This window comes from Camellia sinensis, chromosome 6 (assembly GCF_055761805.1).
Source record: "Camellia sinensis isolate YWXY chromosome 6, ASM5576180v1, whole genome shotgun sequence".
NCBI classification, from domain to species: domain Eukaryota; kingdom Viridiplantae; phylum Streptophyta; class Magnoliopsida; order Ericales; family Theaceae; genus Camellia; species Camellia sinensis.
In genome coordinates this window covers 69,136,666-69,208,754 of record NC_138966.1, presented here as the reverse complement: position 1 = coordinate 69,208,754, position 72,089 = coordinate 69,136,666, and the positions used below count along the sequence as shown (strand labels likewise).

The 72,089-nt window shown below is 36.8% G+C and overlaps 1 protein-coding gene and 1 long non-coding RNA gene across 4 annotated transcripts in view; both read right to left on the bottom strand.

Annotated features, from left to right (window-relative positions):
* LOC145792680 (uncharacterized) overlaps positions 1-4,204 on the bottom strand; it is an 11,145-nt gene extending 6,941 nt beyond the window's left edge. Inside the window, exon 1 of the long non-coding RNA XR_014332425.1 lies at positions 3,655-4,204. This is a non-coding gene — a long non-coding RNA (uncharacterized LOC145792680). The remainder of the gene's footprint in view (positions 1-3,654) is intronic.
* A 16,994-nt stretch (positions 4,205-21,198) lies between these two features.
* On the bottom strand, positions 21,199-69,692 carry LOC145792679 (protein kinase and PP2C-like domain-containing protein). Of its 3 annotated transcripts, XM_082873924.1 has the most exons (11): positions 69,102-69,647; positions 63,615-63,719; positions 57,384-57,416; positions 56,477-56,564; positions 32,902-33,123; positions 28,041-28,178; positions 27,597-27,666; positions 27,269-27,488; positions 27,004-27,108; positions 23,994-24,089; positions 21,199-21,565 (listed from the first exon to the last, which is right to left on the bottom strand). In XM_082873924.1, coding segments are annotated over exons 5-11 (663 nt in total). In that variant the 5' UTR covers positions 32,903-33,123; positions 56,477-56,564; positions 57,384-57,416; positions 63,615-63,719; positions 69,102-69,647; the 3' UTR covers positions 21,199-21,532. The 3 variants fall into 3 exon arrangements, with proteins under 3 accessions (XP_082730050.1, XP_082730048.1, XP_082730049.1); XM_082873922.1 differs by lacking the exons at positions 28,041-28,178; positions 32,902-33,123; positions 63,615-63,719 and having other exon boundaries at positions 69,102-69,692; XM_082873923.1 differs by lacking the exons at positions 23,994-24,089; positions 28,041-28,178; positions 32,902-33,123; positions 63,615-63,719 and having other exon boundaries at positions 69,102-69,692.
* Positions 69,693-72,089: the final 2,397 nt, after the last annotated feature.

Below are 72,089 nucleotides of genomic sequence, written 5' to 3'. Positions count from 1 at the left end.
TTCATGCCACCGTCATCCATCTAAGAATAATCACGGGGAGAATTTGGCTAACCATGGGCCATGCAACTTTTCAACCCCCAGTTAGCAGATAAGTGGGATCTCAAGGATGAAAAGTTCAAAGGATAAATTATTTATCAAAAAAAAAATTCAAAGGACAAATCAAAAGATGCGCAGCTTATTCATTATTTCATCCTCTTGGAAAGAAGATTAAAAAAAGAAGAAGACTATCAAGACATAGCACAAGGATGGTAACCGAGACTGGTACAACATCCAAAAAAATGAACATTCTGTCGACAAAAGAATTTGAAGAGGGTTGCACATGCTACTTTTATAAGTATGGTGGGAACCGTATGTTAAAAATGAAATTGCAATTGTCATTTCCTTTTTCCATTGTTATAAAATCCTGTTTTCTCATAAAGTTTGTACAAGAGACTATCAGGTTTGAAAGAATTTTGGTCATCATTGAAAAGAATATACAAAATAAAAATAAAGAAGATAATCCAAATTCTTAATTAAAAATCGACACAAAAATAAGAAGAAAAACATCTCCACAAAGGTAAATAGCCTAAAATTGCAATGCTTTCTAATGCAATATCATGCACAAGGATCAAAATTTTGTTGCAGCATGACATTTAAAAAGACTCCGAAAAAGGAATATCTAGTAAACATGCCGCAAATGCAATGGAAATAGCAAAAAAAACTTTGAAAGACAGGTGAACACTTGAAGCACAGAAGAAGATTTATTAATGCATATTAAAATAATTTCCAACAGCGCTATTACGGCAAAAGCACACTTAGAACAGTTTCAAAGCTGATATTCTTTTGTACTATAAAATAATCATAGACAAAATATGACATTGTCATATGAACTCAACATTTTAACACAAGTAAAACAATTCAAAATAAAGGTCATAGCAATTAGAAACTAATATTCCAAAAGATCTTCCAGTTATTCTGATGTTGGTTCACCTCTTCTCCTTATCTACTTATTCTCAAAGAAATTCGAGAATTTTTTATGCATATGCTTTTGGGTTCTAAAAACTCAACAATAAGGCTAAAAGAATAATAACCTTTTGTTCTTTTTAGACTATATTGCTGTCGGCAATAAATTCAAAATAATAATAATAATAACCATCCCAAACATTTTACGAGCAGTTTTCAGTTTTTTATGAAAAGTTTACTTTTATGAATATCAGCATTTTGGTTTTGCAACCAAGCTTTATTGTACTAGAAAGCAAAGACATTCAGCTAATTCCATGCAAAGAGAATTTTCATTTATGTGCAGATAAAATAGATTCAAAGAAACTTTGATGTCAAATGCGTTGTCTAATTCCCCTGCTAAAATGAATATAGAGACCATCACTCTGGTCCACTATTGCCATATATGACCAAGCTTTGAAACCATACTGTTTAAAGTCTCATTTTCAAAAGAGATACCTACAAAATTAGGGCCACCATTATACAGAAGCTCCAACAACTCAAGGAACTAGACTATCTAAACCAGTAAAGATCATGTTATTGCCCATAAACTACGCATGATACGAACATGCCGACACAGGAAATTTTCAAAATATCAAGACATAACACATTAGTAATCCAAAAAAGGGATCAATATCAAATGTTTCGACTCCAAAATAAAAACTACACCTCCATTAAAGATTCTCCTGTTGTGCTCCTAGATGCATCACCAAAAACAAATCACTGAAGACTCCGGCCCATTTCTTTCTTCTTCCCTTTTTTTTTGACAAGTAAATATATTAGAAAGGTGCCAAAAAAAGGAGCACAGTCACCACTTTACACCGGCTATGTTTGATTTCGGTTTGGATTAGGCAGATAAGATACCCCCGAATGTGTAAGCCAGGCAAAGGCATTTTAGTCATTCACATGCAAAAGAGTTATCCCCGGTTTAACTATCCCACCCCTAGGACAAAATAATCCCTCATATGTAGGTAAAGGGGTCACGTGGGATTAGCTATTCTGAGCAACTTTTGCAGTACCAAATGTGGGATTATTTACGAAACAACACAAGGATGAGGGAGGAGTCACAAGTCACTACATCTTAGTTGCCAACTTCATATGCAAATGGAAATACAGCATGAGTTACATCAGACAGATCAGTAACAAAGGCACATATGCTTCCACAGTCCACCATTAACAGTTGGCCTCTGAAAACTCCCACTAATGAAAGCCAACATAACTTGATCATTCATTTAAGAATGGAAGTCAATGGCTTTCATGGATGAAATAAATAGACTTGGTTATCAAAAAGAGGACAAAGCATGTTGTTCTTCTCATGCAATATATATATATATATATCAAGCTTTTTTTCTCTTGCTAAAAAAATAAAAGAACAGAATTCGATGTACATCATGTACTAAACAAGCTCTCAAATACTTAACACTGATAATTAAACAGACAAGACATAGATAAAAGATACTTGCAAACTGCCTTCAGACACAAAGAAAGAAAGAAAGAAAAAAAAAAAAATCAAAATGGTGCGAATCAAAGAGGGGCTCACTAACAATGGCATTTTAAAGAGCAGTTCTATTTTCACAAAAATCAATCACAAAAGCCGGCACAACTCTAACATGGTACAAGACCCTATTTGTGGAATTTAATAGGTTCATTTTAGCGAGTCAAAAACTACCCTTCGAATGTTCACAATAATACTAGAAGACAACATTTTTCATTCATGTCATTTTAACTAATACTATGAAACAACAACACTTTAAACATCAAGATGGTCAACAGAGAGAATTATCAAAGTGAACACAAATTAGACAAAAATAAAAACAAAGATCAAAAGCTTTCCTGATCTGCTGGATGAAATTACCCACATCATAACCCATACAAGTAACAGGGCATAGTATCCATTCTCGTATGCAGAAAATCAAAGCACAATCTAAAAAATAAGAAAATCATAACTAGAAAGGCCTCGAAATAAATAATTTCCTGCGCATAAAAAAGCAGTAATAACACAATGATATGGCTATGCTGCCTAGTATTGTAAGCACAGCACAATTAAAGATCTCCCCAACTTCAACAGCCAAGTATGAGCCAAAACGTTCAAAGAATCATAGCATATCATTCTTTTGAGATGAAAAACATAAATGTTTCAAGATTCCCAAAAAAAAAAAAAAAAAAAAAAATTAAAGTACCATAGAAACACGAAACAAATGCCACTAAAACAGATCAGAATATGAAAGTAATGTGGGTTAAACAGTGTATAAACCAAACTAAAAAGAGAACTGCAATGCAATACCACTTTCAAATTAAACAAAGATCATTTCAAAAGATAGAGACATCTAATATGGTGAATCATTCAAAACTAGAGTCATCATGTACATCATGTACTAAACAAGCTCTTAAATACTTAACACTGATAATTAAACAGCCAAGACATAGATAAAAGATATTTGCAAACTGCCTTCAGACACAAAGAAAAAAAGAAAAATAAATAAATAAATCAATGAAAAGGAAACCACAGTGCAATCAATTTCAGAGTTGGGAATTTACGAGATTACCAGAATGTTCTACGAGAATTTCACACAAATTCTACAGATACAAGTCGAGAATTCAAACAACTAAATTTGGCACAATTAATATGTATATATGTAAATATATAGCACATATTATGTATGTAAAATTACTAACCTTGTCAACTGTGGCGAAAATGGACATGTTCCGTGACCTCCCAATCCCCATCCGGGTGGATGCTGCCACAGCAGGAAGAAGCGATTTCCTTCCAATCGTGTTTTTAAATTTTTTTTTCCCCTAAACGTCTCTCTCTCCCCTCCCCCATTCCCCCCTCTCTCTCCCCCCTCTCTGTTTCTCTCTCTAGGGTTTCCCTGCCCTCCCATGGCTTCTCACCTCTCTTCTCTGTGCAGGTTTCTCTTCAAATCTCTCTTTCTTCGAATGGAGTGAGAGACATGGTGAATTCACATAATTTGACGGGGGACGATGATGGATCTATCGTTGGGGAGAAGAGAACGGAGAGGACGTTGAATTGGGGGTTCCGTTGCCGAAGAAGGCGAGGAATGGAGGCGGATTGGTTGGGAATGTGAAGAACGTGGAGGAGGAAGAGGGTTTCTCACTGTCCATTCTAGAGAGAGAGAGTGAAACCCTAACCAAAACTTTTCACAGAGCGATAGTGGGTTCGGGATGTGAGCTTAATCGCAAATGAGGAGAGGAGGATAAAAAGATATAGCCGTTGTTGGGTACCAAAAACACACCTCAAAATTCTAATAAAAATTCCGATAACCAAAATCTTTTGAAATTGTAATTTGAATAAAAAAATTCAAAATTCTTTTCTAATTGTGTAATCAAACACACAATTCAAAATTTAATTTAAAATTCTTTTCAAAATTCGTAACTAAATTCTTTTTAAAATTTTATTTAAAGAAAAAATTAAAAAAATATTTTTTATTTTATGTTTTAAAATAATGATTTTATTTTTTAAAATATTTAATTTTTTTTTAATTTCAAAAAAATTTGGATGGCCATATATATATATATATATCTAAACCATAACAAATTATTTGGCCAATACTTAAAAAAATAAGGGCAAATTACAAACACCCATCGAGGTTTGGTGAAAATACAAATTCTCCCTAAGGTTTGAGAAATTGCATCCCGCCCCTTGAGATTTATATTTCCATAACAAATTACCCCCTGAGGTTTTTATTTTCATACAGATTTTCTCTTAATTTGTTATGCAAATTTGACCTTCAAGGGGCAATTTGTAATTTCTCAAACCTTAGGGGGAATCTATATTTTCACCAAATCTCGAGGGGTGTTTGTAATTTGCCCAAAAAATAACAAAAAATATTTTTCAGTAAAATATAAAAATAAAAAAAATATATTTTGATTAAAAAGTTTTTGAATTGAGTTTTGAGTTTTGAGTTATATGTCTGGTTATAAGTTTTAAAAATAGTTTTTGAATTGAGTTTAGAGAGTTATGTGTCTGCTTATGATTTGAGTGTGGAGTTGTGTTTTAAATTTAAAAATTTTACAAAAATGAAATAAAATATTTTAAATGAAAAATAATTTTTTCTTAAAACGTTTTTAAATATTTAAAAGAAATAAATTCGAAAATTTTCAAAATACAACTCAAAATTCAAAAATTTAAAACTCAAAATACAACTTAAAACTCTTTTCAAAACTCAAAATTCTTTTCAAAATTCAAAATTCAAAAAATCAAAAATATTTTCAAAACTCATAACTAAATAAATTTTTATTTTTTTTAAACTGAACTCACAACTCCACACTTAAAATCACAATTTAAATCATAATTATAAAATTAAACTAAATGGATTTTACCTTTAACTCTTACACTCACTAATATGCCTTGCACGTACTCTCTCTCTCTCTCTCTCTCATACAGAGATGAAATTATGATTTTATTACTACAGGGGTTAAAAGATAAATAATATTTTTTTACCGTATAGACAAATACACATATATGTACAATATGATATATAAATTATACATATACACAAAAAAATTTAAATATCATATAAACAATCTCTAATAGAATGAATAAATTTTTTTCTAGAAAAATAATAGAGAATAAAAGATGAGAAAAGAATGAAGTATATATCTTTTATACTAAGATGCTATTTTATTTATAAAATAATACATACATATATATATATATATATATATTTAGAAGTACTATGGAAAATAAAATTTTCACAGAGACAGAAAGTCATGACCCCTCATAATCTTCTCCTAGTTCTATCCCAGCACACGTACACTCACCTCATTCTTTGAATAAAAATAAAAATAAAAATTATCTTTATATTTTTAAATTTATTTTATTTTATTAAAATATATTTAATATTTAATATACAAATTCTATTTTTATAAAATTGATATTGTTCTAAAAATATATTTAAAATTTTAAAATGCAACTAATATTTCACATATTTAATAAAAATTTAAATTAATAATCTAAAATATATAAAAATTTATAGAATTAAAATAATTTGTATGACTTAAGTTAATATAAATAATAAATTACTTTTCTAATTAATATATATATATATATATATTGGTAGGAGAAAACGTTTAGAATAATACAATTGTAAATAAAAATATATTAATTCAAACCACGCAAATAATAACTCAAACCGAAAAATAATATAAAAAAAAAAAATAGTGGCCATGTTTGATCTCACACACAAAGTAAGATTTGTCCCCACACAAACTAAACTTACACTTCACATAGACTACACTTGTATCCCTACACATATTAGACTTGCACCCCACACCCTACATACATTAAACTCGTGTCTTACATAGATTAGACTTGCATCCCTACACAGATTCAACTTGCACCCCTCACAAATTAAACTTGCACTTCACACTAACTAAACTTTCACCTTCACAACTAACTAAACATAGTAAGAAAAATACACAAGCGGGATGCTAAAGCACAAAAACTTGCATATTTACCGACATCCTGCAAATAATTATAAAATAAAATTAATAAAACATGCATGATCCTATATACAAGATCTTATATACAAGATCCTAATGCAATTCATTCATAAAATTCAACTAAAGATCCGACTTCTAAAATATATGACATATGAATCATCTCAAGACATGAGATAGCGCACAAAATCACATAATAAGATTAAACTCATATATGCAAATTTAGCCAGATCTTAAGGTATAAAACATGGATGCAAAGCATGGATATGATAACAAGCTTGATATACTACATATGTACAGATAGGGAAAGCAAATAAAAGAACGTGATAGAAAGAAGTGGGAGTAGGGAATTATTACAACGCTTTGAATATTACAAATAAGATTTGGGGGGAAGAGCAACAAAAATGTTACAGCAAAATATTCTCACAACTCTCTCTAACTAAAATAAAAGAAAAATAGGAGCTTCAGGGGGCCTTTGAGACCATCGAAGACTGTTTTTCTTGACATCGGGAGGCTGTTGGGTTTTGTCTAGAAGAGGTGGCTAGCCAACCAAAAGTTAGCCGGCCGGCCAATCAGATCAGGACAAAAAAACTCTATTTTGTTCAAACACCAGAAAAACAAATGAAAAATATGCAAGTGGCTCAACTAACCACTTCCAGTTAACTTACAACAGGTTTATAACATGAAATTGAAGCAAGAAAAGCAATATAAGAAAGAAAATGCAAGAAAGTAAATAAAATGAAAATTATGTAAAATTTACCTTCCAAAGAAGAATTTGATTTCCAAACTTCCTTTTCAAGTTTATGAAGTGTGTTCTCAATTCTCAGTTCGAAAATTTGAAATTCTAGTTAGAATGGTATTTTTGGGTTGTTTAACATTGTGTGTGTGTAGGGAGTTATATAACTTTCTGTTTTTCTCAATTTCAACAACACTCACTCTCTTTTCGATTAAGGCTCAAGAATATGTCTCTTACAGAATTTCTGGGCTAGTTTTGATATATGGAAAATGGTATATCAGTGTATGGAAGCTTATAGCTCAAATGTTGAAGACTTCTCTCTTTCTCTCTATACATCTCTCTTTTTCTCTTAATTCATTCCTCTTCCCTTTCATTCATTCCTTTGTTCCTCCATATAGCCAATGATGGAAAGCCAAGTCAAGGAAGTGGGAGACAAGGTGAGAGACAAGTATAATGGGGTGACAAGGGTGGTTGTATTGGATGCTCTCTTTTGGGAAGAAGACAATCACCCTTTGACAATAGAGGCCAAATGAGGATAATAAAGGGGGTGGGTGCGTACATCGTGCATGAATGTATCAACAAAAGATCTAAAATGGCATGACCTATACGCTTTCAACAAGAATTTTGTCGAAATTGCCCTACTCCTGGGCAAATTAGCCGATCGGCCAAAAAACCTTGGCTGGCTGGCAAACTAATCGGCTGGTTGGCCGATTAATTGGCTGGCCGGCCAAAAAAGTTAGCTGTGGTTGACTATTTTGCACGAAACAAGATTTTTCGACAGAGTTATCATCATTTCCTCATATTTCTACACTGTTCTTTGCTCGTTTTCCTCAGAAAAAAGTTTCATTTTGAAGTTTAAAAGTAAGCCTCGAAATACTACGAAAATATTCAGAACAAAGAGCGGAAAGAAGGTTTCGAATGAGAGTTTTGAGCAAGACTTAAACACTTAGGCCAAAATAGACTTAGGGTTGGAACTAAAACATAAATTCTATATTTCTTACTGAGAATTATGCGAGAAATACATTCCTATTTTTATCATCAGGTCGGTCAAAAAGAGGTGTCTGTAGTCACCTCTTAAGTGTCACTTTCTCATTGATGGGGGTCTAATTAGGTAATCTCAACCATCTTTCAATTTGTTCAGTAGCAGTGGCAGACAACTATTACTCCTGAAATTTACTATATATGGTAAGATTAATTTCTTTTCCTATTATGGAAATAAACTTTGCATATAGCATATTAGTATCTATATGCAATTATTGGTCTATACATTTGTCTAAATCTTAGAAGCTTTATTTCTCTATAAATAAGGGGTTCTTCTTCTTCTTTATTGGGGAAGCTCTTTCTCTTGAAAATCTCCATAGTAGAAGCTCCAGTTCTTCACAAATTTAGCTTTAAGAGTTCTTTTTGAGCAAAACAAAGCCTTTTACCATTTTTTGCATATGTTTTATATCTGAATTAATCTTTGAACTTAGTCTCCTTGTTCCTACGAGAGTTTTACAGCTAAATCTCTGCTACTACATTATAGTTTTCAACAGTAACATATTCTATACATATGTCCTTAACAATACACTATACCAGCTATTTTTCTACTAATTCTGTTAATATTATGTTATATTTAGCCTAAATAACTGCATTATTCACATTCTTTGAGGCGTAAGACCACCTGTACACTTTCGTAGATGAAAATAGAGGATGGTAGGGGTTAAACATGCCTCTCTAACATCATAAGAATCGTGCTCAACTCCATCTGAACCCAAAGGTGTTTCTTCAGCAGTAATTTAGGAACCTTCCAAAGGCATTTTGGCTAGCCTTTCAAGCTTCCTGAACACTGTCTAACAACTCTAACGATATTTGTACACTCTGCTTAAGAAGGATTAACTAACCACATATAATTTGATATGCCAGATTAGCCTTTTAGTACCATCTCAATGACCTCCAGTAGTAAGCCCCATAAGCCCAACCACATCGGTAGTTGTCAGTAGTTGTCAGCGGCGGAGGCAAAGAGGGTCTAAGGGTCACGTGCCCCCTTAAGTTTTGGATTTTTTTTTTTTTACAAACATAAAAAAATACTTTAAATAAAAAAAATTATAAAAATATTATTTAGAGTGAAATGTCAATGATATTTTTTAAATTATGATAACAATAATGGTTATTTTGATTGAAAATAAAGAGACTACAATAAGTCTTATTATTGTTTATGAAAATTTCAATATAGTGGTGATGTCTATTATAATTGACATGAAAAATAATTAATCTCAATAAAGATATGGAATTTATTGGATTGTTAGTTGCATTTTGACATGTGTTGTTCATCCTCCATGTATTTCTTTACTATTGATTGGTGATATCACATGTCAATGATGACGCAATATTACTATTATATTGAATTTTTACACACATTTGGTATAAAAATTACTTTATCATTATATAATTTATCTTAAAACTTATATCCACGACTTTTTTTTTTTTTTGGTCCATGATAAACTAGTTACAAATAACGTTATTTTATTTATTTTTTATTTTTCTTGAAGTCAATCGTAAAAATTTATGTGAAATATTTTTGTAAAAGTTTTTAATGTAATAATTAATAAGTGTCTTTCTGATTTAATTTCTTGAGTCCGCCCTCATATGCCAGATCACTTAAAGCCTATTTGGACCATATTCATACATCTAAGTGCATCATACCATGCCACGTGTCTGAGCATAACCTCAAAACACCTTTTCCCTTGAAATAAATACTTCAAACCAAATATTAATTTGTATCTTTAAAAAATACTCTTCATATATGTAATTTATTTAATTATTTGATTCATTTGGAATAGTCTAGGAATGTCAAGCCTGTTCGATTAACTGGTTTGTAGGGTCATGTTGACTTACAAATATATTACACAAAATAGTTCAATAGCAACTTAACTAATTAATTAATTAATAAATAAATTGTGTTGGGTTAATTTGACATGTGTAGCATGTTTAATGTTGGGTTGTAATGGGTAAGCTAGTACTATCTACCAATTTATTTATAACTTATTTATCACTTATATTACAATAAATAAAATAAATTTACATCTTAACCAAATTAATCTTAGTTGTGTCTCAATTAAGTAAGGTCAATTACATGTATTATTTTTGTTATCATTCTACTTTGTCAACGAGTACACAAGAAAGGATTCAAATGGATATCTTTTCTTTCCTTCCGACTAGCTCTTAGTTTTCTCGCAGATTTAGGATTCTTATAATGTATTCTCTGCACCTTCTTTTCTATGTGGGTGTAGTAACTTTCCTTCTTCGTGGACTTAGTTAAAAAATTAAATAAGTTGTCTTTCTCTTTTTGTTTCGGAGAGTGGCAAGTCCAAAGGGAAGTAAAAGTCCCCAGTTAGATTTAACAAATTAAACTATTTTTTTTTGTTACATATTAATTAAAGTTAGGATTGTAAAACAAAGAAAGTTGTTTGTGCTCGACTAGTATTTGACTCGTTAAAAGTTCGTTCGAGAACTCCTTATGTAATCAAGCCAATTATAAACACATTTTAAATCTTATTAAGTTTTCAAATCAATCTTAAACAACCTATTGTCGACTATGCACTATTAAAAAAAACTGCTCGAGCTTGACTCTTGTTCTACTACTTGTTAAAAATTTGTTCAAGATTAACTTGTTATGTAAATAAGCCAAGTTTGATCGTTGTTAAATATTTGTGCACTATAAAAACAAATAAGTTACTCGAGCTCAACTCGTATTTGACTTGTTAAAAATTTGTTTGAGATAAACTTGTTGCTTAAATATACCAAGTTTGAATATGCTTTGAAAATGAACAGGTTTTCAAACCAATGTTGAACAAACTATTACTCGTTTGCAACCTAGTTAAAGTCTTTCCCTCATAATATTTTCACTTATGATAGATTATATAACTTTTTATTACCTTTAAATTTACACATATTCCTTATAGATAATCAAACCATAAACAAGCTAAGGGTTACATAGGTTAATACTTAATAGCATACATCTAATTGAACAATTCCATATCAATATTTTGTAGGTCGCATAAAAAATTATCGTCTAGAAAGGTTTGTGGTCTCCATATGTATTTAATTGAACAAATTCTATGTCAATTTTTCTGTCAGTCAAATTACCGTCTATAAAGATCTATGGTCTCCATATGTATTTAGTTGAACAAATTTTATGTCAAATTTTTTTTTGGTCAAATTACCGTCTAAAATTAAACAAATTTTATGCCAATTTTTTTTGTTAGTCTAATTACTGTCTACAAAGGTTCGTGTTCTTCATATGTACTTAATTGAACGAATTCTATGCCAATTCTTTTGTTAGTCAAATTACTATCTATAAAGATCTATGGTCTCCATATGTATTTAATTGAACAAATTCTATTTCAATTTTTTTGTTAGTCAAATTAGTGTCCACAAAGGTCACTGGTCTCCTCATGTATTTAATTGAATAAATTGTATGTGAGTTTTTTATTAGTCAAATTGCCATCTACAAAGGTTCATGGTCTCCATAGATATTTAATTGAACAAATTCTTTTGTTAATCGAATTACTGTATACAAAGGTCTGTGGTCTCTATATGTATCCAATTGAACAAATTCTATGTCAAATTTTTTTTGTTAGGCTAATCACTCTCTACAAAAAGTCCATGGTCTCCGTATGTATTTAATTGAACAAATTCTATGTGAATTTTCCATTTCTTTTTCTTAGCATTCCATTATTGACTAGCATTCGATTTATGAAGTTTGTTAACATGAGCTATTAAGGTAGATGTTAGTAGGGGCAGAACAAAAAATTATGTCTAGAGGGCCAGGGTGTGGATAAAAAAAATTGAATTAGTTTTAGTATATGATTAATCGAATATAATTTCTTACTTAAACTTTGTGAAAATTATGTTATATTCATAAGGAGAAAATTAAATAAATTTAACAAGTCATTTTTTTATAATAGTTATTTATTTATTTATTTTTATACATTATCATAGTTGTATATTATGAAGAAAAGCTTTTATATATAAATGAAAATAGATATTTATATGGTGTAACCAAAGACTCCCTAGAAAATAGATATACAGGTAACAACCCGTTCCTAGGAGTATAAAATCATCACAGCCTGGCCTTGCTTGGGCTCATGCAAAAAATCGGGTTGAACCGAGTAGGTCCAGTTCTTAAAAATCTAGTCCCATGCCAAAGCCCAGGCTCAGGGATAATCAGGCTTTGGGTCTCAGCTTGGGCCTGGGCACCGGCTTTGGTCATTTCTCGTTTGAGCTTGATTTTTTTAATTTTTTAATTTCCTTCACCAAAATAGCTTGTAGGTGTCATTGGGCCTAGGCTTCGGGGAGGGTTGAGTCAGAAAAACATGGTCCAAGCTTTAGTCCGAAAGGGTTGGGCTAGACTGGGCCTCGGGCCTAGTCAGGCCAGTTTTGCAATATAAATATATACTAGACCTAGATCATAAACAAGACTGACTATTGGGATACTGTTGGAAGTGTCTTTTGAAGTCAAAGGGTTTTGCAAGTGAAAAATGACCAACGCCCACGCTTCTTCTCCATGGAGCTCTCACTACTTCTACTTTTCATGGGTTGTGAGCCTCATAGACTAGAATCACCCAACCTTTATAGGGAGGACGGGTACCTGTGAGTATAGCAAGATTTGCTATGGGGCCAAACAGTGATGCTTTGGTGTACTTTTCAAGATATTTATTTATTTATTTTTTTGGATTTTTGGCCGCTTTGGGCTAAAAATACGTAACATTTACTATAAAAATAAATATTATATTTCGCAAAAATACATGACAAAAACGTATATGGTACACACCTTTTAGCATTTACCCTAACAACTTTTGCATGTGATGTCTCAGTCAATTCATAACCTTTTTAGACTATTATGTAGAAAAGGTAAAGAGGAGAAATAGAATTTAGTAGTAGGTAACTGACATGAAATATTGTGGGTTAATATATATGTATATATATTTTACTATTATGTCATTTCAATAATAAAGAGAGGCTATGATAGTTAAATTTTTATTTTCTTTATACATTATCATAGTTGTACATTATAAAGAAAGGATTTTTATATATAAATGTAAATAAAAAATGACTTAGACCTCCAGTGGGGGTGACCCCCACCACCCCCACTGATTTTTTATTGGCTCAAAAAAAAATTATTTTTTATTTTTTGTTCTCCACTCTTTGACCCCCACGTGTATGTGGAGGTGATAGGGTCACCCCTATGTGGGGGTCTTTAGCACTGTTGAAATGTAAATAGATATTTATATGATGTAATCAAAGGCTCCTTAGAAATAGATATACAAATAAGGACCCTTTAGTAGGGGTTTAAAATCATCCCAGCCAGGCCCATTTGACCTGGCCCTGCTTGGGCTTTTGCAAAAAATTAGGCCAGATTGAGTCGGTCTAGTTCGTAAAAATCTAGGCCTAGGTCAAATCCCATGCCCAGGTGTAATCGGGCTTCAGGCCTGGGCATAGGCTTGTGTTCAGCCTAATTTATTTATTTAGTTATTTTCGCCAAAATAGATTCCAGCTATCATTGGGTGTCAAGCAGCTCGTGCTTCGGGCTAAGTAGGGCTAGAGAAAACATGGCCCAAGCCCTAGCCTGGGGGGGTTAGGCCTTCAGCCTGGTCGGGTTGGGTCTCAGGCAGGCATGCATTTTTTTGCAATATATATAGTATGTATGTGTATATATTATATATGATACATGGATGATAAACAAGACTAGCTGTTGGGATGGTGTTGGCAGTGTCATTGGAAGCCAGAGGGTTTGGAAATGAAAAATGATCAACACCCGCACTTCTTCTCCATGGAGCTCCCATTAGTTCTGTTTTTCATGGGTGTATACCTCATAGAATAGAATCTCCCAAACTTTTAGGAAGAAGGGGCACCTACTGAGCACAATCGAATTTGTTATGGGGCCAAACAGTATGGCTTTGGTGCTCTTTAAGCCCATTTGGTGCTTTTTAAACCCCATTTTATTTTTGGCCACTTCGAGGCAAAAAATATATAATATTTGCCATAAAAATATGTAATATATATATCACAAAAATATATAACAAAAGCGCATATGGTCTACATATTTTAGCATTACCCTAACAACATTTGCATGTGATGTCTCTTGTTATTCATAGCCCTTTCAGACCGTCATGTAGAAAAGATAAAGAGAAAGAAGAGAATTTAGAAGTAGACAACTAACGTGAGATATCGTGGATTAATATATATATATTTCACTATTGCGTTATTTCAATAAAAAAAAGACGATGATAGTTAATTTTTTTTATACATTACATAGTTGTACCTTATAAAGAATGACTTTTATGTATAAATTGAAAGAGATATTTATATGATGTAATCAAAAGCTTCTTAGAAATAGATATTGTAACAACCCTCGTACTGTTTACCGATTAATGACTGATTGGTTACCGATAACCATTGATTACTGTTAAACTGAACTGATTATGACTAATAATTGAACTGAATCAAGTACTGAACTGACTGACTGGAATCTGGAAGTAATTGACTGACTGTATCTGTTTAAATGTATAGTACATTTGTTTGAATTGCATTCTATCTGTTGATTGATTATTTGATTAAACTGCTAATTGAAGGCCTTATCGGCGGCCGAACCGGGAATTGGTTAGTGTTCTATGGTCCTTAGAATTAATGTGATTTTATGGTATAATTATCTGAAAAACTGATTTGGTATGATTAAATTAGATTAAAATGAGTTAAAATTGCATAGTTGGTCTTATTTACCATTTTGCCACTAGAGTGGCCCACTACTTGAACCCTTTTTGATCTCCTATTACACTCAACAAAACATTCCCTCTTCCACTTCCTGTACACAACCGACCTTAGAGAGAGAGAGGAGCTAGAAGAGTTGAGTTCAACTTGTTTCATTGTGAATTGGCTAGAAGTGTTTGAAGAATTGAAGGTTGATTGCATATTTGAGCTCCCTTCTTGAACTACAAGACTAAAGGTAGCTCCATTGTCTTCTTATTCATGTTTTGAGTTGATTCTTGCATGGGTTAGAGCTAAGTTGAGGTTTAGAGCCACCCTATGGCTCAAATTGCTATGTTGAAGCTTAATTGTTGCATGCATGTACATATATTGAAGTTTTGAGGTTGTAGTGCATAATTCCTCACATGCATGTCCATGTTTTGAGAATAGTTCGTGAAATCATCTTGTTATAAAAAGAATTGGCTCATTAGAGCAACAAATTGGAGCTTCAAAGTGTTTCAAATTCATGCATGTTTGCATGTTCATATTGTTCTTGGAAAATGGCTTGAAATTGGGTTTGAATTAAACACCCTTGGGCTTTGATTTTCTAAATTGAGTGTTGAAACATGTTATGCTATGTGTTTATAAATGTTTTCCAGAAAATTGGCCCAAGAGGATCGAATTTTATGCATCTAAGCTTGGTTTTAAACCTGGAGCTCAAATCTGGGATTTCCAGATTTCAGTCGTCCGCTCGAGCGGGGGAAGTGCCGCTCGAGCGGGAAAATCGAGCTTCCAGCATCTTGCACTGTAGAACAGTCCGCTCGAGCGGAGTATTGAGCGCTCGAGCGGAGGACTGGATGACACGCTCGAGCGGGCGTCGAGCGGAGATTTCACCCTTCCAGTACTTTCCCAGTACGCTCGAGCGGGAAAGTTTACGCTCGAGCGTGTACCTTTGTTTGCCTGTATGCTCGAGCGGGGAACCTGAGCTCGAGCGGGACCCTGTTTCACTGAAATTTCTGAAAATGTTTTCTAAGTGCATCCTTGCATCCTCATTTCATCCTAGGCATTCTTAGGCCTAGTTGTAGACATCTTAATGAGGTAATGAGGATATAGATGTAGAACACACCAAGACAAATTTAGGGATTTAATTATTACTTTTCCCAACTGTGAAACTTAGAGTGTGTTCAATCTGTTAACTGTTTAGGGTTGGCATTTCAAGGAGACGCTCTAGGCTACTGTAGCCCAGAACTCAGTGAGTAACAATTGTGTAAAGATATGTTCAATTGATTATCTTTTGAATACTGAACTGAACTGTTTACTGAACTGGTATTATTTACTGAATGAATGTATGTCCTTTATTTCTGAACTGTACTGTGGCATCCTTAGCACCTACTGTTTACTGTTACTGTTACAGAGATCTCTGTCGGTTCCCTCGTGGAACCACTACTGTTTACTGACTGATGGCCATCATTACTGTTCGGTCTTCTAGACCTACTGTTTACTGCTATGCTAACGGATGTACCACATATGACTGTTTACTGTACTGAACAACTGAATGACTGATTGAAATGAACTGTTTTCATACTGTAAGGGCATTCATCCTTAACCTCTTTACGCATTATGTTATTCACTGGGCTTTAGCTCACTGCTCATATATATATATGTAGGTGTACAGGCACCAGACCGCGGCTAGGAGCATCAGGGTTACTCCAGTTTTGTCAAGCCAGCCTTTGTGCCTCACTGCGAGGTTCCGAGCCTATCTGTTAAGGCTTAGGGGTGTTTTACAATTCTCCCTTCTGCACTGTCTTACTGTTCTGTAATAACTGAATGGATTGTATAGACTGACTGCTTACCGTACTGTTATCAGGGGATTAGGTCCCCGTACTGTGTGACTGTAAATTTTGTATAGACTGTACTGTTGTATGTGAATGCATGAAAAATCTTTTGGCATACAGACTGTCACAGCTCAATGGACACTATTTACTTACTGTATTGGCTTCCGCCAGGCCCTGTACTCTGTTTTACTGTATTACTGTTCTGCAGGCCTTCGGTAATCCCGGATTACTGGCCGGTTACGGTGCTAAACCCATAGGGCCGGGTTTGGGTCGTGACAGATATACAGATAACGACCCTTTGCTAGGGGTGTAAAATTGGCCTGGCTTGGCCCGTCTAGCTTGGTCCTGCTCGGGCTCTTGCCAAAAATTAGGGTCAGACCGGGGCTAGTCCAGTTCCAAAAAATTTAGGCCTAGGCCCAAGTCCAATCCTAGGGTTAATCAGACCTCGGGCCAGGGTTTGGACCTGGTCTTGGGCTTAGCTTGCAAGTGATGTTGGGCGTCAGACAGTTTGGGCCTCAGGTTGGGCTGTTCAGGCTAGGTCAAGCCCAAAAAAGCATGGACCAAGCCCTAGACTGGGGGGTCGGGTTGTGTCGAATATCGGGCTGGCAGACCATTTTTACACTCATTCCCTTCCCCCTCTCCTTATTTATTTTACTTTTGCTTTAATTTTAATTTTTAATTGTTTTTTTTGCTTTTATTTATTTATTTGCAAAAGTTAGTGATTAATTGTTAGATTAACACCATGGAGAACTCACACCCTCTCCTTGATTAGATTAATGGTTTAACCAATGACTTGGTATAAATACAACCAAATACCATTAATCTTATCTTCCCATCTTTCAATTTTCTTTTGTCAAGTGATTTTTTAAGTTAAAATATGATGTGAAAAAATTAAAGTATTTGGAAAATTAAAGCACTTCAATTTTTATTTTATTTTTAGAATAAATGTGTAAAAGAAATGAAAAAGAATTTTAAATTTTTTTATATGATTTTTAACTTTTTTATTTTTTTAAATATGTTTTTAACTATTTTAACACAAAACAATTTCTTTTCAATCACAAAAGCATTGCAAACATTATTTGGCTGATTTATAGTTAAAAGCTATGCACAATAAATTACAAGAAAATTTATAGTTGTGGGCCCTGCTAGAGTAAAGAAAATTCTACATTATTAAATGTACAGATTTGGTTTTTCCCAAATCAGTAATGATACATCCCTTTAATTTGGGAGTTCTAAAAGAGCACTAATAATGTGAGAAATAAAAAAAAAAAGAAAAAAAAAAGCAAAATCAAAACATCACATCACATGAGACTTACACACCAATTAAAACTATTAAAACTCTTAATTTAGAGTTCCCAATCTTTTTTTTTCCCCAAATACATAAGAATGTTTTGTTAATGATTTATAGTGGTGTTTGATTATCACGTGTATTGGTTGCCTTTTTTTTATTTTATTTTTTTATTTGAGTGTAGTGGTCGTCTTTGTTTTTAAATTTAGTGATGCTAGATTATGATATAGTGGTGATAGTTGTGAAACACATAAATGGACACATTAATTTTCAAATATTTAAGGGTCAGAATTAGAGATTCTTATGGTGTGATTATTTTTTTTTAAAGGGTGTGTACACTAGTCATTTCTTGAATTTTTAGATGTTTAGGTCCAAATTAACATAATGTTTTAACAAGAAAAATGATATGTCGCCATAATTTTTATATAAAATTTACTCTCAAAATGATGTAACAATGATAAAAATTACACCCATATAGCATTACTTATTTTGTTTTTATTGCAATATTTGCGTACAATTTTTTATTTATATTTTTTATATAGCACTACTTGTTCTATAATATGAAAAAAAGTATCTATATAATATTATTTTCTTTTCTATTTTTTGTTTTGCAAATATACATCTATTTTAATATTGATTGGGAAAATTATTGCATATTTAATGATATTCTTTTTTGAATTTTTTTTTATAATTATAAAAATGTATATTTTAATATATTTACGTACAATATTTTCGCTATTTCCTTCCCCTCTCTTCTCATTTATTTTACTTTTTCTTCCATCTTCAACCCTTCTTTTTTCATTGTTTTTCTGCTTTTATTTTTTATTTTCTTATTAGCAAAAATTAGTAATTAGTTATTAGATTAACATCTAAGGGAGTTAAACTCACACCTTCTACTTTTTCTTCCATCTTCAACCCTTATTTTTTCATTGTTTTTCTGCTTTTATTTTTTATTTTCTAATTAGCAAAAATTAGTAATTAGTTATTAGATTAACATCTAAGGGAGTTGAACTCACACCTTCTCCTAACAAACACTAAAGTCTTGCCTCCTATTATACTCCTAAGAGTGTAACTCAAAATTTCTCCTTAAGAGAGACTTAGTGACCAAAGGACTAGCCACGCAAGTGGTTTAACATAGTGACTACATTGGTATAAATACAATCAAATACCATTACTTGTCTTCCCATCTTTTAATTTTCTTTTGGGAAGTGATTTATTTTTAGTAAATTTTTGATTAAAATATGAAGTGAAAAATGAAAGTGTTTGTAAATGACTCTAATTTTTATTTTATTTTTTATGGAAAATATGCAAAAAAATAAAAAATGAGTTTTTATTTTTTATATGAGTTTTAAGCTTTTTGATTTTTGAATAAGTTTTTAACTATTTTAATACCAAACTTCTCCCCGATCATAAAGCATTGCAAATATCATTTCGTTCGTTTATAGTTTAAAGCTATGCACAATAAAATTACAAGAAAATCTATAGCCGTGCCCCTGGTTAGAGTAAGGAAAAATCTTGCCGTCCTTGTTTGTCATCCTCTAAAAAAATTAAAAAGTCAAAAAGTTACTATCTTATTCAAGTCATATCATCTTATTTAAGTCATATCACCTCTCTATCACATCACTTCAAACCCAACCCATACCCAACTCATATTTTATAAAAAGTCAAAAAGTGCATTTATTTAGAATATCCCAAAAGTGTACTGTTTTGATTTCCCCCAAATATTTAGGTTGTATTCTGTTGATAAATTTTAGTAAGGATTTGAAAAGAAAAAGAAAAAGTTGTGTGAAATGTCGATAAAATGTAACTATATTTTATTCGCATTTTACATACTTTTCCCCTTTCATTTGCTAAATCTCCAACCAAATTTATTAACCAAAATAATATTAGGAATGTTTGGTTAATGATTTATAGTTGTGTTTGATTATCACGAATAGTGGTGGTTGTTATTTTTTGTTTTTTGTTTTTAGAATTGTGTATAGTAGTTGTCTTGGTTTAGAAATTTTGTGATCCTAGATTATGATATAGTAGTGATGGCTATGAAACAAATAAATGGCAGACATTAATTTTTACAGCTAGAGGGTGGGTCTAGCGGAAAGCTGAGGAGTTCGCAACAGCTAAATCACAATCTTCGGACGAGCTCATATTGACATAAGGCTGCCTATTTTCAATGCTGGGAGTGAAGCAAGAAAAATCTCTCATTTGAGGCCTTTCACGGCCATAATAATATCAACAAGCCTGAAACTCTAGTTAATAAATCAAAAGAGGGATGAACCGGATTTGGGTTAGTACAAATGTTTCAGGGTCAATACTAAGATAATAAGAAGAGAAAATCTCTTTACGCTTTACTAATATAGTTATATAGGTTTTCTTGCTTTCTTCGCATGCTTTCGGGGTCGTGTTCGTGTCGTGATATTTTGAATGTGTCAAAATTATCTTAATCATGTATTATTTCGTGTTATTGTGTCATGTCATTTCTAATTTGTATCCGATTTGTATAGTATTAATGTGTCATGTAAAAATATTTTACCATAAGCTAAAAATATCAAGTGTACAAAAAATATAAAAAAAAAAAATTCTTCACAATTTAATTTTTATGAAACTAATCTATATTGAATGAAATTATTTATAAGAATATTTGATTTCAATTCAATTTGATTTTCTTAATTTACAAAAACAATAGCTTATTATTATATATATATATATATATATATATTTTTACTAAATTAACTCAAACAGTAGACAAATAAATTTTCAATTGAAAACAAAAACAAAACCTTTATTAGCTTTCAAATCCTATTTTACATGCTTTTTTCTTAGTTAGATGGGAGTTATATAAGAGATTAAAAAATGTCATAACACCCTTTAATAGCAATAATATTAAATATGTAACTAATTTTTCATTATAGCAATTATTCGTGTCAGCTTTGTTCTATACAAATTTGACAGTAATCCAACCTATTTAATATTCGTGCTAACGAGTAGTGCCATATACATATTCATGTAGATTTGAATCGTATTATCATATCAAAAATTCCTGCCTTAATCATGTAGTGCAGTTTAATTTTAATGAAGTGTTCATGCCTTTTTGGGGAGAGAGTGTGTGTGCGCGCGCGCACTGTGAACACATTAAACATCTATTAGCAATATTATTCCATATATGCACATTGAAATCCAATAATGCAAGCATATGCTTTGTGTAGTTTCCCACTAAAAATAAATGTACGCATACAATTTCCACAAGACGAGGAGGTAAACCTTTTCCTACCACCTCTGGTTCATTTCCATGTCTCACTAAAATTAATTTCATACATACAAAACAATTTGTATAAGAATACCATCAAACCTAGTAAATCCTCTCTGCAGTAGATACAGGATGCAAGAAAACGACAATAATAGTTATATTATCTTTGCTTCCACGTTCAGCAGCCTCGGTTGCCAATCTCTTTGAGCACATCCCAGGCTCTTTCACTGTGTCCTTTATTATGCAAACAATCTCTGCGTTGCTCATAACATCCTAGAGCCATCGCTAGCCATAACCTGATAGTCGAACACATATTGTTACTCTCTCTATAAAAATGTGATATGCTAACAAGTCACAACCATCCGTCATAAATAAAGCAAAATTTTGAAAATGGTCTTATTACAAATGAAACATACATCATAAGCATTTGAATTAAATAAGAATTATTGGGAAAAGCATAAAGGTCGCAAAATTATCTAGGGTTTTACTTCCCACCCCCCTTTTCAGCCACTGTAATTTTTTTCAAAAGATCATTTTTTAGAGATCACTAAACTAAATAATATAACTCCAAGTTCAGAAATATGAGAAGCATGTGAAGGGAGGTGTTAACAGTTGATATTGGTAATATGACAAGAAGGTTGAATATGAAGAGATAATAAAAATAGAAAAGAGAGAAGAAAGAACACAAAAAGTTAACGTGGTTCAGTCAATCTTGGCCTACGTCCACACATACAAAGCCCTATGGGCTACATCTTTTATTCACACTAGTTAATCCTCTTGATTACATGGTACACCATATATATAGTGGGAGATACAATCAAATCCCTTCAATTATGGATCTTCATATATTCTGATATCTTTAACACTATAATATTATCTTAAACTTAACCAGTCCCAAATATACTAGAGAGGTTATCTTCCTAATATTAGGTATGGACTGTATCACTTTACATGTAGTTCTATGGAAGTTCAATCGTCAGAACACTCTCTCATTCTAGGCTTACTCCACACCCTCCTTGTTTTGTCTTATTTCAATGCTTTGAAACCATGAGGTGTGAATGGGGAGGGAAGAGATAGGGCAAGGTCGCTAGAATTTTTTTATTTTTAGAACCGAAAAACAAAGGCATAAACCATAATCGTTCAAATTGTGGTATACGATCTCTTTTGAATAAGTTTGATCTGAGTGCCTACCTATGTTATGCACTAACAAACGAAAAGCATAATACAAATTAGAATAATTACAAGTCTGCCAAGATAATTTTTTTTTTTTTTTGATAACTCAGCATCTGGCCCACTAGACCGACTACTCCGGAAGACCAATCCCACCATCCACTAGTGGGGGGTCGGGCAAAGTCCCATATGAACTGGTCTCGAGAAATTGTTTGCACTTTAGTAGATTTTGAAGGGAGCACACCCTAGGCTCAGGTCTTGACCACTAGGCCAACCCCTTGGGGTTAGTCTGCCAAGATACTTGTATTCTATTTTTAACCGTAAACATAACAAAAGAAAAAGGGTTGAATTCAAGAAGCCTCAAAATGCTTCAAATGAAAGAGAAATTAGACCTATGGTTTAGTTTTGATATTGTCTATGATGCTTTTGTTGGTTGTGTTTTACAGTGATATATGTTTGATATTTCACAATACAAAATTAGTGAGTGGCTAGCAAATGATAAACTTGTACTTTGAATTGTCAATATCCTTTGGTGTTAGGTATTGGATAGCTTAATGAAATATGAGAATGTAACATGATTTTGTCATATGATTAAATGTTCATTATCTAAATTATTTTGGAGTTAGAAAGGGTTTTGGATGAGTCTGAGATGCTTAACACGTGAAAATCTTAAAAACATTGAAGGTCTTGAGTCGACCTCAAATAAATGAGTCGACCCTGAACTCCAATTGTCATGCAGATAAAAGGATTAGTCAACTCCTTGACAAAATAAATCGAATCCCTTAAGAAAAGTTCTGAGAGCTTCAGATTTCACCTAGATTCAAAATAAGTTGACTCCTTCGCAAAATTTAAATTCTAAAATATGCAACAGCTACTTCGTTTCAACTGCTAGAGACGCATTTACTGCACTGGAACGACCAAAATGAGATGAAGGGCAATAAAAACAAGATTTTTACATGTCTACAAACATGGGATGAAGGATTAAATGTAATACCCATCAAGATCTTTCAAGTTTTGAGCTTCAACTTCCATATTCTTTTGCATTTGAGCTTTGTTGTTTAAATTCAACTCCTTAAAGAGTTTATTGTTCTAAAACCTTGTGTTACTTCTTTTCCACATCATTCGTAAAAGGGTTTTTAAACTATTGGGATTAATGGAGTGTTTGTGGGAAACACTTGGAGAAAATCTTGTTCTGTAAGGCTACAGATTTCAAACTTCAATAATATATCTCAGGATTATTCTATTGTATTGCTAATAACATTTCCAAGTATGGGACCTCCTAAATTGGGGGCCTACAAATTTCAAATTGCAAGAACATGAATTGTGCTATGATCATCCAGGCACTACAGAAAATTGTGTTTGGTAATGGCATATAGAACAAATGCTTTTAAAGTGATTAAAGCAGATGCAACTGCAGTTATTTAAAATTTCTGATTTCCCTAGAAACTGTACATAAATGTCTATTTAGAAGCCACAAATCCATTTATTAGTTTGTCGTAGTACACAAATAACAAACCCCAGATAACAGAAGATTATCAGATCAAAGGACCTTACCAAGTATTCATCTTCTACATACAGTATGGTCTCAGTTATCTCAGGTTCTGCAGTCACAACAAGCTTCATATCATCGTCACCAATAGACAGCGTAACCTATAAAAAATATGTGATTAATAAACTTCAAATTCAACCACAAATTATTGATTATTGCTTTCACATCATGTTGAATACTGGAAGCACGGGCAAAGAGTGGGGCCGGGCAGGGACCATGTGTTCCTGTTTACCCACCCTCTTCTTGTTTCTTTATTTTTTAAATCTAGTTTACAGAAACCTCATTAAATAGAAACCAACCTTTTGTTTCTAATTCATTATTTATCTCTTAATACCCAAAAAGATAAGGTGCAAGGTTCAGGCCCTCCCAAGACATGAAGGAAAAATAAAAATAAAGGAATATATAACTTTAACAAATTAAAGAAAAAATGTTTGCCTACTGTAGGTGTGCTTTGTTGGTGGACATGCTAGCAAGTTTGGTTGAGAACTATGAATCTTCCTATACTCAACCTATTGTTGTATTTAATTTTAGCTACACCACACAGAGAACCAAAATCAATGTTTTAGGGTAAATCATATTAATATATATACATGCATACATATATATACACATATGTAGGTTTAGAGAAAAGAAACAGTTAGGGAATGAGTTAGACTTCATTCCCTTTTATATTGATAATTCTGATCAATTTCCTATTCTAACAACAAATATATTTTTAGGGTAAATTACAGTAAACCCCCCTCAACAATGACCCATTGTCAAGTTAAAAATCAATGTTTAAAAATTCAACACTCAACCCGCTTATAGTTTTGTTTTGTAACTCTAAACCTCTTCTGTCATCACACCTTTTCTGTCATCACACCGGTAGTCATTTGGCATAAATGTATCATACTGTAATTAAAAATTTATGACTAAAAAAGCCTTATTATATATACATACATCGTATATATATACACAACCAGCAACTCTACATGGCCAGAAATGCCAAGCCATAACCAGAAACTCTCATGGCTAATACCAACTAGAGAACCCTTATTAGCCAAGCCATTATGATTTGATAAAAAAGTTCCACAGCAAAAGAATTGAGGGTTTTGATGGTGATACGTTGATTAGGTGAGGGGATTTTAGTGGACATATGTTGAATTAATATAGGGCTTTTAGTGTATTGGGGTGTTTGATCAGTGGGAGGGAGGCTGTGGGGAAGGGGTTTCGGCTTGGTGGGAATCGAAAGGGGAGGTGGTGAGTGGTGGGGGAAATAAGGTGGTGGTGCAGAGATGGGAGGAGGGAGGAACAATGAAGGAGATGCCATTGGTTAAAGAAAGAAAAAAAAAGGAGTTGGTGTAGGCTGGAAGAGGGGTTGCATGTGGCAAGTGAGATGAAGAGAGGTGGGCCATTGTCTTCAACCACCGTTGTTGCCATTGCCATTGCCATTGCCGTAAGCTGTTGTAGCCATTGCCAACCCCTCATCTCTCTCTCTCTCTCTCTCTCTCTTCAATGAGTTCAAAACCCCAAGCCCTTAAACAACACCCCCATCTCCATTGCCACCCCCAAACTTCACTCCCTTTGTTGATCATTAGGTCCTGCAAAAATATGGGATTGTTGTGGTGATTCACAGTGGCTGACTTTACTCCCTTTGTCAAATGAATTTGTTGTGTTTGTTAATCGGAATTGTGGAGACACTGTGGAATTAAGGGTTTGGGATTGAATTGATTTGATTAGGGTTTGGAAGAAATTAGGTAGTGGTTGAAGAAGATAATGGTAGTCTGGTAGCAATACAATTGAAGGGTAAAAGGGTAACTTAATAATTTCTGTTAACAGTGTTAATGACTTTTGCAATTCATATACTTCAAGGGGGGTAAGTGTTGCCTTTAAAACATTAAGGGGGCAACTCAAAAATAGGTCATAGTTGAGGGGGGTTTAATGTAATTTACCCTAATTTTTTACTGTACTGTTGTGAGCTGATTGTAAAGTGTAATGTATATACCTGAAAGTTGTACCTGTACTATTTCTTTTGTGTAATGTAATGGGATTTGAGTAGGGAGGAAAGAGAGTTCGGTGTGTGCTACTTTTATAAACACACATAATATGAAGCAAGTCTGGTTATTGAAATCTAAATCATTTGCTTTGTTATTCGTTTCCATTTTTGTTGTTGAACCCTTGAACGCTGAATTAGGCTTTAAAACATACATCATACATCAATCACCCTACTCTTTTGAATCAGTCCACATCTAATATGAACTTTTTTTTTTGGGTGAATAATCTAATATGAACTTACAATAGAAGATCTCACTATTTTAACTTAATAATCTTAACTAGCCTTAAACCCTTAACCATCATGCCTTAGATTTCTAATATGAAATTGGGGTGGGGTGTGACAACCTGCCACTGATTTGCCCCAAAAATCCTAACCTCAAGGAGCAACCACTCCTATTCACCAGTCTCTAGACCTCCAAAAGCCTATGCGCCCTCTGAGAGGTTGAGACTGCCCAAAAGACCTCTCTTCAGGAATTAAGAAGCGTCTTTTGAGCCAACAAAGGAACTTCAAATCCCAACATCAGGGATCTTTCCAGAGATCTACCCTTTTTCGCGACCCACATCTTCTTGCGATCAACCTCGTCAACAACCACATCGAATGCTTTCAGCCCAACTTGCATAATGTTCCTCTTCATTCATGGTGACAACTGATGAACCCTCCATACAACTACCAGCCGATGCAGGACACAAGGAGCCTCCTCGCTACGCTCAGAAGTTGGAGTAGGATGCGAGGACCAACTCCTTACCTTTTATATTTTCTTTCATGTTTTAGTGATCATAAGTATTTTTGGTAATCATAATGCTCAAGATATCCCTAGATATGGGTTGTAGTGGTGGTCCATGTGTCTTAACACTTGGTGCAAAAAGAATTTGACGAAACAAGTTTATATTATATACTTCCTCACAATAGACAACCATATTAGAAGACAATAGTCTACACATTTTTCTAGAATATCGTTAAGCAAAGGATAAGAAGAAAACCTGGAGAGCAGCCTGCCCAACCCTCCACGTGTCAACTTGCCATTTGACCTGTCCCCCTTCACTGATAATATGTTCTCTCTCCTCGGGACAACTTGCAACATGATCCTACAACATCAAGTTGAATTAGTTGGAGAACAATTTAACCCATTTGGGTAAGCAAAGGAGACAATTTTTAATAAAATAAGTTTAAAAAGGTCCATGTTTTATTCTAATAGAATGTTTCAACTACAGAGTCATTTAGTTGATAAATCAAGTCCGATCTCACCTTACTTAGAGCATAAGCACTGCCAGCTCGGCATAGCATTGCCCTGCAATCGCCAGCATTAGCAACAAAAAGCTTGTTTCTGACTATAAGAGCCACAATGGCTGTGCAACCAGGATGCCAGTCTTTCTGAATAACTCCCTTAGATTTACGATGGGAATCCAATTCATTCCTGAATGCAACATCTGTCTTGACAAATGCTTCTAGTAATGCATCGGACGGACTGCATTGTTATCAAATACAAAATAAAAATATGTACTTCTTATTAAATAGATTCATATATAGATTATAGAATGTAAAGAGCCCACAAGAATAATAGAATGGAAGAAACCTTTTTATGGAACCAAGACTTTGCAAAAATCCTGGTAGAGCTCGAGCAGAAAACTCAGCAGCTGCTGCACCTGCATTTGATCTTGCCATTTTTATTGTAATCTAGAGCAACTAATGCACGACACATAGGCTATGTTTGGAAACAACCAAAAAGAATTATAAAAAAAAAGAAAAAAAAAAGGAATTCTTCAAGAATTTAAACATTTATTTCTTAAAACTAATTTCCAAAATAATTCCATTTTGTAATAGTTGGGCTTTGTAATGCTCATTATGTCATTTTGGTTTCATTAAGAAACACTTCAAGTGATGCCCAAGCAATTGTTTATTAATTAATATTGTGATCACCCACATGAGCTTTAGTTCTCATTAAAATCCACTGTTGCTTGAGTTTGGTACCAAATACACCAATAGGATGAAAATAAGTAGCTCTTAATTTATGACGCACCTCGATGACCATCAAAGATTCCAAACACATGGATATCCTTCTCACCGCACATTGGGGCATAAGAAAGTGTGTGTCCTCCATTGTCTCCCTTCTCCCACAAGTACCGAAGGATCCCCAAGACAACACTAGATGGTATCACTACAAGAAAAGTGGGCTTATGAGACGGAACTTTTTGCGACGACACAACTTGCCGTCTCAAAAAATGTGACTTTTTGAGACGACACAACTTGCCGTCGCAACAAATGTGACTTTTTGCGACGGCACTACTTGCCGTCTCAAAAAAAGTGACTTTTTGAGACGGCACAACTTGCTGTCGCCAAAAATGTGACTTTTGGAGACGGCACAATTCCCGTCTAAAAAAATGTGACTTTTTCAGACGGCACAACTTGCTGTCGCAAAAAAAAAAAAGAAAACGGAAGAGGTTTTTGCGATTGTAATACGTACCGTTGCAAAAAAAATTAAAAATTAAAAAAAAAAATGAGACGGCTTCATATATATATAGTCATAAAATGGTTTAAATAAATGCAACGGTATTTTTCTGTTACAAAAAAAAATAAAAAATAAAAACGACGTCGTCTTACTCTTTTGAACATTTCTCTTTTCACCCATTTTTTCATCTTTCTATCTCTCTGTCTCTCTTCTCTCTCTCTCTCACTCATCTCTGTCTGTCTGTCTCTCTCTTTCTCTGTGTCTCCGTCTCTTTTATCTCTCTCTCTCTCTCTCTCACTCATCACTCTTCTTTCTCTGTCTGTCTCTTTCTGTCTCTATGTCTATGTCTCTGTCTCTCTTCTCTCTCCTCTCTGTCTCTCTTCTCTCTCTGTCTTTCTTTTCTCTCTTCTCTTTATCTCTCTCGCTATCTCGCTCATCTCTCTCTGTCTCTCTCTCGTTTATCTCTTTTCGCTCTCTCTCTCTCTCTCTCTCTGTCTATATCTTTTCATCCATTTTTTCATCTTCATCACTCTTCTCTCTCTGTGTCTCACTCATCTATCTCTTCTCTCATCTCTTTTCTCTCTCTGTCTCTTTTGTCATCTCTCTTCTCTTTACTCATCTCTCTTCTCTCTATCCTTCTCTCTGTCTCTCTCGTTCATCTCTCTTCTCTTTATGTCTCTCGCTCATCTCTCCTCTCTATCTTTCTCTGTCTCTCTCATCCATCTCTCTTTTCTCTATGTCTCTTTTCTGTCTCTCACTCTCTATCTCTTTCTCTTTTTTTCTCTCTCTCTCCCACTGTGTTTGCGTTGCTCACTCTCCCACTCCCGTCTTCTCTATTTACTGAGCTCCCTCTCGATTTATCGATCCACTACAAGAAAATGCACTTTTAGCGACCACTTTGTCTCTCTCTCGCTCATCACTCTGTCTCTCTCTCTCTCCTCTCTCTTCTCTATCTGTCTCTCACTCATTTCTCTCTCTCACCACCCATCTCCTCTACCACCTTCACCACTACTGCAAACGCCATTCCACCACCACCACTACTTCCACTGTCGCCACTTCACCTCTACGACTACCATTACTACTACTATCGCCACCACTCCACTACCTAGATAAGAGAAATAAGCTACCTAGATAACAAAGCAAAAGACTGGTCTATACATACTATCTAGCATTGAAATGTTATCCCCGAATCTAACAATATAAAGTACATGCATACCCTTCTTGTTATTACATTGCCACGAAATGAAATTTGTTAGATAAAGTGAATTAAGGCATTCATGAATGATCAAGATGACCAATCATTCTATTTGCTTTTTGACAAGTACGACATGAAAATAGTCAGCCCAAGAAAATAGTGTTTAATCCATTATTAGACACTCTAAGAAGTATGGACATGGACAAGAGACACGATAGAGACATGACATGGACACGCTAGCACAACAAATTTCAAAAAATGCAAGATGCAACATGTGAAGGACACCTGCAAAATAAATAGTTTTATATATTTATTATATGTCATGTATATGAATACTTTAATTAATACCAAATCAAACCAAACCAAGCCAAGCCTTAAGTCTCATCAAATAGGGTCAGCTACATGAATCTTTTTTCTCCACTCGAGTCTATCAACAGCCATTTGGTTAGTCAAATTAAGGAGATTCATATCTCTATTTACTATACTAGCCCACGTCAATTTAGGTTTTCCCCTTCCCCTAACACTTCCCTCAACCGTTACTATATTGCATCTTTTCACTGCTGCCTCTGTTAGTCTTCATTGTATATGACCAAACCATCTTAATCTATTATCTCTCAGTTTATCTTCTATCGGTATAAACTCCTACCCACTCACGAATATACTCATTCCTAACTCTGTCTTTTCTAATCTTGCCACACATCTACCTTGGCATCCTCATCTCATCAACACTCATCTTATCTATATGTTGTTTCTTAGTTGCCCAACATTCCATCCCATACAATATCGCTATTTTAGTAGTCATTCTATAGAACCTTCCTTTTAATCTAGTGGGTACTCGTTTATCACACAGTACCCCATACGCATTCCTCCACTTAAGCCACCCTGTCTTAATTGTATGAACCACATCTTCTCCAACTTTCCTAGTTGTTGTGATAATCGATCATAAATAATAAAAATGTTCACTCTTAGGTAGTTCTTGGTTCTTAATATTCACTTCTCCTCTATTTCCATCGTTACTATTACTAAAATTATACTCCATGTACCCTGTCTTATTTCTGCTTATCCTAAATCCTTTAGATTCAAATGCTTCTCTCCAAGTCTTCAACTTAGTGTTAACTCCTCTACTCTCATCCACTAACACGATATCATCTGCAAAACAATATATACCATGGCACATCGTTTTGAATATTTCTCGTCAACTCATCCATGACTAAAGCAAAAAGATAAGGATTTAAGGTTGATCCTTGGTGTAACTCCGCAATAATTGGAAATTCACTTGTCTCTCCAACCGACAATCTAATAGTGGTCACCACACCTTCATACATATCCCTAATCACATCAATATAACATTTTGCCACTCTTTTCTTCTCTAACACCCACTAGATTATATCCCGAGAGACTCTATTATATGCTTTTTCAAGATCAAAATACATATAAATGTATCTTTTCTTTGCTCTATACTTTTCTATTACTCTCCTTGAAAAATAGATCACTTCCATTATTGACCTACCGAGCATAAATCCAAATTAATTATCTGACATCTCTATTATATCTCGCAATCAACGTTCCATTACTCTCTCCCACACTTTCATTATATGACACATCAGCTTGAATCCTCTATAGTTGTTACAATTCTAGACCATCTCCTTTATTCTTATAAATTGGCACTAAAATACTCTTCCACGACTCCATTTTCCTAGTCAACAAAATTTTGCTAAATAACCTATTCAACCAAGCAACCCTCTTCACACCCAAACATATCCAAGCTTCAACATGGATATCAATGGGTCCTAAAGCCTTATTCAATTTCATCTTCTTAAGTGCAATCTCCACTTCAAATGCCCTAAAGCCTTAGTTTTGATTTTCCTTATTACTGGTTACTTCCTCCCCTTTCGACCTTCCTCCATGTTCTTCATTTAACAACTTATTAAAATAGCTCTTCCACCTCTTCTTAATCTCTTTATCCTTTACCAACACCTTAGAGTCCTCACTTCTGATGCACTTAACCTGATTAAAATCTCTTATTTTCCTTTCTCTTATCTTAGTAAGTTTGTTTATTCTTTTCTCTTCCTCCTTTCCATAGAGTTGGATCTCTTTCCTTTCGACTCTCCAAGGACTTCCCTTGAGATTCTCCTCATAAAATTGGCCATTGAGTTCCACATAATGTTAGCATCTTCTTCCAAGTCCCAAATACCTTCATCGTCCATTCTATTCTTAAATATTTCTAGTTTATCCCCTTTTAGGACCCACCATCTCATCCTACAGCGCCCAATATTCTTCCTAGCTTGGTGTTTCCCTTTAAAGCATAAATCTGGTACCAAAAATCCTATGTTGAGACGTTAGGCTCTCTCTAGGAATCAACTTACAGTTGTTGCATTTTAAGTGGTCCACTTTTCTTACTAGAAAGTAATCTATTTGGCTCCTAATTGACGCACTCTTAAAGGCTCTCTTCTTATACATAGTATTGGCTACCACTAGGTCAGAAGCCAATGCGAAAACTAAAATATTCTCTCCAGTCTTATTATTTCACCAAAACCATACCCACCATGCACCCTCTCATAACCTAATTTATCTATTCCTGCATGGCTGTTCAAATATTCACCTATAATAAGGTTCTCTCATACGGGTATTTTCTGTAATACCTCATCCATTTGGTCCAAAAAATCTCTCTTAGTCCGATCATCTAATCATCTCTCTTAGTCTGATCATCTAATCCTACTTAGAGGGCGTAAGCACTAATAACGTTTACTATATTTTGTCCAATAACTAATTTAACTAACAAAATCCTATCACCTTTCCTAAGTGATGGACACACGTGTCCCCCGAGTGTCCAAAATGTGTCCGGATCTAAAAAAATATTGACATATTTGGACATGCATCTAACATGAAGGAATGTCCAACATGTATCATTGGATCTGTCATCAACTTCTCAAGAATGTTAACTGACAAGGTACTAGCTACTAAAGATTGCAATTTCTGGCAAAAATTAGTAGAGCAAACTCAATAAACCTTTTGGAGCAACCAGAGTCCACAAGCACAGGTGCAGGCTATATATTTCAGTATCAAAGCATGGTTCTACGATCACTAACTTGTCATCAACATATAGCATTTCAAAAAACTTCTTGTCCGTCTCGTAAAACATCATCAGGTACAAAGGATAAAACAACATTTTGATTTGCTATTATTCAAAGTGGCAGAGAGCATAGAAAAATCATTAATTTTATGTCAAACTCTTACTTTATTGTCACACCGAAACTATATACATCTGACTTTTCATTATGTATCTCCTTTCTCAATATTTCAGGTGCCATATATGAGTGTGCCGACCATATTCTTTTCATGGAAACCACCAGTTGGCTTTCAAGATGCTCTCCAGTTCTCCATAGAAACTTGTTTAAGATCTTTCTTATATTCTGCTAAACCAAAGTCTGCCAGATGTGGACGAAGGTTTTCATCAAGCTGCCAACAAATAAAAAAACAGAGGCGGCAGCAGCATATTATTCAACCACTTGAATAGGAAACACAAAATCTTACCCACAAAAAGATCAGAAACAAAACAAAACAAAACAAATTAGAAAATGGTGATGATGTTTACAAGAATATTTGCTGGTTTTACATCCCTGTGTACAATCCCAAGTTTATGTAGATGTTGCAGAGATACGTTCATAAAACAGAGAATCAAAGCAAAGGAACAGACATACAGCAATAAGCTTATCCAATGCCAGTAATAAGCAATCAATCTTTTCCTATGGGACCACATTACATCAAACCCCTCTTGTCGAAGAAAACCCATCTCGAGTTTGAAGAGATGTTTACGTTTCAAAAAATTGCTCCAAAGTTTCTCCTTCCTATGTACTCTCGGATTTAGCTTAGTTTGGTACTTTGGTTAGAAAAAATTTCAAGTGATATAACTCAAATGGAGAACTTTACTACATTCAGCCCAAACTCCCAAACAAGTAAACTGGTTTCTCACAGGAATTCCATCAAAACAGATATGTGGCACCAAGCAAAGAGTAAACAAATTAAGTAATTGGACACGGATGAAATCCTCATCATCAGCAGCTTCAAGAGAGAAGGCAACATCAGTGACAGAGGAAAGATCCAACAACAGTTAGGGAGAAGAGAAAACAACAGCTACAGTAGAGAACAGACAGATCAGCAGTAGTAGGAGTAGTAGCAGACGCGGGGAAGTAGAGAATAGAAGCAACATCAGTGAAGAAGAAGAAAAAGAAAGCAACAGAGGAGAGGAAGAAGAAACCAGCTGAGGAGAGGAAGAAGAAACCAGCTGGGAAGATGAAAAAGAAGAAAGCAGTAAAGAAGAGGAAGAAGAAGCGAAGCTAAGCTATGCAGAAAAGAGAAGAATATGCAGAGAAGAGAGAGACAAAGGAAGCAGAAGATGTTGAGAGAAAGAAACAGAAGCGAGAGCTGAAACCAAAACAAATTTGAAATTTCTAAATTAATGAGACTGAGTAATTTGAAGAGGTTCAGTAGTTGCCATTAAATCCATAAAGTAATTCCAAGAACTTTCAGCTGAAACTTAAAAGAGGTATCTAATTAGGACGTCTACCTAAGATGTTGAGTAGCAATACCAAATTTTAAAAATGGCGAGGTTTTTTTCCTTTTGGATGATGAAGAACCTCTCCAAGACAGGGTCTAGATGCCAGCAAGAGCTGAACCCAAAGCATATGAGTTTATATCTCATCCAAGAGTTCACTCCTTTGACAACTAGGCTATCCATGCAGGTTAAATTGGTGAGATGTTGGAAATAATTTAGAAAAATTAATATTATTTGCATTATTTATTCATAAATGTTTTAAAAATTGAAATCATATTCCACGTTAGCTATTCCCATGTTTTACAGAAATTCAAGGATATTTATCAAATTTTTTGAAGAGCATTATGTCCATCGTGACATAAATACTTCATTATCATCACTCATATGTTTAGACATTCTTATAAATCTTGTGCAACATGCAAAAACTTACCAATAAGTTAATCTCTTTATTTTATTTTGGTCAATGGTCAATAACCTAATCTAAGCTTGGGTTCCCTTCTCTAGATGCATCAGGAATAATCTATTCAAAATTGACAAAAAATACTACTAATTCCTATATGTTGAAAAAAACAAAACCTAAGAACACAACATGGTAGTAGACTGCACATCCTTAATCATTAACACAGTATGTTTTATGGAATGTGTGTAAAATCTAAGCCAATGCCATCAAAAGCGTGCTTAGGCACGCACTTAGGCACAAAGTGCAGTAAGGTGCACCTCAGGGATGGCAAAATTCCTCGGCCCGATTGTATTTGTGCCATGGTAGGGTAAACTATAGCGGTAGGTAGGTCAAAATTGTCAGGTTTATAGTAAAGTATAAAATTGTATCACTAAATTAATTAAGTTTAAAAGCAAGAAATCACATTCAAAACCCGATCCATTGCCATCCCTGAGGTGAGATGACATTAACGAAGCGCATCCGAGGCATGCGCCTATTTCAATTGCTCCTAATTTGTTAAAGACATGATATCAACCCTTCAATCAAATGAAGCCCATTGTAATTTCATTTGTTCCTAGAAAAGCCTCCCGAATAAATAGAAAACTCCAACCTAAATCAAGCTAAGCCTCCCAAATACTCGCATGGGACTCCCGGTTCGGAAACAAAGTCAAAAAATGCACTTCCTAAACACTTAAGTTTGAAAATAGGCCATCGGGGGCCCAAAAAATCATGTAACAGTCCCGAGAAGGCCTGTGGAACACCTCCAACAATTCCGTGAAACACTTGCGTAAGTTGTGAAAACTTACGGAACTAGCGCGGGACTTTCGATTTGAAAACTAGATCGGAAAAGGTACTTTTTTCACACTTAAGCTTGAAAATAAACCTCGGCGGGCCGAAATCATGTAACAATCACGAGAAGGCCCGGGAAACACCTCGAACATCTCAGGAGGGACCAATTTGAGTTGTGAAAACTTAACGAACAGGCACAGGGCTCCCGATTTGAAAACTAGATCGGAAATTACACTTTTCTAACACTTAAGCTTGGAAGTAGGCCATCGGGGGGCCAAAATCATGTAACAATCGCAAGAAGGGTCGGGAACACCTCAAACACTTCGGGAGTGACCACCGCGAGTTGTGAAAACTTACGGAACTAGCACGGAGACTCCCGGTTTGAAAACTAAGTTGGAAAGAGACACTTTTTTGACACTTAAGCTTGGAAATAGGACACCGAGGGGGCCAAAACTGGGTAACAGTCACGAGAAGGACCAGGAAATGCCCCAAACACCTCGGGAGGGTCCAAGGCAAGTTGCGGAGACTTACGGAACTAGCACGAGACTCTCGGGTTTGAGAACTAAATAAAAAAATACACTTTTTTCACACTTGAGCTCGAAAATAAGCCGTCGGGGGCCAAAATCGTGTAACAGACACGAAAAGGACCAGGGAATACGTCAAACGCCTCGGGAGGGACCGATGTAAGTTGTGAAAACTTACGAAACTAGCACAAAACTTCCGGTTTGAAAACTAAGTTCGAAACGACACTTTTCTCGCACCTAAGCTTGAAAATAGTCCATCGGGAGGCCAAAATCATGTGACAGTTAAGAGAAGGTCCAGGGAACACCTCAAACACCTAGGGAGGGACCAACGTGAGTTGTGGAAACTTACGGAACTCGCATGGGACTCCCGGTTTGGAAGCTAAGTCAAAAAATGCACTTCCTAAACACTTAAGTTTGAAAATAGGCCATCGGGGTCCAAAAAAATCCGGTAACAGTCCCGAGAAGGGCCGTGGAACACCTACAACACCTCAGAAGAAACCAATGTAAGTTGTGGAAACTTACGGAAGTAGCATGGGACTTACGGTTTGAAAACTAGGTCGGAAAAGGTACTTTTTTCACACTTAAGCTTGGAAATAGGCCTCGGCGCGCCGAAATCGTTTAACAATCACGAGAAGGCCCGGGAAACACCTCGAACATCTCAGGAGGGACCAATTTGAGTTGTGAAAACTTAACGAACAGGCACGAGACTCCCGATTTGAAAACTAGGACGGAACACACCCTTTTCTAACACTTAAGTTTGGAAGTAGGCCATCGGGGGGCCAAAATCATGTAACAGTCGCAAGAAAGGCCCGGAACACCTCAAACACCTCGGAAGTGACCAACGCTAGTTGTGAAAACTTACGGAACTAGCACAGGGACTCCCGATTTGAAAACTAAGTTGGAAAGAGACACTTTTTCCATACTTAAACTTGAAATTGGACACCGGGGGGGCCAAAACCGGTTAACAGTCACGAGAAGGACCGGGAAATGCCCCAAACACCTCGGGAGGGTTTAAGGTAAGTTGCGGAGACTTACGGAACTAGCACGGGACTCTGGGTTTGAGAACTAAATCAAAAAATGCACTTTTTTCACACTTAAGCTCGAAAATAAGCCATCGGGGGCCAAAATCGTGTAACTGTCACGAGAAGGCCCAAAGATCACGTCAAACACCCCGGGAAGGACCGATGTAAGTTGTGAAAACTTACGGAACTATCACGGGACTCCCGGTTTGAAAACTAGGTCCGAAACGGCACTTTTCTCACGCCTAAGCTTGAAAATAGTCCATCGGCGAGCCAAAATCGTGTGACAGTCAAGAGAAGATCCAGGGAACACCTCAAACACCTAGAGAGGGACCAACGTGAGTTGTGGAAACTTACGGAACTCGCATGGGACTCCCGGTTTGGAAACTATGTCAAAAAATGCACTTCCTAAACACTTAAGTTTGAAAATAGGCCATTGGGGGCCAAAAAATCCTCTAACAGTGCCGAGAAGGCTCGTGGAACACCTCTAACACCTCGGCAGAAACCATTGCAACTTGTGGAAACTTATGGAACTAGCGTGGGACTTCTCGTTTGAAAACTAGGTCGAAAAAAGTACTTTTTTCACACTTAAGCTTGAAAATAGGCCTCGGCGGGCACAAATCGTGTAACAATCACAAAAAGGCCCGGGGAACACCTTGAACATCTTAGGAGGGACCAATTTGAGTTGTGAAAACTTAAAGAACAGGCATGGGACTCCCGATTTGTAAACTAGAACGGAAAATACAATTTTCTAACACTTAAGCTTGGAAGTAGGCCATCGGGGGCCCAAAATCATGAACAGTCGCAAGAAGGGCTGGGAACACCGCAAAAACCTCGGGAGTGACCAACGTGAGTTGTGAAAATATACGGAACTAGCAAGGGGACTCCCGGTCTGAAAACGAAGTTGGAAAGAGACACTTTTTCCACACTTAAGCCTAGAAAGAGGACACCGGGGGGGCCAAAACCGGGGAACAGTCACCAGAAGGACCGGGATATGCCCCAAACACCTCGGGAGGGTCCAAGGTAAGTTGCGGAGACTTACAGAACTAGCACGGGACTCTGGGTTTGAGAACTAAATCAAAAAATGCACTTTTTTCACACTTAAGCTCGAAAATAAGCCGTTGGGGGCCAAAATCGTGTAACAGTCACGAAAAGGCCTGGGGAACATGTAAAACACCCCGGGAGGGACCGATGTAAGTTGTGAAAATTTACGGAACTAGCACGGGACTCCCGGTTTGAAAACTAAGTCTGAAACGACACTTTTCTCGCACCTAAGCTTGAAAATAGTCTATCGGGAGGCCAAAATCGTGTGACAGTCAAAAGAAGATCCAGGGTACACCTCAAACACCTAGGGAGGGAACAATGTGAGTTGTGGAAACTTACGGAACTCGCATAGGACTCCCGGTTTGGAAACTAAGTCAAAAAATGTACTTCCTGAACACTTAAGTTTGAAAATAGGGCATCGGGGGCCAAAAAAATCCTGCAACAGTCCCGAGAAGGCCCGTGGAACACCTCCAACACCTCGGAAGAAACCAATGTAAGTTCTGAAAACTTACGGAACTAGCGCGGGGCTTCCGATTTGAAAACTAGGTCGGAAAAGGTACTTTTTTCACATTGAAGCTTGAAAACAGGCCTCGGCGGGCCGGAATCGTGTAACAATCACGAGAAGGACCGGGGAACACCTCGAACATCTCAGGAGGAACCAATTTGAGTTGTGAAAATTTAACGAACAGGCACGGGACTCCCGATTTGAAAACTAGGTCGGAAAAATTCTAATACTTAAGCTTGGAAGTAGGCCATCGGTGGGCCACTATCATGTAACAGTCGCAAGAAGGGCTGAGAACACATTAAACACCTCGGGAGTAACCAACGCAAGTTGTGAAAACTTATGGAACTAGCACGGGGACTCCCGGTTTGAAAACTAAGTTGGAAAGAGACACTTTTTCCACACTTAAGCTTGGAAAGAGGACACCGGGGGGGTCAAAACCGTGTAACAGTCACGAGAAGGACCGGGAAATGCCCCAAACACCTCGGGAGGGTCCAAGGTAAGTTGCAGAGACTTACGGAATTAGCACGAGACTCTGGGTTTGAGAACTAAATCAAAATATGTACTTTTTTCACACTTAAGCTCGAAAATAAGCCGTCGGGGGCCAAAATCGTGTAACAGTCACGAGGCCCGGGGAACACGTCAAACACCCCGGGAGGGACCGATGTAAGTTGTGAAATATTACGGAACTAGCACAGGACTCTCGATTTGAAAACTAAGTCCGAAACAGCACTTTTCTCGCACCTAAGCTTGAAAATAGTCCACCGGGGGTCCAAAATCTTGTAACAGTCAGGAAAAGATCCGGGGAACACCTCAAACACCTAGGGAGGGACCAACGTGAGTTGTGGAAACTTACGAAACTCGCATGGGACTCTCGGTTTGAAAACTAAGTCAAAAAATGCACTTCCTGAACACTTAAGTTTAAAAATAAGCCATCGGGGGCCAAAAAAATCCTGTAACAGTCCCGAGAAGGCCCGTGGAACACCTCCAACACCTCGAGAGAAACCAATGCAAGTTGTGGAAACTTAATGAAGCGGGACTTCCGGTTTGAATACTAGGTCGGAAAAGGTACTTTTTTCACACTCAAGCTTGAAAATAGGCCTCGGCGTGCCGAAATCGTGTAAGAATCACGAGAAGGCCCGAGGAATACCTCGAACATCTCAGGAGGGACCAATTTGGGTTGTGAAAACTTAACGAAGAGGCAAAGGGCTCCCGATTTGAAAACTAGGTCGGAAAATACCCTTTTCTAACACTTTAGATTGGAAGTAGGCCATCGGGGGGCCAAAATCATGTAACAGTCGCAAGAAAGGCCGGGAACACCACAAACACCACGGAAGTGACCAACGCGAGTTGTGAAAACTTACGGAACTAGCACGGGCACTCCTGGTTTGAAAACTAAGTTGGCAAGAGACTTTTTCCACACTTAAGCTTGGAAATAGGACACCGGGGGGGCCAAAACCGTGTAACAGTCACGAGAAGGACCGAAAAATGCCCCAAACACCTCGAGAGGGTCCAAGGTAAGTTGCGGAGACTTACGGAACTAGCACAGGACTCTGGGCTTGAGAACTAAATCAAAAAATTCATTTTTTTCACACTTACGCTCGAAAATAAGCCATCGGAAGCCAAAATCGTGTAACAGTCACGAGAAGGCCCGAGGAACACGTCAAACACCCCGGGAGGGACCGATGTAAGTTGTGAAAATTTTCGGAACTAGCACGGGACTCCCGGTTTGGAAACTAAGTTGGAAAGAGACTTTTTCCACACTTAAGCTTGGAAATAGGACATCGGGAGGGCCAAAACCGTGTAACAGTCACGAGAAGGACCGGGAAATGCCCCAAACACCTCGGGAAGGTCCAAGGTCAGTTGCGGAGACTTACGAAACTAGCACGGGACTCTCGGTTTGAGAACTAAATCAAAAAATGTACTTTTCTCACACTTAAGCTCGAAAATAAGCCGTCGGTGGCCAAAATCGTGTGACAGACATGAGAGGGCCCGGGAGCACGTCAAACGTCTCGGAAGGGACCAATGTAAGTTGTCAGAACTTACGGAACTAGCACGGGACTTCCGGTTTGAAAACTAAGTCCGAAACGACACTTTTCTCGCACCTAAGCTTGAAAATAGTCCATCGGGGGGCCAAACTCGTGTGACAGTCAAGAGAAGTTCCAGGGAACACCTCAACCACCTAGGGAGGGACCAACATGAGTTGTGGAAACTTATAAACTCGCATGGGACTCCCGGTTTGAAAACTAAGTAAAAAAATGCACTTCCTAAACACTTAAGTTTGAAAATAGGCCATCGGGGGCCAAAAATCCTGTAATAGTCCCGAGAAGGCTCGTGGAACAACTCCATCACCTCGAGAGAAACCAATGTAAGTTGTCGAAACTTACGAAAATAGCACGGGACTTCCGGTTGGAAAACTAGGTCGAAAAAGGTACTTTTTTCAAACTTAAGCTTGAAAATAGACCTCGGTGCGCCGAAATCGTGTAACAATCACGAGAAGGCCCGGGAAACACCTCGAGCATCTTAGGAGGGACCAATTTGAGTTGTGAAAACTTAACGAAAAGGCACGGGACTCCTGATTTGAAAACTATGTCGAAAAATACACGATTTTGGCCCCCAATATCCTATTTTTAAGCATAAGTGTGAGAAAAGCGACTTTTTCGACATAGTTTTCAAACTGGGAGTCCCGTGCAAGTTCGGTAAGTTGCCACAACTTACATTGGTCGTTCTCGAGGTGTTTGAGTTGTTCCCCTGGCCTTCTCGCGATTGTTACAATATTTTGGCCCCCGATGGCCTATTTTCACGATTAAGTGTGGAAAAAGTTGATTTTTTGACTTAATTTTCAAACCGGGAGTCTCATTGAAGTTCTGTAAGTTACCACAACTTACATTGGTCGCTCTTGAGGTGTTTGAGGTGTACCCCGGAGATTCTACACGATTTTGGACACCGATAACCTATTTACAGGCTTAAATGTGAAAAAGTGCATTTTTTGACATCGTTTTCAAACCGGGAGTCCCATGCTAGTTCTATAAGTTTTCACAAATTACATTGGTCCCTCCCGAGGTGTTCGAGGTGTTCTTTGGACCTTCTCGTGATTGTTTCACGATTTTGGCACCCGATGACCTATTTTCAAGCTTAAGTGTGAAAAAAGTGCCTTTCTCGACTTAGTTTTCAAACCAGAAGTCTTGTGCTAGTTCCGTAAGTTTCCACAACTTACATTGGTGCCTCCCGAGTTGTTTGTTGTGTTCCCTGGGCCTTTTCGTGATTGTTACACGATTTTGGCCCCTGATGGCCTATTTTAAAGCTTAAGTGTGAGAAAATTGCCTTTTTGGACTTAATTTTCAAATCGGGAGTCTCGTGCAAGTTCCGTAATTTTTCACAACTTACATTGGTCACTCCCGATGTTTATTTTTTGAGGTGTTCCCCGGGCCTTCTCTTGACTGTTATACGATTTTGGCCTCCGATGGCCAATTTTCAACCTTAAGTGTGAAAAAAGTGCATTTTTTGACTTAGTTTGAGAACCGGAATCTCGTGCATTTTTTAACTATTAGAAACGTGCATGTTTTGAAACCAGGAGTCCCGTACTAGTTCCGTAAGTTTTCTCAACTTACATCGGTCCCTCCCGAGGTGTTTGAGGCGTTCCACGGGCCTACTCGTGACTGTTACACGATTTTGGTCCCCGATGGCCTATTTTGTAGCTTAAGTGTGAGAAAAATGTCTTTTTCAAATTAGTTTTCAAACCGGAAGTCCCGTACTAGTTCCGTAAGTTTCCACAACTTACATTGGTCCCTCCCAAGTTGTCTGATGTGTTCCATGGGCCTTCTCGTGACTATTACACGATTTTGGCCCCCTGATGGCCAATTTTCAAGCTTAAGTGTGAGAAACGTGCCTTTTTCGGCTTAGTTTTCAAACCGGCAGTCCCGTGCTAGTTCTGTAAGTTTCAATAATATACATTGATCCCAACCAAGGTGTTCCCCGGGTGTTCTACTGAATGCTACACGATTTTGGCCCCGATGGCTTATTTCTAACCTTAAGTGTGAAAAAAGTGCATTTTTTGACTTAGTTTTCAAGCCGGGAGTCCTGTGCCAGTTCCGTAAGTTTGCACAACTTACATTGGTCCCTACCGAGGTGCTTGACGTGTTCCCCACGCCTTCTCGTGACCGTTACGCGATTTTGGCCCCCTGATGGCCTATTTTCGAACTTAAGTTTGAAAAAAGTGTCTTTTTCCACTTAGTTTTCAAACCGGGACTCCCATGCTAGTTCTGTAAATTTCTACCACTTATATTCGTCCCTCTTGAGGTGTTTGAGGGGTTTCGCTAGGGTTCTCGTGACTGTTACACAATTTTGGCCCCTGATGGCCTATTTTCAAGATTAAGTGTGAAAAAAGTGCAATTTTTGACTTAGTTTTGAAACGAGGAGTCCCGCGCAAGTTCCGTAAATTTTCACAACCTGCATTGGTCCCCCCCGAGGTGTTTGAGGTGTTGCTTGGGCCTTCTCGTGACTGTTACACGAATTTGGCCACTGATGGTCTATATTCAAGCCTAAGTGTGAAAAAAAGTGCATTTTTTTGACTTAGATTTCAAACCGGAAGTCCCGTGCAAGTTCCGTAAGTTTCCACAACTTCTATTGGTCCTTCCCGAGGTGTTTGATGCGTTTCCTGGGCCTTCCCGTGACTGTTACACGATTTTGGCTCCCGATGTCCTATTTTTAAGCTTAAGTGTGAAAAAAGTGACTTTTCCGACATAGTTTTCAAACCGGGAGCCCCATGCTAGTTCGGTGAGTTCCCACAACTTACATTGGTCGCTCTCGAGGTGTGAGGTGTTCCCCGGGCCTTCTCGTGACTGTTACACAATTTTGGCCCTCGATGGCCAATTTTCAGGATTAAGTGTGAAAAAAAGTGCATTTTTTGGCTTCGTTTTCAAGTCGGGAGTCCCGTTGAAGTTCCGTAAGTTTCCACAACTTACAATGGTCTCTCCTGAGGTGTTTGAGGTATTCCTCGGACATTCTCGTGATTGCTACATTGTTTTCAAACCGGAAGTCCCGTGCTAATTCTGTAAGTTTTCACAACTTACATTGGTCCCTCCCAAGGTGTTCAAGGCGTTCATTGGGCCTTCTCGTGACTGTTACACGATTTTGGCACCCGATGGCCTATTTTCAAGCTTTAAGTATGAAAAAAGTGTCTTTCTCGACTTAGTTTTCAAACCGGAATTCTCGTGCTAGTTCCATAAGTTTCCACAACTTACATTGGTGCCTCCCGAGTTGTTTGATGTGTTCCTTGGCCCTTGTCGTGACTGTTACACGATTTTGGCCCGCGATGGCCTATTTTCACAATTAAGTTTGAGAAAATTTCCTTTTTGGACTTATTTTTCAAATCGGGAGTCCCGTGCTAGTTCCTTTGAGGTGTTCCCCGGCCCTTCCCATGACTGTTACACGATTTTAGCCTCCGATGGCCTATTTTCAACCTTAAGTGTGAAAAAATTACATTTTTTGACTTAGTTTTCAAACCGGAATCTCGTGCCAGTTCCATAAGTTTCCACAATTTACATTGGTCCTTCCCAAGGTGTTTGAGGTATTCCCTGGGCCTTCTCGTGACTGTTACACGATTTTGGCCCCTAATGGACTATTTTCAAGCTTAAGTGTGAAAAAGGTGTCTTTTTTGTCTTAGTTTTCAAACCGGGAGTCCCGTGCTAGTTCTGTAAGTTTCCACAACTTACATTGGTCCCTCTTGAGGTATTTGAGGTGTTCCCCACACCTACTCGAGACTGTTACACGATTTTGGTTCCCGATGGCCTATTCTCAAGCTTAAGTGTGAAAAAAATGCATCTTTTGACTTAGTTTTGAAACCGGGAGTCCCGTGCTAGTTTCGTAAGTTTCCACAACATACATTGGTCCCTTCCGAGGTGTTTGATGTGTTTCCTGTGCCTTCTCATGACTGTTACATGATGTGGGCCCCTGATAGCCAATTTTCAAGCTTAAATGCGAGAAAAGTGGCTTTTTGGACTTAGTTTTCAAACCGGAAGTTCCGGGGTAATTCCGTAAGTTTCCAAAACTTATATTGGTCCCTCCCGAGGTGTTTGAGGTGTTCCGCGGGACTTCTCCTGACTGTTAATCGATTTCGTTCCCTGATGGTCTATTTTCAAGGTTAAGTGTGAAAAAAAGTGTCTTTTTCGACTCAGTTTTCAAACCGGGAGTCCTGCGCCTGTTCTGTAAGTTTTCAAAACTTACATTAGTCCCTCTCGAGGCGTCTGAGGTGTTCCCCGGGCCTTCTCGTGACTGTTACAAAAATTTGGCCCCCGATGGCCTATTTTCAAACTTTAAGTGGAAAACATGCATTTTTTGACTTAGTTTTCAAACTGGGAGTCCTATGCTTGTTCTGTAACTTTCCACAACTTACATTGGTCCCTCTAGAGGTGTTTGAGGTGTTCCCCGAAAAGGCGCGCGCCTGTTATACGATTTTGGCCGCCGACGGCCTATTTTCAAGCTTAAGTGTGAAAAAAGTGACTTTTTCGACTTAGTTTTCAAACCGGAAGTGTCGTGCTAGTTCCGTAAATTTCCACAACTTACATTGGTCCGTCCTAAGGTGTTTCATGTGTTCCCGGGGCCATCTCGTGACTGTTACACGATTTCGGCCCCCGATGCCTATTTTCAAGCTTAAGTGTGAAAAAAGTGCCTTTTTCGACTTAGTTTTCAAACCGGTAGTCCTGTGCTAGTTCTGTAAGTTTCCACAACTTACATTGGTCCCCCTGGAGGTGTTCAAGGTATTCTCTGGGCTTTCTCGTGATTGTTACACAACTTTGGCGCCCAATGGCCTATTTTCATGATTAAGTGGGAAACAGTGCATTTTTTGACTTAATTTTCAAACCACGAGTCCCGTGCAAGTTCCGTAAGCTTTCACAACTTGCATTAGTCCATCCCGAGGTGTTTGCAGTGTTCCCCGGGCCTTCTCGTGATAGTTACCCGATTTTGGCCCCCGATGGCCTATTTACAAGCTTAAATGTGAAAAAAAGTGCATTTTTTGATATAGTTTTCAAACCAGGAGTCCCGTACTAGTTCCGTAAGTTTTCTCAACTTACATCGGTCCCTCCCGAGGTGTTTGAGGCGTTCCACGGGCCTACTCGTGACTGTTGCACGATTTTGGTCCCCGATGGCCTATTTTGTAGCTTAAGTGTGAGAAAAACGTCTTTTTCAAATTAGTTTTCAAACCGGAAGTCCCGTGCTAGTTCCGTAAGTTTCCACAACTTACATTGGTCCCTCCCAAGTTATCTGATGTGTTCCATGGGCCTTCTCGTGACTATTACACGATTTTGGCCCCCTGATGGCCAATTTTCAAGCTTAAGTGTGAGAAACGTGCCTTTTTCGGCTTAGTTTTCAAACCGGCAGTCCCGTGCTAGTTCTGTAAGTTTCAATAATATACATTGATCCCAACCAAGGTGTTCCCCGGGTGTTCTACTGAATGCTACACGATTTTGGCCCCGATGGCTTATTTCTAACCTTAAGTGTGAAAAAAGTGCATTTTTTGACTTAGTTTTCAAGCCGGGAGTCCTGTGCCAGTTCCGTAAGTTTGCACAACTTACATTGGCCCCTACCGAGGTGCTTGACGTGTTCCCCACGCCTTCTCGTGACCGTTACGCGATTTTGGCCCCCTGATGGCCTATTTTCGAACTTAAGTTTGAAAAAAGTGTCTTTTTCCACTTAGTTTTCAAACCGGGACTCCCGTGCTAGTTCTGTAAATTTCTACCACTTATATTCGTCCCTCTTGAGGTGTTTGAGGGGTTTCGCTAGGGTTCTCGTGACTGTTACACAATTTTGGCCCCTGATGGCCTATTTTCAAGATTAAGTGTGAAAAAAGTGCAATTTTTGACTTAGTTTTGAAACGAGGAGTCCCGCGCAAGTTCCGTAAATTTTCACAACCTGCATTGGTCCCCCCCGAGGTGTTTGAGGTGTTGCTTGGGCCTTCTCGTGACTGTTACACGAATTTGGCCACTGATGGTCTATATTCAAGCCTAAGTGTGAAAAAAAGTGCATTTTTTTGACTTAGATTTCAAACCGGAAGTCCCGTGCAAGTTCCGTAAGTTTCCACAACTTCTATTGGTCCTTCCCGAGGTGTTTGATGCGTTTCCTGGGCCTTCCCGTGACTGTTACACGATTTTGGCTCCCGATGTCCTATTTTTAAGCTTAAGTGTGAAAAAAGTGACTTTTCCGACATAGTTTTCAAACCGGGAGCCCCATGCTAGTTCGGTGAGTTCCCACAACTTACATTGGTCGCTCTCGAGGTGTGAGGTGTTCCCCGGGCCTTCTCGTGACTGTTACACAATTTTGGCCCTCGATGGCCAATTTTCAGGATTAAGTGTGAAAAAAAGTGCATTTTTTGGCTTCGTTTTCAAGTCGGGAGTCCCGTTGAAGTTCCGTAAGTTTCCACAACTTACAATGGTCTCTCCTGAGGTGTTTGAGGTATTCCTCGGACATTCTCGTGATTGCTACATTGTTTTCAAACCGGAAGTCCCGTGCTAATTCTGTAAGTTTTCACAACTTACATTGGTCCCTCCCAAGGTGTTCAAGGCGTTCATTGGGCCTTCTCGTGACTGTTACACGATTTTGGCACCCGATGGCCTATTTTCAAGCTTTAAGTATGAAAAAAGTGTCTTTCTCGACTTAGTTTTCAAACCGGAATTCTCGTGCTAGTTCCATAAGTTTCCACAACTTACATTGGTGCCTCCCGAGTTGTTTGATGTGTTCCTTGGCCCTTGTCGTGACTGTTACACGATTTTGGCCCGCGATGGCCTATTTTCACAATTAAGTTTGAGAAAATTTCCTTTTTGGACTTATTTTTCAAATCGGGAGTCCCGTGCTAGTTCCTTTGAGGTGTTCCCCGGCCCTTCCCATGACTGTTACACGATTTTAGCCTCCGATGGCCTATTTTCAACCTTAAGTGTGAAAAAATTACATTTTTTGACTTAGTTTTCAAACCGGAATCTCGTGCCAGTTCCATAAGTTTCCACAATTTACATTGGTCCTTCCCAAGGTGTTTGAGGTATTCCCTGGGCCTTCTCGTGACTGTTACACGATTTTGGCCCCTAATGGACTATTTTCAAGCTTAAGTGTGAAAAAGGTGTCTTTTTTGTCTTAGTTTTCAAACCGGGAGTCCCGTGCTAGTTCTGTAAGTTTCCACAACTTACATTGGTCCCTCTTGAGGTATTTGAGGTGTTCCCCACACCTACTCGAGACTGTTACACGATTTTGGCTCTCGATGGCCTATTTTCAAGCTTAAGTGTGAAAAAAATGCATCTTTTGACTTAGTTTTGAAACCGGAAGTCCCGTGCTAGTTTCGTAAGTTTCCACAACTTACATTGGTCCCTTCCGAGGTGTTTGATGTGTTTCCTGTGCCTTCTCATGACTGTTACATGATGTTGGCCCCGGATAGCCAATTTTCAAGCTTAAATGCGAGAAAAGTGGCTCTTTGGACTTAGTTTTCAAACCGGAAGTTCCGGGGTAATTCCGTAACCCGAGGTGTTTGAGGTGTTCCCCGAGCCTTCTCGTGACTGTTAATCGATTTTGGCCATCGATGGCCTATTTTCAACCTTAAGTGTGAAAAAAGTGCTTGTTTTGGTTTAGTTTTCAAATCGGAGAGTCCAGTGGCAGTTTCATAAGTTTCCACAACTTACATTGGTATCTCCCGAGGTGTTTGAGGGGTTCCCCGGGACTTCTCCTGACTGTTAATCGATTTCGTTCCCCGATGGCCTATTTTCAAGGTTAAGTGTGAAAAAAAGTGTCTTTTTCGACTCAGTTTTCAAACCGGGAGTCCTGCGCCTGTTCTGTAAGTTTTCAAAACTTACATTAGTCCCTCTCGAGGCGTCTGAGGTGTTCCTCAAGCCTTCTCGTGACTTTTACAAAAATTTGGCCCTCGATGGCCTATTTTCAAGCTTTAAGTGAAAAACATGCATTTTTTGACTTAGTTTTCAAACTGGGAGTCCTATGCTTGTTCTGTAACTTTCCACAACTTACATTGGTCCCTCTAGAGGTGTTTGAGGTGTTCCCCGGAAAGTCTCGCGCCTGTTATACGATTTTGGCCCCCAAGGCCTATTTTCAAGCTTAAGTGTGAAAAAAGTGGCTTTTTCGACTTAGTTTTCAAACCGGAAGTGTCGTGCTAGTTCCGTAAATTTCCACAACTTACATTGGTCCGTCCTAAGGTGTTTCATGTGTTCCCGGGGCCATCTCGTGACTGTTACACGATTTTGGCCCCCGATGCCTATTTTCAAGCTTAAGTGTGAAAAAAGTGCCTTTTTCGACTTAGTTTTCAAACCGGTAGTCCTGTGCTAGTTCTGTAAGTTTCCACAACTTACATTGGTCCCCCTGGAGGTGTTCAAGGTATTCTCTGGGCTTTCTCGTGATTGTTACACAACTTTGGCGCCCAATGGCCTATTTTCATAATTAAGTGGGAAACAGTGCATTTTTTGACTTAATTTTCAAACCACGAGTCCCGTGCAAGTTCCGTAAGCTTTCACAACTTGCATTAGTCCATCCCGAGGTGTTTGCAGTGTTCCCCGGGCCTTCTCGTGATAGTTACCCGATTTTGGCCCCCGATGGCCTATTTACAAGCTTAAATGTGAAAAAAAGTGCATTTTTTGATATAGTTTTCAAACTAGGAGTCCCGTACTAGTTCCGTAAGTTTTCTCAACTTACATCGGTCCCTCCCGAGGTGTTTGAGGGGTTCCACGGGACTACTCGTGACTGTTGCACGATTTTGGTCCCTGATGGCCTATTTTGTAGCTTAAGTGTGAGAAAAATGTCTTTTTCAAATTAGTTTTCAAACCGGAAGTCCCGTGCTAGTTCCGTAAGTTTCCACAACTTACATTGGTCCCTCCCAAGTTGTCTGATGTGTTCCATGGTCCTTCTCGTGACTATTACACGATTTTGGCCCCCTGATGGCCAATTTTCAAGCTTAAGTGTGAGAAACGTGCCTTTTTCGGCTTAGTTTTCAAACCGGCAGTCCCGTGCTAGTTCTGTAAGTTTCAATAATATACATTGATCCCGACCAAGGTGTTCCCCGGGTGTTCTACTGAATGCTACACGATTTTGGCCCCGATGGCTTATTTCTAACCTTAAGTGTGAAAAAAGTGCATTTTTTGACTTAGTTTTCAAGCCGGGAGTCCTGTGCCAGTTCCGTAAGTTTGCACAACTTACATTGGTCCCTACCGAGGTGTTTGACGTGTTCCCCACGCCTTCTCGTGACCGTTACGCGATTTTGGCCCCCTGATGGCCTATTTTCGAACTTAAGTTTGAAAAAAGTGTCTTTTTCCACTTAGTTTTCAAACCGGAACTCCCGTGCTAGTTCTGTAAATTTCTACCACTTATATTCGTCCCTCTTGAGGTGTTTGAGGGGTTTCGCTAGGGTTCTCGTGACTGTTACACAATTTTGGCCCCTGATGGCCTATTTTCAAGATTAAGTGTGAAAAAAGCGCAATTTTTGACTTAGTTTTGAAACGAGGAGTCCCGCGCAAGTTCCGTAAATTTTCACAACCTGCATTGGTCCCCCCCGAGGTGTTTGAGGTGTTGCTTGGGCCTTCTCGTGACTGTTACACGAATTTGGCCACTGATGGTCTATATTCAAGCCTAAGTGTGAAAAAAAGTGCATTTTTTTGACTTAGATTTCAAACCGGAAGTCCCGTGCTAGTTCCGTAAGTTTCCACAACTTCTATTGGTCCTTCCCGAGGTGTTTGATGCGTTTCCTGGGCCTTCCCGTGACTGTTACACGATTTTGGCTCCCGATGTCCTATTTTTAAGCTTAAGTGTGAAAAAAGTGACTTTTCCGACATAGTTTTCAAACCGGGAGCCCCATGCTAGTTCGGTGAGTTCCCACAACTTACATTGGTCGCTCTCGAGGTGTGAGGTGTTCCCCGGGCCTTCTCGTGACTGTTACACAATTTTGGCCCTCGATGGCCAATTTTCAGGATTAAGTGTGAAAAAAAGTGCATTTTTTGGCTTCGTTTTCAAGTCGGGAGTCCCGTTGAAGTTCCGTAAGTTTCCACAACTTACAATGGTCTCTCCTGAGGTGTTTGAGGTATTCCTCGGACATTCTCGTGATTGCTACATTGTTTTCAAACCGGAAGTCCCGTGCTAATTCTGTAAGTTTTCACAACTTACATTGGTCCCTCCCAAGGTGTTCAAGGCGTTCATTGGGCCTTCTCGTGACTGTTACACGATTTTGGCACCCGATGGCCTATTTTCAAGTTTTAAGTATGAGAAAAGTGTCTTTCTCGACTTAGTTTTCAAACCGGAATTCTCGTGCTAGTTCCATAAGTTTCACAACTTACATTGGTGCCTCCCGAGTTGTTTGATGTGTTCCTTGGGCCTTGTCGTGACTGTTACACGATTTTGGCCCGCGATGGCCTATTTTCACAATTAAGTTTGAGAAAATTTCCTTTTTGGACTTATTTTTCAAATCGGGAGTCCCGTGCTAGTTCCTTTGAGGTGTTCCCCGGCCCTTCTCATGACTGTTACACGATTTTAGCCTCCGATGGCCTATTTTCAACCTTAAGTGTGAAAAAATTACATTTTTTGACTTAGTTTTCAAAACAGAATCTCGTGCCAGTTCCATAAGTTTCCACAATTTACATTGGTCCTTCCCAAGGTGTTTGAGGTATTCCCTGGGCCTTCTCGTAACTGTTACACGATTTTGGCCCCTAATGGACTATTTTCAAGCTTAAGTGTGAAAAAGGTGTCTTTTTTGTCTTAGTTTTCAAACCGGGAGTCCCGTGCTAGTTCTGTAAGTTTCCACAGCTTACATTGGTCCCTCTTGAGGTATTTGAGGTGTTCCCCACACCTACTCGAGACTGTTACACGATTTTGGCTCCCGATGGCCTATTCTCAAGCTTAAGTGTGAAAAAAATGCATCTTTTGACTTAGTTTTGAAACCGGGAGTCCCGTGCTAGTTTCGTAAGTTTCCACAACATACATTGGTCCCTTCCGAGGTGTTTGATGTGTTTCCTGTGCCTTCTCATGACTGTTACATGATATTGGCCCCTGATAGCCAATTTTCAAGCTTAAATGCGAGAAAAGTGGCTTTTTGGACTTAGTTTTCAAACCGAAAGTTCCGGGGTAATTCCGTAAGTTTCCAAAACTTATATTGGTCCCTCCCGAGGTGTTTGAGGTGTTCCCCGAGCCTTCTCGTGACTGTTAATCGATTTTGGCCATCGATGGCCTATTTTCAACCTTAAGTGTGAAAAAAGTGCTTGTTTTGGTTTAGTTTTCAAATCGGGGAGTCCAGTGGCAGTTTCATAAGTTTCCACAACTTACATTGGTTTCTCCCGAGGAGTTTGAGGTGTTCCCCGGGACTTCTCCTGACTGTTAATCGATTTCGTTCCATGATGGCCTATTTTCAGGCTTAAGTGTGAAAAAAGTGCCTTTTTCGACTTAGTTTTCAAACCGGTAGTCCTGTGCTTGTTCTGTAAGTTTCCACAACTTACATTGGTCCCCCTGGAGGTGTTCAAGGTATTCTCTGGGCTTTCTCGTGATTGTTACACAACTTTGGCGCCCAATGGCCTATTTTCATGATTTAGTGGGAAACAGTGCATTTTTTGACTTAATTTTCAAACCAGGAGTCCCGTGCAAATTCCGTAAGCTTTCACAACTTGCATTAGTCCATCCCGAGGTGTTTGCCGTGTTCCCCGGGCCTTCTCGTGATAGTTACCCGATTTTGGCCCCCGATGGCCTATTTAACGCTTAAATGTGAAAAAAAGTGCACTTTTTGATATAGTTTTCAAACCAGGAGTCCCGTACTAGTTCCGTAAATTTTTTCAACTTACATCGGTCCCTCCCGAGGTGTTTGAGGCGTTCCACGGGCCTACTCGTGACTGTTGCACGATTTTGGTCCCCGATGGCCTATTTTGTAGCTTAAGTGTGAGAAAAATGTCTTTTTCAAATTAGTTTTCAAACCGGAAGTCCCGTGCTAGTTCCGTAAGTTTCCACAACTTACACTGGTCCCGCCCAAGTTGTTTAATGTGTTCAATGGGCCTTCTCAAGACTATTACACGATTTTGGCCCCCTGATGGCCAATTTTCAAACTTAAGTGTGAAAAACGTGCCTTTTTCGGCTTAGTTTTATAACCGCCAGTCCCGTGCTAGTTCTGTAAGTTTCAACAACATACATTGATCCCTCCCAAGGTGATCCCCGGGTGTCCTACTGAATGCTACAGGATTTTGGCCCCCGATGACATATTTTTAACCTTAAGTGTGAAAAAAGTGCATTTTTTGACTTAGTTTTCAAACCGGGAGTCCTATGCCAATTCCGTAAGTTTGCACAACTTACATTGGTCCCTACCGAGGTGTTTGACGTGTTCCTCACGCCTTCTCGTGACCGTTACGCGATTTTGGCCCCCTGATGGCCTATTTTCGAACTTAAGTTTGAAAAAAGTGTCTTTTTCCACTTAGTTTTCAAACCGGGACTCCCGTGCTAGTTCTGTAAATTTCTACCACTTATATTCGTCCCTCTTGAGGTGTTTGAGGGGTTTCGCTAGGGTTCTCGTGACTGTTACACAATTTTGGCCCCTGATGGCCTATTTTCAAGATTAAGTGTGAAAAAAGTGCAATTTTTGATTTCGTTTTGAAACGGCGAGTCCCCTGCAAGTTCCGTAAATTTTCACAACCTGCATTGGTCCCCCCCGAGGTGTTTTGAGGTTTTGCTTGGGCCTTCTCGTGACTGTTACACGAATTTGGCCACTGATGGTCTATTTTCAAGCCTACGTGTGAAAGAAAGTGCATTTTTTTGACTTAGATTTCAAACCGGAAGTCCCGTGCTAGTTTCATAAGTTTCCACAACTTCTATTGGTCCTTCCCGACGTGTTTGATGCGTTTCATGGGCCTTCCCGTGACTGTTACACGATTTTGGCTCTCGATGTCCTATTTTTAAGCTTAAGTGTGAAAAAAGTGACTTTTCCGACATAGTTTTCAAATCGGGAGCGCCATGCTAGTTCGGTGAGTTCCCACAACTTACATTGGTCGCTCTCGAGATGTGAGGTGTTCCCCGGGCCTTCTCGTGACTGTTACACAATTTTGGCCCTCGATGGCCTATTTTCAGGATTAAGTGTAAAAAAAAGTGCATTTTTTGGCTTCGTTTTCAAGTCGGGAGTCCCGTTGAAGTTCCGTAAGTTTCCACAACTTACAATGGTCTCTCCTGAGGTGTTTGAGGTATTCCTCGGACATTCTCGTGATTGCTACATTGTTTTCAAACCGGAAGTCCCGTGCTAGTTCTGTAAGTTTTCACAACTTACATTGGTCCCTCCCAAGGTGTTCAAGGCGACATTGGGCCTTCTCGTGACTGTTACACGATTTTGACACCCGATGGCCTATTTTCAAGCTTAAGTATGAAAAAAGTGTCTTTCTCGACTTAGTTTTCAAACCGGAAGTCTCGTGCTAGTTCCATAAGTTTCCACAACTTACATTGGTGCCTCCCGAGTTGTTTGATGTGTTCCTTGGGCCTTGTCATGACTGTTACACGATTTTGGCCCGCGATGCCCTATTTTCACAATTAAGTTTGAGAAAATTTCCTTTTTGGACTTATTTTTCAAATCGAGAGTCCCGTGCTAGTTCCTTTGAGGTGTTCCCCGGCCCTTCTCATGACTGTTACACGATTTTAGCCTCCGATGGCCTATTTTCAACCTTAAGTGTGAAAAAATTACATTTTTTGACTTAGTTTTCAAACCGGAATCTCGTGCCAGTTCCATAAGTTTCCACAATTTACATTGGTCCTTCCCAAGGTGTTCAAGGTATTCCCTAGGCCTTCTCATGACTGCTACACGATTTTGGCCCCTAATGGACTATTTTCAAGCTTAAGTGAGAAAAAGGTGTCTTTTTTGTCTTAGTTTTCAAACCGGGAGTCCCGTGCTAGTTCCGTAAGTTTCCACAACTTCTATTGGTCCTTCGCAAGGTGTTTGAGGTATTCCCTGGAAAATCTCCATAAGACGACTGCATGGCATATGCTAAACCGCACAAAATGTTGGATGACAATAAAAAGCAAATGTAAAAATGAGGATATAGACACAGACACAGACACAGACACAGACAGACACAGACACAGACACAGACACAGACACAGACAGGGGGGGGCACAACAATAAGAAATGACTACATTTCTCTAAAGCTATAAGTAGCACGAAGCATAGACAATATGAGGTGCTACATTTCTCTAGAGCTACAAGTAGGCATGAAGCATAGACAATATGAGGTGAAGGAGCACAGTATGGTTTAAGAGTAGCAACGAAGCCAAAAAATATTGTCAAGAAGGAATAACAGAAACTAAGTTATAGGTGCCTCAAAGACAGAAGAAAAACACAAAAAAAAAAATGAGAATTGAGACCATGAGAAAGGACATAGTTATTCTAACATTGAAAAAAATATATATGTACATATATATATATATATATGTGTGTGTGTGTGTGTACTCTAAGAACAACCACACGCAAGAGGAACCATGTTGCCAACCTCAACCCAAGTAACCATGATTAGTCTGAGTTCAGTACATTGGAGTATAAGAAACATCTGAACTATCAATAATACCAAAATGCTAGAAACACTTAAAAAAAAATACCAACAGAGCGCTTGTACATAGGTCCCACCACTTGGTATGGGATTCACCAAATATTTTGTCTAGTTGGTACGCTTGTTAGTTGTCCTAACATTTTTGTCAATAATTAAGTGATAGAGATTATATGCTATAAACCATGGAACTATTCCTTGAAAATAAACCAAATATTACAAATAGCATGTGGAATACTTAATATAAGAACAGCACTTCAGACCTCCAAATGACACGCTGCTTCCATATTGTCAATTGGAACAATTTAAAATTTTCCAAGTCAAACCACACTAGAACCAAGATAACTCCATTTGTGGCATTTGGTTAAAGTGGATCTACTTCAAATTAAACAAAAAGTTAGCTTTTTTCATAAAAACATCCAATCATGCCTCTTAGCTTATTGGTTGTTTTGGGCCCCCTGATACTTGCATTGAATTTATCAACAACAAAAAAACAATTTATCAACAAAAAAAAATTAAAAAAAATACTTGCATTGTAGTATATTAACTTTAAAACTTGGCCCCTGGCAAAAGTTATAATTCTATATGTGACCTAATTGTAGCACTTTTTAAACAACCTTTGCCTAACACATTCCCAGCTGATTTTGTCAGTGTACCTAAATAAGCACCTTCAAATAGGTCTAGCAACCCCAAACGGACCCTCAAAGACAGGTCAGTTATCTAATACCTGTGAACTCACATAACCCAACCATCTAAATAAGGGGAACCAACAGGTCAGTTATTCCCCTGAATCTTTCTATATACCAAATCCACATCGTTAATTTTCTTAAAGCATCAGATAGTTCTAGAATATAGCAAAAAGCAGACAATCATACATTGATAAAGAAAAAAACCATTTTGTAATGTAGTTCTGGTGTTTAAATTTGTAGCACATTTCTGATAACTTCAATTGTAAGGCATCTGTATTACATAAGGCTGCAGTCCTGAATTTTACTTCTGCCAAACTAGTTTCAATTGGTGCAGTAAAGCTTATCTAAAGGACCATCTAAAGTTGTGAAGCAAAGATTTTGTCACATGACATATATGAAACTACATCAATCATCCTCAATACAAATTATCGTGACAAACATATATACATATTCCACTAATTGGGACTGAAGTGGGTGTACTTTAAAGGGGACGATTGGTTTAGTGGTTTTAAATGCAGGCCTAATAACCTTCAAGTAGTGAGTGTGAATACAAGGCAGCTACTTTGTACATAATGATTAAAGGTCAGCTCTATACCTAGAACCCCATTAATAGGAACTAAACTATGTGTATTTCTATATATAAATATATATATATATATATATATACCTTTATTGATCACTTCATTATAAGATCAAAATCAAAACTCAAGAGAATTGCTTACCTCTTCTAACACCAATTTGATCCAAGAATGGCCCAGATTGCCTAACTAAATATGCCAAAAGTTCTGGTACATCGAGCGGTGGAACTTCCTACATCAGATATATAAGAAAAGCAGAAGAAAAGAAAACATTCAGCATAGTGTATTATATAGATTGTAGGAAACTAGAATCATCAATATATCCAATCTATGACAAATGTCAATCAATCCTAAGGAACAAACATACTACACCACCACATATGAAATTTTGACTATGCCTATTGATCTATAATTAAACCTAGGCCTGAGGTTTAGGCATCTACGTACGTGAGATGTTAGAATGTGATAAATATTGCAACATGAAACACATATCAAGGACACAATGGCGTGTCAATATCCATTACAAAATGGTGTTGAACACAACCACCTTTGATAAAAGAAGAAGACGAAGAAGAAAAATGGCATTTATGTCCAATACAAACACCATATTGCAAAAAAATTTGTTTTCCCTGAAGAATGAAACACAATGCTAGCCTTTCAGTCTGCACAACTACAGCAGCATGAACTCCAACAGGACATGACCCTCCCAACTGATGAGTACAACCACATATCATCCAACTAACAACTCAAACATAGGATGTAGGAAAAGGATTACAATAAACGTTGGAATCATAAGATTCATATTATTGACGGCTGAGAAAACAACTTCCAGTCAACAGTGCTTATATGACTATTACGTCATTGTTGAAACAACTCTCCATTTTTTAGAAAATAAATAAATATATATTAAATAAAATTCAATATTTTATCTCCTTTTCTTCCCCTAGTGCCTTCAGAAAGAAAATATAGATTATAGACTCAAAAAAAAAAAGTTCTAAAAAAATTAACACATTAACGAATGATACATGAAGAGGAGTAGTTCAATACTAACCTTTGAATCAGTTGGGTCCTTGCAGATTGCTTTCTGCAAAATAAATAATTGGGTAACAGATTAATAACGAACATATGAATCCAGCTTGCAATTCTAACGTAAAATGAAAAATAAGTAGATATGCATCAATTACTAACAAACATAATGATCAGGAAATTCTATCATCTAGAAACAAGTTTATACATTATTACCAAGCATTCACTTCCTATATTGGAATGAATCAAAACACATGTTATAGTTAGCAGCAACATTCGCACTAATCTTATGTTTATGGCCTTCCTTTTAATGAAAAAATGTTTATGCCTTAGGACATAACTAGTTCCTTGCATACCTTCAATGGACATGGTATGCCACTTGATGCATAAATATTGATCCCAAATAATAGCCAGCCTCGAAAGAACATAACAAGAGTACAAGACTGACAATGTATGAAACTTAATAGTCAAAACTACTGCATTTACTGCCATGCCAAAAAATCTCAATTCAAATTATAATGGATCTACAATGTTGACTTTCAGAAAACAACTAGTTGCGTCTCTCAAAAACGGAAGGAGTGATAAGAGTAGTAAAAACATTTTTACGCAGTTTGAACAGGGTGACAAGAGAAGTAAAAACATTTTTACGTAGTTTAATTTAAACAGGAAGATCCAACCTTGTGAGATCATTCCCTGTTGAATAAACCATGTTGGGAACTTTTAGAGATGCATACTTAGGTGATATACGTCCCAATGTCCCGTATTACCTTGCATGGACCAAGGATGGAAGAATAAACAGCAATCTACAACTTTAAGAAGATCATTTTTTATTGAAAATCGTAAAAGGCAATGAGTCTCATGAAGAGCCAACAAAAAATATACATAGTTTTGTAAATAAGAAAAATCCAAAAGAGCTTCAACAGGGTGCAAACCGGAGTACATGCAGAGAAGCAAAAATGACACACAAAAAATATCTTTAGAATTGACCAAAAAAGTCCAATGATTGCAGCAAACCCCTATAGGCCACACAAATAAACTGCTTAAAAGAAGGGAAAAAAATGCTTCCATGGTCACAAACACCTCACTCCTTGAAATGAAGTCCTATACCTCTCCTTCCATAGACAACAAAAGAGGCATTAAGGACACACTTCTTAAACTAGATCCTCACTTGCTCACTCTAGACCAGCAACTGGAGTCCAACAACTCTTAACACAAACTTTGGCATAAAACACGCCATCTAACAGAGGCAAAATGTAGCACGGACACGGACACGAGACATGACACGGACACGACACGGACACTCCATTCTTACATTGTGCTAATCTAACATGTATCGCCCTTAATACCAGCCATGCTTCGCCGTGGAAAAAATCATCGCAGCCACTCTATGGGAACATTTACTCTGGTGAAAGTTTCCTGCAGTTGAAATGCAAAATGTCATGCTTTTTGGTAACTATACAGTGCCATTCCTAGGGATCAAAATCTACGTATATCCCATGATCTACGTATATCCCAAATTTTAGTTGACTTGTATAAATCTTTCTTAGCCAGGCTTGAAATATAACCCTAATAAGCCCTCATCTATAAATAGGATTTTATTTCACATCTTTTGGTCAAACGACTATTGCAGTAACATTTCAAATCAAAAATTAATTTGACAATGCTAAAGATCTAGTGATTCAGATAAAGTGCTAATGCTTCACACTTAAAATGTTGTTTGGCACTTGAATAAGGTCTAGAGGAGATTTAGCCCTTCAAATGGAAAAGAATTTGCTTAGGATTGATAACATAACATGACAAAGATTATGAATTGTTCATTTTATTCAATTAAACCAGTACAAATTTGCTTTATGCCAATCAATTCTGCAATCAATATAATAATCAATTAGACACACAAAAGGATTCCCTTTTTCTTTTCTTTTTCGCTTCTTCCTGTCGAAAATCTAAATGGACAAAAACCACAGGACCCCGTAGCTAACCAATTCACCATTAGTAAGGGAAAAAAAAAAAAAGAAAGAACCCAACCCTAACCCAGTTCATATGTGCCTTAGGTGTTGAATCCTAAAACTTGTTAGCGTGTTTCTTATACCACAAGAAATCGGTGATGTTTGTTCCTTAATGGTTGGTAGAGTATCAAGCATCCATGATACTCTGTGAATTCACCACAAATTAAACGCGATCCACCATTGACTAGGAAATCACCAAAACAAACTTGAAATGTATTAAAGTGATGTAAAACGCATATTAATCTATTGATAGTGCAAGCGAATATGGATGCTTCTCTTATTTGACAAATTTATTTTGGTTACAACTAGTTTAATTCTCCTCCCGTACAAAATTGCTGGTCCATTTTAACTATTCCAAACATCCCAAAAAAATCATCTATGTTTTTTTATTTATTCTTTCTTTCAATTTGTAGAGAAAAAAATACATTATTTATTGACCCTACTAAAAGGCATGAATGCTGAAAATTGACAAACAGTTGGGGATGGAACGAGTATTTATAAATGAGATGACTCGAAGACCAATCCCATCCAAAATCCAAGTTAAAACCACCTTAGACTTTGCAAAATCGTTGGCCACTGCTCGAGCCATGAAAATCCCTAGAGATTGGGTGTCTGCTTCCACTTGAGATCTCAGTTTTTTAATAGATGGAAACAAAGTTGATTGAAAACTCACAATTTTCATACAATGGAAGATTTTTTCTTTCAAGCTTGTCCCTTAGCTACCCTTCAAGTCAAAAGTTTTCCTATAAAAAATTGGATATGTTGTGGCTACGATTTTTCTTTATACTTTTGTTTGGATTTGACTTGCTCTCATATGTATTTTTTCTTCTATGATTTTGCTAAGCAGTCGAGTCACACAAGGAGGGTTCTTTCCATTCTAGTTGCTCCCAATATGTATTATTATTTCTTCTATGATTTTGCTAAGCAGACACAAAGGAGGAATAAAATGATTTATATTTGCACCCAATAGGTATTATTTCTTCAATTGTGATTTTGAAGGTTGGAGCTAGTCCTCCTATGCATTTATACATCAACTTCTCAGCACACCAAAATCCCATCCAATCAATTTCCATTTGATTCAAATTCTTGTTAGCCCTCCAACACATAGGAGAATATAATGATTGATGTTGGCCCTCCTGTACTACTAAATCAATGACAGCCTAAGTTTTCTAATCCAAGATTAAATAGTCTGAGAATTCAACATGACCAGCCTTAAGACAACCAACTTTATTTTGTTCATGTTGTATCTCAAGGGGGAATAATGAAGGAGAATTTTCCTCTTCCCGGTAGATAAAATCCAGAACGAGACACAAGGAGAAATCCTGGGTAAAAATTACATAAGAGGGAAAAAGGCCAAACTATACATCATCCCATAAGCTAAATTCTTCCGGCAAATCAATCAAGAAACAAAAGAAAGAGATTCCTAATAGTATTTATCAAAAGAGAGAGAGAGAGAGAGATTCCTAACAGTAATCTACATTACACGGACTCGGGTGCGGATATCGGGTACGGGTGTGCATCTAAGGGTCGGACACTTTAAATTAAAAATTAAAAATACGTGGATACGGATCCAAATCAGGATACGAATACGGAGATACGTTAAATAGTTATTTTTAAATATATTTATTATATGAAGATGAGTTTAAAAAGTTTAAGGAATAACAAATTTCATTAAAAAAATAACAAATAAATAATGAATAAAAATTATAAACATTATTTTAGACATAAAATAAATTATATTATATATGATAAAATAAATTATTTTAATTTTAGACATAAAAGTTAAGTTATTTATGATATATTATATTATATAATATTTTTTTGAATAAATAATATTATATAATATGAATAATATTATATAAATATAATTTATATTATATATAATTCAAATTATATTAAAAAGAAAAGTCAGAGACCTATAGAAATAAAAATTGTGTTAGCTTCGCAGAGACGACAGAAGGGGAAGACCTAGAAAATTGGTTGGTAGAGCAATGACTTCGTAGAGACGACGGAAGGGGAAGACGACGAAGAGAGTCCGAGATCGAGATCAAAGGGGAAGACGACGAAGCACAGTACATCGACTTCGCAGATCAAGCTTCGCAGATCGATCAACTTCACAGATCGATCGATGATCTGCAACCGATTGAAGTCGAAGGCCAGGTTCTCTCCTTGCTCTCTTCTCTTTCGATTCTTCTGCCGTATCCGTTTCTAAGAAGCCGTATCCCGGCCGTATCCCGCACCCGTACCCGTGTTGTCTCGACACAGGTACCTTCGAAATTCCAAAGAGTCCGTGTAACATAGGTAGAGGGAAAGAAACTTGAGGCAACAGAAGATGGGCAACCCACAAACACTCATCCACAGGAGCCGAAATACATAGAGGCTAGGACAACCCTCACAAGGGTCGACTAGGCCAGAGGAGCCTTCGGCTGAAGTCGAAACAGCTCTGTGGGACCTTGGCTGGTTCCCACAGAGACTTAGAGGCAACAAAAGATGGGCAACCCCCAAACACTCATCTACAGGAGCCAAAATACATAAAGAGAGGCTAGGACAACCCTCACGAGGGTCAACTAGGCCAGAGGGGCATTCGGCTGAAGTCGAAACAGCTATATGGGACCTTGGTTGGTTCCGACAGAGACTCAGGGACCAGCGATACAGGATGGGTGGTGATAGGTGATGGCTGGTTGGTGGTAGCGGCTGTATGAGTGACGGCTTTTAGGGTTTTGGCTACCATATAATTTAAGAGAATACAAAGCTTGAGTGATGATTATGAAATCATCACCTTTTATATTAATCAATCAACTATTACAAAAGGAAGCCCTAAGGCAATGATTAAGGAATCACCTTTTATATTGATTGATTGACTGACTGATTAAGGAATCACAATCACAATCACAATCTAATCTAAATAAGGAAATATTCTAACAGCTTCTGCTACTATAACACCCATCTCAAATCATAACAATTGTTCACTTTGAGCTAGGCCCTCAAGGGTTTAAAGCATGTTGTTATTTGGAAGGAATATGAACTCATTTATATAGCCCAGGAACTTCTCCTACCTAGACGATGTGGGATGGAATGTGATGTACAATAATGGAAGTGAATTCACTTATATAGCATACTTAACCTAAAATAATAACCATATTAAAATTCTTTGACAAGGAGGAGTAATGCCCTTGGACTACTGCACGCACTTGAGTCAATAAAGGTGAACACTTTTGCAAGTGCCCCAACAATTGTTGGGCAAGAATGGACATAAGAGCATAGTCAACAAGTATTCATTATTGTCTAAACATCTATTCAACATCAAAATTGCCAAGTGAAAGAAATGTCCTCAATATCATTACCTTCCATTTGGGCAAGTGTACTAATAAAGTTTTACCAGTAATACACTAGCTATGTACTAAACGGAGAGGAGGGAAAGATGAATTGAGCACTCACAACACCCATAATTACTGTAAAATCCAATGACAAATTAGCAGACGTTAATCAAGTTTTTGAATATTCTACTGAAATCAAACCTTCAAGTAGCAAGGCAAGACATTGTCGATTGCCTAAATTTCAGTTTTCCCATCCTTTCTGGATAGTTCCTAGCATCCTAAATTTCTAGATGAAATAAATGAACATTCACCTTAAACATGCTTTCATATTATGCCAGCCAAACTACATGTTACGAGTATACTTGAAACAATGGCATTTGGATCCTGTATGCACAGCGACATGCAAATTGTCTTATTATTGACTATATTGACACTTACGATATTTAACTCGCAAAGACAACAATTCTATCAGAAACTTTATTAGTCACATTACTCTCTAGATAGTTTTTGATCCAACTGAAGATGAAGCATTTTCCATGTGTCTTTTCAATAAAGTAGGTATATAAGAACAACATGCAATCATTTATTTATCTGAGCTGCAAACTCCCGTCTCTGTTATTTGTTCATAGCACGTAATGGACCTCTCTAATAATAACTAAAACAAACATGCAATGTATAACAAGTATTGCAGGCATGCACAGAGTGATCTTGTATGCTCTGTGTAAACTGAAGTCTAAATGCTTCATTAGCATGTTTTTGAACAGATACTTCATTAGCCTGTTTACTAATGCCAAAATTAAGGACATTTTGCATCATCGATACTAAATGTACGTCCTGGACAAAACAAATATATAAAGGGAAGGAAGTGTCAATCATAACATATGTATCAGTAATATAGTAAGTTAGAGCTTCTCGGAGCAGCAATGAACTCACCTAACATTGTTTGGGGTAAGCTCATTGAGTGTTGATTCAATAATGGTTGGGCTGAATTTAGGGGGGCAAGGATGACCCCACTAGCCAATCATTAGGAGGATACAACTGCAAAATAATTTCAAACGAACAGTTGATGTCAGCAAAGCAAGTGACTACTGAAGAAACAACAATCACTCAGACTGAGTTTGAACAGGATGAAGATGGGGAAAGAGAACAAAAATTCAACTATTTAATTTCACGCATTTGTTTAGCAGGAGAAGGGTGGAAAATACAACAAAGTTAAATATCTTATACAACCCACACCAGAATGGCAACTTTGCTTCTAGATTCTTACAAAAAAATAGAGTCACTTTTTTCTCTCATTAAAGTAGCCAACTATTGTAACTTTCTCACAAAAAATTAAACCAAATGCAAATGAGAAAATAAATTTTCCTTTCACCTTTTCTTTCACTTCACTATCTATCACTTTTGTTTTCCATCATATTTTTTACTTAATCAAATGGACCCTCAAGATTCTCATTGAAAAGTTGAAGTGCAAAGCAAGAAGCCAAAGAAAGAGAAGCAGAGAAAAACTAAACTTCTTAACTACATCTTGTAAAAAAATAAATAAAAAGTGAAAAAAAAAAAAAAAAAAGAAGAAGAAGAGAGAATCAAAAACTACACTCAAGTCAATCAAAGAAACGTCTCCAGGAAATATCGAATTAGTAGTGGCTTATCTCCAAAAACCGGCTTTGTATGAATTTTACTTGTCAAAACAAGTCTAAGCTGAGATTGAGCCTAGCTCCTATGCGACTGAACCAAGCTCAAGCTCCTTGTACTTTGCCGGCTTCATCTCATTTACAGTCTAGATGAAGTGGGAACCTTCACCTTCATCTAGCACAAGTTAGCATAATAAACTGACTCAGCTTGCATAATATTCAATGATCCAAACTCATCAAGGCAAGTGGTGGGTTGCTCTTAAATTATCCTCCAACAATGCTTCACTGCAAAAAGTAGCATCAATCTTTTCCTACTTAAATGGTACAAATAAAATTACACATAAAGACTTAAATATATAAATAAAACCATCAAAGCAATCATGGCTTACTAAGCCAAACCAAGCCTTAGCAAGCTCATCAAATAAATTGAATTCTACACCATTTATAAGTGAGCTTGACTTGTGAACTGAAGCTTGTACCCTATACAGCTTTCTGTAAAGAATGCACCTTGGATAGTAAAAAACAATAAACATCAGGAAAAGAAGAAATTATACCATTCAAAACCAATCAACCACCTCTGAATACAAATGACAAAACTCTTTTTTTTTTTTTTTGATCAGCAAAAACAGAATTTATTGAATAGATCAAAAAAGAGGCAAGGATGAGGCATCCTCTACAAGTAAGAAAACACAGAAAGAAAAGGCATCTCCACAAAACAAAAAATAAAATCCAGAAACAACTCCTAATCCAATAACCACTTGCATATTCATGCCACCGTCATCCACCTAAGAATAATCATGGGGAGAATTTGGCTAACCATGGGCCATGCAACTTTTCAACCCCCAGTTAGCAGATAAGTGGGATCTCAAGGATGAAAAGTTCAAAGGATAAATTATTTATCAAAAAAAAGTTCAAAGGACAAATCAAAAGATGCGCAGCTTATTCATTATTTCATCCTCTTGGAAAGAAGATTAAAAAAAGAAGACTATCAAGACATAGCACAAGGATGGTAACTGAGACTAGTACAACATCCAAAAAAATGAACATTCTGTCGACAAAAGAATTTGAAGAGGGTTGCACATGCTACTTTTATAAGTATGGTGGGAACCGTATGTTAAAAATGAAATTGCAATTGTCATTTCCTTTTTCCATTGTTATAAAATCCTGTTTTCTCATAAAGTTTGTACAAGAGACTATCAGGTTTGAAAGAATTTTGGTCATCATTGAAAAGAATATACAAAATAAAAATAAAGAAGATAATCCAAATTCTTAATTAAAAATCGACACAAAAATAAGTAAAACATCTCCACAAAGGTAAATAGCCTAAAATTGCAATGCTTTCTAATGCAATATCATGCACAAGGATCAAAATTTTGTTGCAGCACGACATTTAAAAAGACTCCGAAAAAGGAATATCTAGTAAACATGCCCCAAATGCAATGGAAATAGCAAAAAAAACTTTGAAAGACAGGTGAACACTTGAAGCACAGAAGAAGATTTATTAATGCATATTAAAATAATTTCCAACAGCCCTATTACAGCAAAAGCACACTTAGAACAGTTTCAAAGCTGATATTCTTTTGTACTATAAAATAATCATAGACAAAATATAACGTTGTCATATGAACTCAACATTTTAACACAAGTAAAACAATTCAAAATAAAGGTCATAGCAATTAGAAACTAATATTCCAAAAGATCTTCCAGTTATTCTGATATTGGTTCACCTCTTCTCCTTATCTACTTATTCTCAAAGAAATTCGAGAATTTTTTATGCATGTGCTTTTGGGTTCTAAAAACTCAACAATAAGGCTAAAAGAATAATAACCTTTTGTTCTTTTTAGACTATAGTGCTGTCGACAATAAATTCAAAATAATAATAATAATAACCATCCCAAACATTTTACGAGCAGCTTTCAGTTTTTTATGAAAAGTTTATTTTTATGAATATCAGCATTTTGGTTTTGCAACCAAGCTTTATTGTACTAGAAAGAAAAGACATTCAGCTAATTCCATGCAAAGAGAATTTTCATTTCTGTACAGATAAAATAGATTCAAAGAAACTTTGATGTCAAATGCGTTGTCTAATTCCCCTGCTAAAATGAATATAGAGACCATCACTCTGGTCCACTATTGCCATATATGACCAAGCTTTGAAACCATACTGTTTAAAGTCTCATTTTCAAAAGAGATGCCTACAAAATTAGGGCCACCATTATACAGAAGCTCCAACAACTCGAGGAACTAGACTATCTAAACCAGTAAAGATCATGTTATTGCCCATAAACTACGCATGATACGAACATGCCGACACAGGAAATTTCCAAAATATCAAGACATAACACAATAGTAATCCAAAAAAGGGCTCAATATCAAATGTTTCGACTCCAAAATAAAAACTACACCTCCATTAAAGATTCTCCTGTTGTGCTCCTAGATGCATCACCAAAAACAAATCACTAAAGACTCCGGCCCATTTCTTTCTTCTTCCCTTTTTTTTTTTTGACAAGTAAATATATTAGCAAGGTGCCAAAAAAAGGAGCACAGTCACCACTTTACACCGGCTATGTTTGATTTCGGTTTGGATTAGGCAGATAAGATACCCCCGAATGTGTAAGCCAGGCAAAGGCATTTTAGTCATTCACATGCAAAAGAGTTATCCCCGGTTTAACTGTCCCACCCCTAGGACAAAATAATCCCTCATATGTAGGTAAAGGGGTCACGTGGGATTAGCTATTCTGAGCAACTTTTGCAGTACCAAATGTGGGATTATTTACGAAACAACACAAGGATGAGGGAGGAGTCACAAGTCACTACATCTTAGTTGCCAACTTCATATGCAAATGGAAATACAGCATGAGTTACGTCAGACAGATCAGTAACAAAGGCACATACGCTTCCACAGTCCACCATTAACAGTTGGCCTCTGAAAACTCCCACTAATAAAAGCCAACATAACTTGATCATTCATTTAAGAATGGAAGTCAATGGCTTTCATGGATGAAATAAATAGACTTGGTTATCAAAAAGAGGACAAAACATGTTCTTCTTCTCATGCAATATATATATATATATATATATCGAGAGCTTTTTTTCTCTTGCTAAAAAAATAAAAGAACAGAATTCGATGTACATCATGTACTAAACAAGCTCTTAAATACTTAACACTGATAATTAAACAGCCAAGACATAGATAAAAGATACTTGCAAACTGCCTTCAGACACAAAGAAAGAAAGAAAGAAAAAAAAATTCAATGAAAAGGAAACCACAGTGCAATCAATTTCAGAGTCGGGAATTTACGAGAATACTAGAATGTTCTACGAGAATTTCACACAAATTCTACAGATACAAGTTGAGAATTCAAACAACTAAATTTGGCACAATTAATATGTATATATGTAAATATATAGCACATATTATGTATGTAAAATTACTAACCCCGTCAATTGTGTCAATTAATATGTATATATGTAAATATATAGCACATATTTATTGATAAGGATGGGGGCCTATTAAACCACTGCCATCAACATCAAATTGCAAAATTAACACCAACTTATATTTACATATGTATCCACCGAAATTTTCCATTATTAGGGTGCGCAAGTTTGATTATCGTGCCATGTCAAGTTTTGATACATTTTTTTTTGAAACATGATTTAATTTTTATTTTTAAATAGATCCGGCTGTATAAATAAATAATGTAACAAAAGGACATAATGTTGAGATTAGGATTTATGGAAACTAGTACTAAGTACATAAGGTTGAGATTAGGGTTTCAAGGAAATGGATTCCCCAAAATCAAATTATGAAAGGTTGGTCCCCCTAATGCAATCCTTGAAGTCTGCAACTTTTCCTCAAGTCACAAAAGAGATAATCATAGTAAACCAAAAGCATTTTAGATTCTCAAAAGCCTATACCCCAAGCCCATTAAACTAAAATAATCAACCCAAACAAACTTTTTAATCCCAACTAAAATAAATCTCAATTCTAAAAAGCCAATTAAAATTTTTTTTGCCAAACCACAACATAATATAGATATAATATTTATTGGTGGGCCAGTTTTCTAATTGAATCTTTGTGTAATGGGTGCAAGCCACGCACCCATTAAACTGAAAGACTAAAATCTTCATTATCTGCTTGGTTTGTATGATATTTGGTAGCTTACCTAACTTAGTGTGATTTGATTGTTTCCATCATGTAAACAAAAATTGGATGTAAAACACAGAAAATTTTCTATTGTTGATAGATTACCCTTTGGGGCTTTGTCATTGAAAAGATGAATATTATCAGAATTTGATATGGAAAAACAAAACCATGGTGTATTAATTTGTTAATCTACTCTCAGAAAGACACAGCAGCGTGGGGATCAAAGGGCTGAACCTGTCAAACTTTGAGCAGTCAATGGCACCAACAACAAGTGTAATTCAAGATTTCCGGTATATATATGAACTATCGTTTTTATTCCGTTTTTATTATGTCCATGTTATCTTAGGTTAACAACAATGTGATTTGGGATTGCAGGATTCAAAATAAAGGTGAAAAAGATACTTGCAAACTGCAATCAATTTCAGACACAAAGAAACAAAGAAAAAAAAAATCAATGAAAAGGAAACCACAGTGCAATCAATTTCAGAGTAGGGAATTTACGAGATTACCAGAATGTTCTACAAGAATTTCACACAAATTCTACAGATACAAGTTGAGAATTCAAACAACTAAATTTGGCACAATTAATATGTATATATGTAAATATATAGCACATATTATGTATGTAAAATTACTAACCTTGTCAATTGTGGCGAAAATGGACATGTTCCGTGACCTCCCAATCCCCAGACGCCGAATCAGCGCAGACGACATCCGGGTGGATGCCGCCACAGCAGGAAGAAGCGATCTCCTCCCAATCGTTTTTTTAAACTTTTTTTCCCCTAAACGTCTCTCTCTCCCCTCCCCCATTCCCCCTCTCTGTTTCTCTCTCTAGGGTTTCCCTGCCCTCCCATGGCTTCTCACCTCTCTTCTCTGTGCAGGTTTCTCTTCAAATCTCTCTTTCTTCGAAGCCGTTTTGGGAATCTTCAACGTTTATGGAGTGAGAGACATGGTGAATTCACATAATTTGACGGGGAACGATGCTGGATCTATCGTTGGGAGAAGAGAACGGAGAGGACGTTGAATTGGGGGTTCCGTTGCCGAAGAAGGCGAGGAATGGAGGCGGATTGGTTGGGAATGTGAAGAAAGTGGAGGAGGAGGAGGGGTTCTCACTGTCCATTCTAGAGAGAGAGACAGAAACCCTAACCAAAACTTTTCAGAGAGCGTAATCGCAAATGAGGAGAGAGGAGGATAAAAAGATATAGCCGTTGTTGGGTGCCAAACACACCCCTCAAAATTCTAATAAAAATTCTGGTAACCAAATTCTTTTGAAATTGTAATTTTAATAAAAAAAATCAAAATTCTTTTTCAAATGTATAACTAAGCGCACAACTCAAAATTTAATTTAAAATTCTTTTCAAAACTCGTAATTAAACTTTTTTTAAAATTTTATTTAAAGACAAATTTTTAAAAATATTTTTTATTTTATGTTTTAAAATAATGATTTTATTTTTTTTAATTTCAAAAAAATTTGGATGGCCATATATATCTAAACCATAACAAATTATTTGGCCAATACTTAAAAAAATAAGGGCGAATTACAAACACCCCCTCAAGGTTTGGTGAAAATACAGATTCCCCCTGAGGTTTGAAAAATTACATCCCGCCCCTTGAAGTTTATATTTCCATAACAAATTGCCTCCTGAGGTTTTTATTTTCATACACATTCCCCATAATTTGTTATGCAAATTTGACCTTTAGGGGGCAATTTGTAATTTCTCAAACTTTAAGGAGGAATCTGTATTTTTACCAAACCTCGAAGGGGGTGTTTGTAATTTGCCCAAAGAATAACAAAAAATTTAAATATCATATAAACAATCTCTAATAGAATGAATAAATTTTTTCTAGAAAAATAATAGAGAATAAAAGATGAGAAAAGAATAAAGTATATATCTTTTGTACTAAGATGCTATTTTATTTATAAAATAATGCTTATATATATATATATATATTTAGAAGTACTATGGAAAATAAAATTTTCACAGAGACAGAAGGGTCATGACCCCTCATAATCTTCTCCTAGGTTTATCCCAGCACACATGCACTCACCTCATTCTTTTAATAAAAAAAAAAAAAATTATCTTTGTATTTTAAAATTTATTAAAATATATTTAATATTTAATATACAAATTCTATTTTTATAAAATTGATATTGTTCTAAAAATATATGTAAAATTTTAAAATGCAACTAATATTTCACATATTTAATAAAAATTTAAATTAATAATCTAAAATATATAAAAATTTATAGAATTAAAATAATTTGTATGACTTAAGTTAATATAAATAATAAATTACTTTTCTAATTAATATATATATATTGGTAGGAGAAAACGTTTAGAATAATACAAATGTAAATAAAAATATATTAATTCAAACCACGCAAATAATAACTCAAACCAAAATAATAATATAATAAAAAAATAGGGGCCATGTTTGATCCCACACACAAAGTAAGACTTGCACCCACACAAACTAAACTCACACTTCACATAGACTAGACTTGTATCCCTACACATATTAGACTTGCACCCCACACCTTACATAGATTAAACTCGTGTCCTATATAGATTAGACTTGCATCCCTACACAGATTCAACTTGCACCCCTCACAAATTAAACTTGCACTTCTCAGTAACTAAACTTTCACCTCTACACAGATTCAACGTACACGCCAACACAGACTAGACTTGCACTACTACACAGATTTGACTTGCACACTCTACGCATACTGAATATGCATCCCTACATAGACTAAGGTCTCGTTTGGCAAGTGGTGATTTTAGTCAAAAAGCCGAAAAGTCACTAAAAAAATCAAAAAACCAGCATTCTTAGTAAATTACACAGTAAATTCAAAATAAATTACTTAGTAAATTCCCTGTAATTTCACAGTAAATTAATCCGAAAATTCCCGATAAATTCTTAGTAAATTACGCCGTAGATTACCAGTAAATTCTCAGTAAATTCCATTTAAATTCTCAGTAAATTAATTAGCAAAATCCTAGTTAATTTCCAGTAAATTACTTTGTAAATTCTCAGTAAATTCCATGTTTCAGTAAATTACTTAGTAAATTCCTTGTAAATTCACAGTAAATTTCGAGTAAATTGTCATTAAATTACTCAATAAATTCCCTTTAAATTATCAGTAAATTTCTCTCCAAATTCCCTGTAAATTCTCAGTAAATTACTCGACAAATTTTCAGTAAATTACTCAGTAAATTCCTAGAAAACTACCCAATAAATTCTCAATAAATTACTTTGTAAATTCCAAGTTAATTCTCAGTAAATTACTCAGTAAATTTCCTTCAAATTCACAATAAATTTTCAGTAAATTTCAAGTAAATTCTCAGTAAATTACTTAACAAATTCCCAGTCAATTCTAAGTACATTACTCAGTAAATTCGCAGTAAATTCCCAAAAAAATTTCAGTAAATTCCAAGTAAATTCTCAGTAAATTACTCATTAAATTTCAATTAAATTCTCAGTAAATTACTTAGTAAATTTTCAGTAAATTCTCGTTAAATTTTTAATAAATTACTCAGTAAATTTTCAGTAAATTCGAATTAAATTACTCAGTCAATTCCCAGTAAATTACTCAGTAAAATTCCAATAAATTTTCTGTCAAAT

Bases quoted from the DNA above. Each gene is read 5' to 3' on its own strand.
- LOC145792679 (XM_082873922.1), bottom strand. From the start codon at position 69,272: ATGGGGGAGGGGAGAGAGAGACGTTTAGGGGAAAAAAAGTTTAAAAAA. The intron at 56,565-57,383 runs GTTAGTATTGAA...TATCTGATGTAG, and splicing joins AGGACCCAACTGATTCAAAG to GAAGTTCCACCGCTCGATGT. The intron at 27,489-27,596 runs GTTTCTTCCATT...ATAACAATGCAG, and splicing joins AGTCTTGGTTCCATAAAAAG to TCCGTCCGATGCATTACTAG.